The sequence below is a fragment of the Carettochelys insculpta genome, chromosome 1 (assembly GCF_033958435.1).
Source record: "Carettochelys insculpta isolate YL-2023 chromosome 1, ASM3395843v1, whole genome shotgun sequence".
Lineage (NCBI taxonomy): Eukaryota > Metazoa > Chordata > Testudines > Carettochelyidae > Carettochelys > Carettochelys insculpta.
In genome coordinates this window covers 2,891,172-2,949,843 of record NC_134137.1, presented here as the reverse complement: position 1 = coordinate 2,949,843, position 58,672 = coordinate 2,891,172, and the positions used below count along the sequence as shown (strand labels likewise).

The 58,672-nt window shown below is 47.4% G+C and overlaps 3 protein-coding genes across 3 annotated transcripts; 1 reads left to right on the top strand and 2 right to left on the bottom strand.

Annotated features, from left to right (window-relative positions):
• Positions 1 to 10,310: 10,310 nt before the first annotated feature.
• LOC142001944 (olfactory receptor 52M1-like) lies at positions 10,311 to 11,258 on the top strand. Its single transcript, XM_074977622.1, has one exon. It carries the CDS (start codon positions 10,311 to 10,313, stop codon positions 11,256 to 11,258), a length of 948 nt encoding a protein of 315 aa, XP_074833723.1.
• Positions 11,259 to 18,392: 7,134 nt separating this feature from the next.
• Positions 18,393 to 19,364, bottom strand: LOC142001938 (olfactory receptor 52E4-like). The gene has a single exon (XM_074977609.1). The coding sequence runs from the start codon at positions 19,338 to 19,340 to the stop codon at positions 18,393 to 18,395; it is 948 nt and encodes a 315-aa protein (XP_074833710.1). The 5' UTR covers positions 19,341 to 19,364.
• Positions 19,365 to 31,951: 12,587 nt separating this feature from the next.
• Positions 31,952 to 32,944, bottom strand: LOC142001931 (olfactory receptor 52M1-like). Its single transcript, XM_074977598.1, has one exon. It carries the CDS (start codon positions 32,897 to 32,899, stop codon positions 31,952 to 31,954), a length of 948 nt encoding a protein of 315 aa, XP_074833699.1. The 5' UTR covers positions 32,900 to 32,944.
• Between the last annotated feature and the right edge of the window lie 25,728 nt (positions 32,945 to 58,672).

The window sequence follows — 58,672 nt, the reverse complement described above, 5'->3', positions numbered from 1 at the left end:
TGGCAGGGATACTACATAGATGTGTAGCTGTATATTTATATTTTATTACAGGCTTACCTGAGAGGCCTAGGGCGATGCAGGCTTTAGTAGAGCAGTGTTGCAAACATAGCCATGAACTCTGAGTCTTGCTCTAGGAACACTGCTTCTCAGTCCCCTGTGCTGGAACTGATATGAGTAGTAATGCGAAAAAAACACAAAACCAAAAAAAATCTAATCTCTGATAACTCACACGTACAGGCTATGCCCACACGAGAGAGTTTTGTCAACCAAACTGTGGCTTTGTCCACAAAATGTGCGGAGCATTCGCACACAAAATGCGTTGTAGACAGAGCAGATCAAAAGATTGATCTGCTTTTACATGAAGACATGATCTGTGGACAGAAGTTTTGTCAGAGGATCTCTTCCAACAGTAATTTCTAGTGTAGACTTAGCCATAGAGTAAAATCAACCTGCTCACCTTACCTTGAAGAAAAGCAATTATGAAAGACAGGTAACTGATTTTTAGAGCTGGGTGTGATAACTCCTGGGTTTTGGCATGTGTCAATCATTCTCTGGCTTTGTCTACACTAGCCCCAAACTTCGAAATGGCCATGCAAATGGACATTTCGAAGTTTACTAATGAAGCGCTGAAATACATATTCAGTGCCTCATTAGCATGCAAGTGGCCACAGCGCTTCGAAATTGATGCGGCTCGCCGCCGCACAGCTCATCTAGACGGGGCTCCTTTTCAAAAGGACCCTGCCTACTTCGAAGTCCCCTTATTCCTATGAGCAGATGGGAATAAGGGGACTTCGAAGTAGGCAGGGTCCTTTCGAAAAGGAACCCCATCTGAACGAGCTGCGCAGCGGCGAGGTGTGTCAATTTCGGAGCGCCACGGCCGCCCGCATGTTAATGAGGCACTGAATATGTATTTCAGCACTTCATTAGTAAACTTCAAAATGGCCATTTGCATGGCCATTTCGAAGTTTGGGGCTAGTGTAGACATGGCCTCTGTGTGATGTTGGTCAACTCAAGTGTCCTCATGCCCCAGGTTACCTCTGTGCATCATAGGGACACATTCATAGAAACTTGAGACGGGTCTTGGAGATCCTTCCATGAAACGTACAGCACAATATGAAGAAAGCAGCTTATGGGAATTACCACTGCTTGGGCCCCGAGTGACACGTGTACCTAAAGGAAGTGTTCCTAACTTCTCTCATTCATCTATCTCCAGATCTCTTGCTCTGCTATCTACCTAGCCATCATGGGCATTCACATGGTATCAGACCCTGTGGAGACCTAGGCATTGTCCTTAATTTTCTTACTAATCAAATATAATTAGTAGGTACACACAAATGCTCAGAGCAGCCAATTCCTCTCTGATTCAGGAGTGAGACCAAGAGTTCTCATCTCCCTTTGGAAGGTTCCTTAATTACTGTTTACTCTTAAAGCTGGATAAAGGGCACACAAGCACAGGCAAAGTTGGCTACGCCTGTTTGCATCCATATACTGCTGCTGCTCCAGATGCTAAGCAAACCCCACAGGGATTGCACAGAGGCATATTATAAAAAGGACATGCTTTTGTATCAGCTCTCACTTGTGATCCGGGGGCAGACTCTGGGTAGAGAGAGGTGTGGGACAAGGCTTCACCAAGGGGATCACCAGGAAGGATGCTTCCAGCTCACAGCTCACAGGTACACATCTCTTACCGTGGAGCTCACCAGCTTGGCCATCCAGTCAGAGGCAGGATAGCTTGAAGAGTAAGTCTGTGCTCCTTTCTACTCTGCTCAGCCATTAAACATCCCAGGGCATTTGCCACAGGTGATATGTCATGTATAACTAACCTAAATATCGCTCTTTTCTGTGCATCACCTCCTACCCTAGCTGATGGCCTCGAGCACAGAGGTGGCTGCATGTCAGTGGCTAAGTGGATCTACCTGGATGACAACCATTAGTAAATGTACAATACAAGGTGGAAATTAGACACCATGGCCCACAGTTTGCTCAGGCTCCCCTGAGGCAAAGACCCCCTTGGAATAAGATCTGACTAAAGACCTCAGGATTTGAGTGCCATCTGTAACAGCTGAGAACAGTTTATCTCCATTCTCTTTAGAGCTCCCCTTTAGGAAGTTGAAGGCTGCTATTAAATCACCCCTCAGTCTTCTCTTCCACAAATAAGACTAAATCCCTCAGCCTCTTCTCATAGGCCACGTGCTCCAGCCCCTTAATCATTTTTTTGTCATCTTCTGCTAAATTTGCTCCAGCACATCCACATCCTTTTTATACTGGGGGGCCCAAAACTGGACACAATATTCCAGATGTGGCCTCACCAGTGCTGAATAGAGGGGAACAACAACTTCTCTAGATCTGCTCGAAATGCTCCTCCTAATGCACCCCAATATGGCATTAGTCTTTTTGGCTACAAGGCACAGCGTTTGCTCATATCCAGCCTTTCATCCACCATTATCTCTAGGTCCCTTTCCGCTGTACTACTGCTTCGCACGTTGGTCCACAGCCTATAAAAATGTTTTGAATTCTTCTGTTCTAAGTGCAGGACTCTACACTTGTCCTTGTTGAACTGCATCAGATTTCAGATTTCTTTTGAACCAGTCCTCCAATTTATCCAGGTCACTATGCATCCTGTCTTAACCCTCCAAAAGTATCTACCCCTCTGCCAGCTTGGTGTCATCTGCATACTTGCTGAGGGATCAATCCAGTCCCTTATCCAGGTCATTAATAAAGATGCTGGAGCACACCAGCAACAGAACCAAGCCTTGGGGCACTCTGCTTGAAAATGAATATGATCCAGATATTGAGCAATTGACCACTACCTGTTGGGCCTGACCATCAAGCCAGCTTTCTATTCATCTTATAGCCCATGTATCCAAACCACACTTCCTTAACTTATGAGGGGATTCAATAGCAGCCTTCAACTTCCTGAAGGGGAGCTCTAAAAGGAGGGTGAGAAACTGTTCTCCATGGTGTCAGATGGCAGAACAAGGAGTAATGGTCAGAAGCTTAAGAGGGAGAGGTGTAGGTTGGATATTAGGAAAAACTACTTCACCAGGCGGGTGGTGAAGCACTGGGATGCGTTGCCTAGAGAGGTGGTGGATTCTCCATCCCTTGAGGTTTTTAAGTCCCAACTGGACAAGGTCCTGGCTGGGATGACATAGGGGGGTTGATCCTGCTTGAAGCAGGGGGCTGGAGTAGATGACCTCCTGAGGTCCCTTCCAGCCCTGTGATTCTGTGATTCTGTGAAATGCAGCTGGCAAGGGATGTGAAGGGTAAGAATAGGGGGTTATCAGGGAAGGTATGGGGCTGTTATTGGATGAGAGAGGTAACAGTGACAAGTAATGTAAGAAAAGCTGAAGTACTCAATGCTTGTTTGCATCAGTCTTCATGGGCAAGGACAGCTCCCCCACTAAGGTGCTAGACAGTTCAGTATGGGAAGGAGGAGTTAAGAGCTACTTAGGAAAAACCAGATGTACACAGGTTCATGGGTATGGATTTAATGCAGCCCAGGGTACTGAGGGAATTGGCAGATGTCATTGCTGAGCCTTTGGCCATTATCTTTGAAGACACTTGGAGATTGGGAGAGATTGCAGATGATTGGAAAAAGGCTAATGTAGCGCACATCTTTAAAAATTTTACACCTAATTTACATAAGAGCCTTTGGTGGTCATGGGATAGGAGGAAAGATCCTTTCATGGATTGGAAACTGGTTAAAAGACAGGAAACAAAGGGTTGGAATAAATGGTAAATTTTCACAATGGAAGGGGACAACTAATAGTGTTCCCCAAGGGTCAGTCCTGGGACCAATCCTGTTCAACTTGTTCATCAATGATCTAGAGAAAGGGGTAAGCAGTGAGGTGGCAAAGTTTGCAGATGATACCAAGCTGTTCAGGACAGTCAAAACCAAACTAGATTGTCAAGAACGTCAAAAAGATCTCAGCAAACTGAGTGATTGGGCAGCAAAATGGCAAATGAAATTTAATGTGGGTAAGTGTAAGGTAATGCAGATTGGGAAAAATAACCCCAGTTATACATACAATGTGATGGGGGCAAATTTATTTACAACAGATCAGGAAAGGAGTCTTGGAATTATAGTGGACAGTTCTCTAAAAATGTCCACGCGGTGTGCAGCGGCAGTCAGTAAAGCAAATAGGATGTTAGGAATAATTAAAAAAGGGATAGAAAATAAGATGAAGAATATCATACTTCCCCTATATAAAACTATGGTACGCCCACATTTTGAGTACTGTGTGCAGATGTGGTCTCCTCACCTCAAAAAAGATATACTGGTATTAGAAAAAGTTCAGAAAAGGACAACTAAATGATTAAGGGTTTGGAAAGGGTCCCATATGAGGAGAGGCTAGAGAGACTGGGACTTTTCAGTCTAGAAAAGAGAAGATTGAGGGGCGATAATGATAGAGGTATATAAAATCATGAATGGTGTGGAGAAAGTGAATATTGAAAAGTTATTTACTTGTTCCCATAATATAAGAACTAGAGGACACCAAATGAAATTAATGGGTAGTAGGTTCAAAACTAATAAAAGAAAATTTTTCTTCACACAGCGCACAGTCAACCTGTGGAACTCCTTGCTGGAGGAGGCTGCGAAGGCCAGCACTCTAACAGAGTTTAAAATAGAGCTTGATAAATTTTGGAGGTTAGATCCATAAATGGCTATTAGCCAAGGGTAAAGTATGGTGCCCCTAGCCTTTAGTCAAAGGCTGGAGACAGATGGCAGGAGACAAATCGCTTGAACATTGTCTTCGGTTCACCTCCTCTGGGGCACCTGGCACTGGCCACTGTTGGCAGACAGGATACTGGGCTGGAGGGACCTTTGGTCTGACCCAGTATGGTCGTTCTTATGTTCTTATGTGCCGTTGTATCCAAGAAAGGTGTTGTTGTAGCCGAGAACGCTAGTGGCACATTAGGTTGTATCAAGAGGAGCGTTGCCAGTAGATCCAGAGAAGTGATTATTCCTCTTTATTTGGCTTTGGTGAGGCCACATCTGGAGTACTGTGTCCAGTTCGGGGCCCCCAATTGTAGGAAGGATGTGGATACACTGGAGAGGGTCCAGAAGAGAGCGACCAAAATAATTAGGGGGCTGGAGCATGTGAGCTATGAAGAAAGGTTGAATGAATTGGGACTGTTTAGTCTGCAGAAGAGAAGATTGAGGGGAGACTTGATAACAGCCTTCAACTTACTGAAGGGAGGTTGCAAATAGGCTGGAGAGAAGCTGTTCACAGTGGTCACAGATGGCAGAACACAGAACAATGGTCTCAAGTTGCTGTTGGGAAGGTCCAGGTTGAACATTAGGAAAAACTTTTTCACTAGGAGGGTGGTGAAGCATTGGAATGGTCTCCCCAGGGAAATAGTGGAGTCTCCATCCCTGGAGTTGTTTAAATCTTGCCTTGACAAAGCCCTGGCGGGGCTGATCTGATGGGTTTGGTCCTGCTTAGAGCAGGGGGCTGGACATGATGGCTTTTTTTTAGGTCTCTTCCAGCAATATTGTTCTATGATTCTATGAAAGGAAAGAGGGGCAATCCAGGGAACTATAGACCGGTCAGTGTTATCTCAGTACCCGGGAAAATAATGGAGGGAATCCTCAAGGAATCCATTTTGGAATACGTGGAAGAAAGGAAAGTCAAGTAGTCAACATAGATTCACCAAGGGCAAGTCATGCCTGATCAGTCTGAGTGGCGTCTATGATGAGATAACAGACTCTGTGGACATGGGGAAGTCAGTGGATGTGATATACCTTGACTTCAATAAAACTTTTGATTTAGTAACCCACAAACTTTCTGAGGGTGCAATCCAGTCCCTCATCCAGGTCATTAATGAAGATGGTCAATAACACAGGCCCCAGAACCGAGCCTTGCGGCACTCTGCTTGCAACAGACCGTCATCTAAATATTGAGCCATTGACCACTACCAGGTGGGCCTGACCATCAAGCCAGCTTTCTATCCATCTTATAGTCCGAGGATCCAATCCATATTTCCTTAACTTATGGACAAGAATGTTATGGGAGACCATATCAAAAGCCTTGCTGAACTCAAGGTGTATCACATCCACTGACTTCCCCATGTCCACAGAGCTTGTTACCTCGTCATAGAAGCTAATCAGATTAGTCAGGCAGGACTTGCCCCTGGTGAATACATGTTGGCTACTTTTGATCACTGTCCCCTCTTCCAAGTGCTCCAAAACAGATTCCTTGAGAATTCCCTCCATTATTTTCCCAGGGATTGAGGTAAGGCTGATGGGTCTATAGTTTGCTGGATTGTCCTTCTTTCCTTTCTTAAAGATGGGTACTACGTTTGCCTTCTTCCAGTCATCCGGTATCTCCCCAGATCTCCAAGAGTCTTCAAGAATAACGGCCAAAGGTTCAGCAGTGACCTCTGCCAATTCCCTCAGTACCCTTGGGTGCATTAAATCCAGAGCCATGGACATATGCACATCTAGTTTTTCTAGATAGCTCAGAACTTGTTCCTTCCCCACAGATGGCTGCTCTCCACCTTCCCATACTGCATCGTCTAGGACCATCATGGGGAAGTTGTGCCTTTCCAAAAGTGCCTTTGCTGTCCTGATTACTGCCAGGCATTTTCCACCCATATATTTATACTCCTCCTTAGTCATCTGTCCAAGTTTCCACTTCTTATATACATCCTTTTTTGAGTTAAATTTGACCAAGAGTTTCCCTGTTAAGCCAAGCTGGTTGCCTACCATATTTGTGCTTCTTACTATGCAGCAGGATGATTTGTTCCTGTGCCTTCAGTAAGATGCCTTTAAAATACCGCCAGTTCTCCTGAACTCTTTTCCCCCTTCATCTTCATTTCCCAAGGGATCCTACCTATCAGTTCTCTCAGGGAGTCGATGTCTGTTATTTTGAAATGAAGGGTCTGAATACTACTGCTCACCTTTCTTCCTTTTGTAAGGATCCTGAAATCTACCATCTCGTGATCACTGCAGCCCATGTTGCCACCCATTTTTATTTCTCCTATTCTTTAAATGTCTTTCTCCTTCACATGCTGTCTTCAGCTTCCTTTTTTCTTCCCCCTGGACTTTTTCTGCACCATCTCCAATTTTACAACATCCTTGTTGAAAAGTGGAGCCTGAGACTGGATACAATTGATGTCACCAGTGGTATGTGCAGAGATAAAATCTTTCTTCTGCTTCATCTCACCGCTCCCTTCTTTATGTGTAACACACACACCTTCCAGGTGTGGTTGTCTGTCCCAGGCAGAGGGACTTAGACCACTTGCAGAGAGAAAGAGAGAGTCGCTGCTCTGGACTCAGCAGAGAGGCAGCTTGCTTTTAGCTCAAGCAGTAGAAGTTCATGCACTAAGTTCCAGAGGTCCCAAATAAGGTCCCAGATGTCAGCAGTTAAAAAAGAGGCTCAGCTGGGATTTCAGTTGCATCTCTGAATCTCAGGATGGCCTTCCTCAGCTAGAGGAAGCAGGAAACCCACATGCCTACTGGGCGTGGTTCACAGTCCCACGTAGTGGCACTCAGAACACTTACAGAGAGAAAGAACGAGTCTCCTCTGCTCCCTTAGCCGACAGCCAGATGCCTTTTGGCTCAAGAGGTCGAGGCCCACGCACTAAAATCCAGCAGTCCCAGGTTCGCTTCCATCTGTCGGTAGTCAGGTGTGCATCCAAGGATCACATCAGCCCTTTTGGCTACAGTGTCGCCCTGGGAATTCACAATCCGTTGGATGTTTCTGGTGACTGCTAAACCTTTACCAGTGTCCTTCTGTTCCACAATATCGCGTCATAGTCCCTGCTTTCCCTGTGTTAAGAGAATAAATATGAACCTTGCCAGCCCTTTGGGTCATCCACAGATTTTATCTTCAGTGATTTTCTTTCCTCCCAGATCATTTATGAAGCATTAAGTCTCTTTACATATCAGGAGCTAGGAAGCGTTTGCTCTTTGACAACTAATATGTAATAAGCTTCATTCTTCCTCTCTCTCTCCTCCATCACAAGCCCCTTATTTGTCTCTGCTTTAAACAGTCTCTGATTTTGCAGTCTGTCCACCTATGGGAGACTCCCTCTTGTCATAGTCTGTCTCCCAGCTCTCCTTTATGTTTCCTATACTCTTTATGCAGATTGGGTGAAGTGAGCATATGTCTAGAGCAGGTTATTCTCCTACCCAGTCCTTAGGTTTTCACCAGGAATGATAATGATCAGGTATTCTCCTGGAGCTGCAGTCACTGATGCCCAGGTCTTTTCTATGAGGTCTATTGGAGGTGGGATGTTGTCCCCGGCACATCACTTGGAAAAGCTGTGGGGTATTTTCTCACTCTGGCTGTGTCTACACTAGCAAGTCCTTTTGAAAATAAAGTAGGAAAATAAAATAAAACAGGCCTTTTCCAAAAGAATTTATGGATGGCCTGATCAGTACCACACTGTACCAAAAACCTACTGATCGCTATACTTATCTACACCCTTCTAGTTTCCATCCTGCACACATGACTAGATCCATTGTTTACAGTCAAGCTCTTAGGTATAATCGCATTTGCTCTGATCCAACTGACAGAGACCAAAAACTAAAAGAACTTTACCAAATATTCATAAACCTGAATTACCCACCAGGAGAAGTAAAAAAACAAATGGACAGGGCCAGACGCGTACCCAGAAACCAGCTACTCCAAGATAAGCCCAAAAAAGCCAAGAACAGAACACCACTGGTCATCACTTACAGCCCCCAACTCAGGCCACTGCAACAGATTATTAAAGACCTACAACCTATTCTTAATCAGGATGCTACACTCCAGAAGACCCTGGGTGACATGCCTGTTCTCTCCTACAGACAAACTCCCAACCTCATGAGGATCCTTACTAACAGCCACAGTCTATACCCCAGGAACACCAGTCCTGGAACCTTTCCCTGCAACAAAGCCCGCTGCCAGCTTTGTCCACATATCTTCTCTGGAAATCCCATCCCTGGACCTAACCAGGTTACTCACAGAATCACGGGCACTTTCTCATGCTCCTCTACTAACATCATGTATGCCATCATGTGTCAACAATGCCCAGATGCTTTGTATATTGGACAGACTTCTAACTCCCTTAGACAAAGGGTCAACGGTCACAAAACAGACATTAAAACACTCCAGATCCACAAACCAGTTAGTCAACATTTTAATGGAATGGGCCATTCTGTCAAAGACCTCAAGGTATGTGTGTTACTGAAAAGAAATTATCACTCCTTTGTAGAAAGGGAAACGGACAAATTGATATTTATATTCAAATTCGGAACATTAACACATGGTTTAAATTGTGATGGGAACTTTCTGAGTCACTATAGGGGCTCGTCTGCATACTTAACTCAATCTAATTCTTGATCTTTCCCCCCCACCCCTCCACTCTCTGATTTGCTCACCTTGATTATCTTTTTCTGATTTGTCCTCCTTGCTTTACTGTTTTTGGTTCTCTGCGCCTTAAATATTAAGTCTGTTCTGGTCTGGCTATGGTCTGAAGAAGTGTGTCTGTCCCACGAAAGCTCACCTAATAAACTATTTTGCTAGTCTTTAAAGTGCTACTTGACTGCTTTTTGTTCCAGAAGATTTTGTGGAGCCTCTATACACAAGATATGATCTTTCATTCTGAAACTGAAAGAATGCAGCCCTTTGCATAGGAGGCACTCTTCATCTCTCAAAAGAGGAAGTACACCTTTTGCCAAAGGATTCTTTCAGACTAAAAGATGTGAAGATGCCCCAGGCCCCTCTTTTAGAAAGAACAGTCCTCATGGCACCAGATTTTCCAACCTCTGGCCTGTTCTTTCGAGAGAGAGCTGAGGCTGTGTGAATGCTGTCTAACAGAAGAGGGTTTTTTTTGTGTGGACACAGTTGTTTGGAGAAAAGATTTTTTCAGAAGAGATCTTCTGGAACAACTGCTTTCAAAAGATTGTTGTAATGTAGACACTGCCTCTAATTTCAAGCAACTAAGTGAATGGGAAACTCTCTAGGGGGTGGAACAATGAGGCATAACCAGGATCCACATTATTTTTTTTTCCTGATGGTGCCTATTAATTTCTCTCCCACTATAAAAGATTGGAATTATTGCCTCCAGAAACACTGTCTAATAAGAAATCTGTCGGGTCGGTCTTTCACAAATCATTTTTTTCCAAATAATTAAAATGTTAGTTTTAAGACTTCCAGGAGTGAACGAAACTCTTTGTCCATGACAACAGGATGTAGTGTCTCCTATTAACATTGTCTTTCCATTCAGGTATTTCAGCTGGGATCATCACCCGAGACTCTGGGCTCACACAGGAAGTGATACAATACATGAAGTAGACATTGATCTGTCTCAGCAACTCCATGTCACATTCCAACGAAACTATCTTCACCAACCCCTCCACTTTCATCCTACTAGGGATTCCAGGCCTGGAGGCAGCACATGTATGGATCTCCATCCCATTCTCTATCATTTATGCTATAGCCCTCTTTGGGAACTTTGCCATCCTGTTCATTGTGAAGACAGAGCCAAGCCTCCATGAGCCCATGTTCTATTTCCTCTGCATGCTGGCTGTCACCGACCTGGTCCTGTCTACAACCACGCTTCCCAAAATGTTGAGCATCTTCTGGTTCAGTTCCAGGGAGATCGATTTCAGTGCCTGCCTCACCCAGTTGTACTTCATTTCCTGTTACATAGTAATGGAGTCTGGGGTCTTTGTGGCCATGGCTTTTGATCGCTATGTGGCCATCTGTGATCCCCTGAGACATTCTATTTTCCTTACAAAGCATAAGGTGGCAAAGATTGGTCTGGTCGCAGCTCTGCGTGGCAGCATCCTCTTAATGCCCTATCCCATCCTGGCAAGGCAGCGGCCATATTGCAGAACCAACATCATCCCCCACACATACTGTGAACACATGGCTGTGGTGAAGTTGGCCTGCACGGACATCAGCATCAGTAGTTACTATGGGCTATTTGTGTTACTCTCTGTACATGGCCTGGATGTGATTTTTATTGCCATTTCCTATGCCCAGATCCTTAGGGCTATTTTCAGCCTCCCCACAAAGGATGCCCGGCTCAAGACTTTTGGGACCTGTAGCTCCCACTTCTGTGCTATCTTAGCCTTTTACATCCCAATGATCTTCACCTCCCTCATTCACCGCTTTGGCAAAAATGTGCCTCTGCATTTCCACATTCTCACTGCCAACATTTACCTGCTAGTGCCCCCCATGCTAAACCCCATCATCTACGGGGTGAGGACAAAGCAAATCCGGGGCAGGCTGCTCTGGCTGTTTACTCATAAAAGATCCTGAAGTTTTCTCCTAGGTCTCTGGCTGTCAGACCCAGCCCAGTGCAGAGCTGGCTGGGGACATGGATAACTTGGCCCTTCTCACACAGGCTTTTATTGGATAGTCAGAGGCACATTTCAACCCTTTCTTCACCTGGCTGGGCAGGCTCAGCGTGACAAGCTGGGGAATTATTCTGTGTACATCTCATTAACACACAAGGTTGTCACATTTGTACTGCTAGTAACTAGACCCTGTGGTCCCACCCCTGGATCTGCCTTTTCCCTCAAGGCCCTGCCTACTTGTTCAACTATTCTGCTAAGGCCCAGGCCCCAACTTTGTTCTGCTCCTCTCAGCTCCTTCCCTGTCACTCACTGGATTATCTCTATCCCCCTCCACCAGCTCCTCATATCCCTTTGGTGTGGGGCTGGGAGCTGCTGTAACTTGCCAAGAAGCCTGAGTGAAGGCAGCAAGGACACAGCAGTGCTGTTATCAGTAGAGTCAGGAACGGAGGGAGAAGCCCAGGAGCCACATGAACCCTGTAGAGGATTGGGAGCTTTTGACTGCAGTTGGGAAGCTGGGTAGGACTACAGTTTGGGGTATGTAGGGTGCGAGAAGACTTTGTAACGGTCGAGAGTGCAGTCCGACCCCTCTGTGAATCCTCCGGAGAATTCCAAACAGGCCAGTCTGTGCTAGGTGAAAAGCTGCAAAACAACTAACCCTGCCATGGCAACAACTGCAAACAAGGCTTGCTTGCAAAGACTTCAAGGCTACGCTAGCAGTAGGCCACAAGAGATAGTGATAAGAAATGCATAGGCAATTTTAGGCAATCTTATGTTAATGAGTTCAGCTTTATCAGCTAGTGTTAGGAGGCCTGTTACGGAGCCTCTCCCCGAGCGAAGCTCTGGTGCGTTGTATCTTCCCCCATGGGTGACTGAGGCATCTCCGGGGCTCCCGGTGCGGGTGTCACGCGCTTTCAATAAACCAAATATAGCACTCGCCTTCTGGGTGCAGCCTCGTTTCTGGGGAACGCAAGCCTGGCTGGTTACAGGGTAACAGCTGGCCAGTCTAACCTAAGAATCTCCATGTTCCCCCTCCCCCCGGACTACTGATAATAATAGATAAAAAGGTCCATGTCTGGAGGTAGGTCTCAGGACTTGTAGCCATCACACGTCCACTGTGAGTAATATAAGAGCAGCACAATTTTATTACAATTAGTAGCAGAAACTTGCACAATGAGATGTCTAAGGTAATGATTACACACAGATGTGATTGCCCCGGCCGGTTAAATAGCTCCCATAAACACAGCCTGAGTATAAATTTGCAAATGCCAAGCATAGCACCGTTCTCTTGCTGCCTCCCAAGGATGTGAGGAATTGAAGGGTTAGCCTCACTATGTTGGTGGAGACAATATTACAGGGGAGGAAACTTTAACAATTTCAGGAAAGGTTAGCACTAGTAGAGAGAAGAAATCTGTAGAAAATCCATTAGAAAATCCTTTCCCACTGTGTTGGCCATGGGTTTTTGTAAGTTTATGTGCATCACTACAGCCCAGCCTCCCTAATCTAAAAGCAGACTTCTGCGTCATACGATTCTGAAGGTACGCACATCAGATTGGGTGTTAAACAAAGACACTCCTTTGAATAATCAGGAGATGCCATTTCACAGCCCTGTGGGCAAACTCTTAAAATGTGCATCTGTCATCAAAATGCCAAGAGGTGCCAGCTGATGAACATTGGTCACTCTGTCTATTCTATGGGAAACAGGACGGCCAGTCTAACAGAGCCATTGTATTTTGGCACCTTCGGGTACTGCACAAGATAAATATCACAGTGCACGTCAACACACTGGTCCTTTTTTCAGATATCCCACAAGATATCTTAACACCACATAATCGGTCAGCCTACTGGTTTCCTTCTGTCCCATTGGGGTTAAACTAAAGAAGCTAAAATTCTGGAAATTTCTACATACTCACACTTATCTGCACACATATAAACAAGTGTTAATGCCAACATCTTACAGAGCGTAAGCCCTGCAGGCCCGTAGTGAAAGTTTGAAGATGCTTGAATATAAGCTTACAGTGTATACATCATATACATTTATTCTTATAGACTCCAGACTAGAGCTGTGAGGCAGGCAAGGAAGTCTGTTCCTGTGGACTGTATCAGCTTTGAATGTAGGTGGACAGCAGCTGGAAGAGCTGGAAGGATAAGGCCCTGTGTTACACAGGAGTATGGGATGCCGCTCAGAGAACAGATTGCTGCAAAAGCTCAAAGGGAATGAGAGAAATGGCCTCTTTTCCCTTGTGCCCCTTGCCCAGGGGATGATGTTGAACAGTGAACCTGGCTCTATTATGCAATTTGTGATGCCTTTGGTCATTACTTCCAGAAGCTCTTTAGTCAGTCTGCTAGGCAGCGTGATCCCATGTCTTGGATGAAGGAATGCCACAGAGGTAGAGTGGTTTACCCAAAGCCATGCAATGACCTGGTTGTAGAGCAGAGAATAGGAACTGGACGTCCTGGTCCCATCCCATCAGCACTATTGCCCTGGCCATGAACTGTCATTGCTCTTCTGGCTTGTATTAGATGCAGCAAGACTAGGTGTGTTTTGTGATTCGTGGAGTTTCAGCCTTTTTAAATGGGGGAGGGGGTAAAGACTTATTAGATAGAGTGCTAAAAACTACAGCCACAACAGAGGTGCCCACACAGCCCTTTCTTCAGCCATATCTTGCTTAGTTACCAGGGTCTGCACATAGTCTGGAATTCCACCCAGTGCATAGAACTCAACGTTGTTCTGCAAGGAACCAAATCCTTGCAGCCTGTGAGTCAACAGCCCGACCAGGGCATTTCAGTAGCAGCACACTAGATCTGATAAACAATCATCACCACTGAATGCATGAATATGTTGTGCCCAGGTCACCCAGTGCCTGCACAGTAGAGCTGCATCTCTTCCCTCCCAGCTCACTGGACACTGCTGACACTTCATCTCTAGTGACGTGCCTTGGGCCCATCCCTCAGCTGGTGTGAGTGGAGCAGCCCCACTGAAATCAAGGGACATGGCCTCACCAGAGAACACGAGGGAGAGACAGCACCAGACCTCTGTGCTGCTGCATGGACTGTACGAGTGAGGTCTGAGAGAAGCTAAGCAAACTTTCAGCAGCTAGGGACTCATGGGCCAGCTTTCCGACTCAGGACATTTTTGCTACAAGAGTTTCTCCATCCGTAAGAGGGATATAATGTACTGGAGTGGTTAGCAATAGTCCATGTAAGACTTGACAATGGTGTCCATGTGTCATTGTGTGTCAATAGGATGCAAACAGGGTGCCAAATTCAGCACAAACTGCTGAGAAATAGGATAACTCAACCTGCCTCGTGGAGGTTTTATCAGTAGGTTGTACCAAGCCTTGAAGAAATGCAAACCTCTGTCTTACCACACTGGAAGCCAATAATAAAATCTCCTGAGGCATCTCAGCCCTTGGCTCACCATTTGGACACTGGAAGTCATGATGAGCAGTGACAGAAAAGAACAATCTTACCGCAAAAGACACTTTCTAATCTCAAAGCATCAGCCACAGCCTGCAGTCCCCAGGCAAGTGTCTTCAGCCAACCGACACTGCCATACTGCGGGCTGTGGCAAGGTGCCCCTTTGTCTGCTTCTGGTCCCCCTGCCTCTTCCCCTGACTGTTGGGTTTAGGCTGAGGCTACCTCTGTAGCTCTGGCTGGTTAGCCAGTCTCCTTCCCTCCTCTAGACACAGCCAGGGCTCTCAGCCTTCCTGGGGGAGTGGAACCTATGCCCTCTTCCCTCCCCAGTGCGCTTGTGAGCAGTCCCTCCACTCCTTATTTGTGTTGCTTTCTCCTGATCTCCTTCACAATGGTTCTCCAGACTCCTTGACCTCCTCTCTCAGTCTCCCCTAGTCCAGGCTTGACTGGCTGCTTTCTGCTTGCTCTGGTTAGCTGATTGCAGATTGCTCTCACCTGTGTTGCACCACTAGCTGCTCCCCTAGCTCAGGCTGCTGGCCTGAGTGGCCTTTTCCCCCATCCTAGCAGGGTCTGCTGCAGGGCCCATTCTACCCTGCTGGTCTGTTAGTTCTGTAATGGTTTCAAGGCCTTTAGTTAGTTCCAGCAATTAACTTAGTCCTGCTGTTAGCAGTGATTTCAACATGTTAATGGGCTTTGGGCTTGTTCTGCATTCACAGGAGTTGTGATACAACAAAAACTCAAGACTTTCCGTTAAGAGCAAGCACATGGTACTACTGTTGGCACCCCAGACACAGCACACCAAGGCTAGCAACTAACAAACAGCCATCATTCAATGGAAGGGTGGAAATTTCAATAGATTTCTTTTGGGGAGCACAAGTCATTGTCACAGTAACCACTGCATCATTGCCAGGGGGCATGTAATTGCCAAATTGTGTTCCAGTTTCACCATTTAATTAGGCAGTTAAAGAAAACCACTGCTCTTTGGAATAGTGAAATTATGATCACGAGCCACAGGGCCAAATTCTAGATTCCCCCACAGCAGTGGGGAACCATTCTAATCAAAGTCTCAAATGCTGGCCTGGCCTTTTAAGTATTCTGCTAGTGTAATAATGCATGGTTACCTTGACACTGCACCTTTCCGGCTCATCATGCAGCTGGTTCTGCAAACCAGGGTGTACAAACTGTGACTGGAGGGGCACCTGGGACATTCTTAATTGGCAGTGCCAGTAGCAGGGCAGCCTGCAGAAGGAAGAGCAGATACCCACCATTCTTCAAAGTAACACCAATGTGAACGTTCCTATCCAGGCACCAACTGTGCCTCTATTTCCCACTCTGATTATCAGGAAGTGAACAGAAAGGACTCACATGGCCCCCTCATTGCATTCAGGTCTATGGCTCCCAGTCATCACCTAGCTGCAGTACTGTGAAAAGTTTAACTCAGTGAATGCTTTTTTAAATAAAAGGAAAAATAAATGCCTTTATTTAAAGGATTGTATTTTTCAAAAACACCAGCGTTATTTTATGGAGTTAATTTTTATTTTAGATTTCTTAAAAATGGGGTTAATATTTTTCTTTAAATTATTTTCAGTAAATGTTTGAAATAGGAATTCCATCAATTCTATTTTTTCCCCTTCATCCTTGGAAACTTTTATCATCCACTATGTTTTAACAAAAAGGGGCTATAGTCAATTTGGTTTCTAGTAACATTTGGTTTCCGGTTTTCAACCTCAAGTCAAACACAGAGCACTACCCCATATTTCTCTGTCAAAACAAAAAAGCAGTCGAGTAGCACTTTAAAGACTAACAAAATAATTTTTCAGGTGAGCTCAGAAGAAGTGGGTCTGTCCCATGAAAGCTCGCCTAATAAATTATTTTGTTAGTCTTTAAAGTGCTACTTTACTGCTTTTTTGTTATGATAGCATATAGACTAGCACGGCTTTCTCTCTGTTACTATATTTCTCTGTGTTATTAAGAAACAATCCTATTCCAGATTCAGCCTATTTGTCTGGCTCATCCTGGGTCAGTCTCTTTCAACATCTGTTCAATTACATCAACTTTGAGGACTTCATTTGATTTGGTGATTGTCTCTTTTCTGTTTTATTTTATGAGAAGTAATCTCATTCCAGGAACGTCCAGTGCTTCTGACACACACCCAAAGCTTTATTTTGCTTTAAGGTGCGGTAAGAGGAGCTGTATACCAGATTTAGTTGTCCTGGCTCTTACCATTTAGCAGGAGTTCTTCATCAAAAAGACAGACAAATTCTTCAAAATTTATAGTAGATTACCAAAAGGAATAAAAATCTGAGGCTATGTCTAGACTGCAGGCTTCTGTCGAGAGAAGTTTTTATTGGAAGATATCTTTCAACAAAACTTCTGTTGAGAGAGCACACCCAGACACCAAAGCTCTTTGAAAAGCAATCTGCTCTCTTGACAGAGAGTGGCCAGACAGATGGGACACTCTCTCAGCAAAATGGTCACATGGAACCATGTCAGCCAGGTTGCAGATCACCATTTCTTTCCAAGAGCTGGTGCTGGTGACCTGCGGAGACGCGTGCCGAAAGGGACCCCTACAGACAACCATTCCCTGCCCCTACTGTGGGCTTGTCTACCCCTCTGAGGGGCACCAAAGCTCTTGCAGTGCCTGCTGTGCTTGCCTTGAATTTCCAGGTGACCCAGATGGTCCCTAGGTGCCATGCAGATGGAGCTGCCTATGGGATTGCTATGGCCCCACTTGGACATTCTGCAGCTTGTGCTGCACTTCCTGGCAGCTGACTTCTTGTCCCTCAGCAAGATCAACCCTGAGCTCATTTCCTGGCATTGGGAGCTACACCTTTGCAACCACACCCCGTGGTGGACAGGTGGCTCTGGAGACACCATGCCAGTTGAGACAGGTGGGACCAGATGGTCATGGAGCAGTGGGATGACGAGCACTGGCTACAGAACTTTTGCATGCAAAAGGCTGCCTTTATGCAGCTCTGTGCCTGGCTCCCCCTGCCCTCCAGAGAGGTGACACACAGCTGCAGCCCTCCACCCACAAGGAGAAGCAGCCACAATCACCCTCTGGAGTCTCACCACCCTCGATAGCTACCAGTCAGTGGGCAACCAGTTTGGCGTGGAGAAGTCCACTGTTGAGGCCTTCCTCATGGAAGTAATGCACTCTTGAGCTGCAGTCCCTGCTAGGGCAGGCATCCCACAAAAGGGGGACCCTCAGGAAGTGGGGTTGGGGGGTGGAGGGCAAGCCCTATGCCCAGGGTTTGTACCATCCCACACTCACACAGCCCCATGGGGAGGAGGGTCCTGGAGCACCAGGAGGGAGGGGACAAGAAGGGTATGGCCACATCCCAAGGGCGCAGGTTCTCCCTTCCCCAGTGAGGGAGAGGGGAAGTGGAAACAAAAGTAAGTAGCAAAGTGCAGGGGCTTGGTGATAAGAGGAAGAGAGACCGAGGCTGGCAAAACAGGAGGGTTAAGGGAAGGAGACGTGGGAGGCTCTGGCAATCAGCATTTAGAAAGGTAAAAACAATAACCTACTTCCATAGCCCAAGTACCCAGTTTGTCATACAGACACAGCAGAGTACAATCTGAAAAGGATTTAATGAGTCTCTGAGTTTCTGGTAAGTAATTAGAGAAAGAGGGTGTGGCACCGTGCCACCAGCAGCTCTGCACAGAGCTCAATCTTAAAACTTCACAGCCCTTTCTGAGGAACAAGCTGGAGCAGCCTGCTGCGGATCTGTTTGGTCCTCACCCCATAGACAATTGGGTGCAGCATGGGGGGCACCAGGAGGTACACATTAGCAATGAGAATATGGACATGCAGAGGCACATTATGTCCAAATCGGTGTGTGAAGACAGAGAACAGAACTGGGATGTAGGCGACTAAAATGACACAGAGGTGGGAGCCACAAGTCCCAAAAGTCTTGATCCGGGCGTCCTTGGTGGGGAGGCTGAAGATGGCCCTGAGGATCTGGACATAGGACATAGCAATAAAAAATATATCAAGACCAAGCACAAAGAGTGTCAGAAAGAGACCATAGTAATCACCCACGCGGATGTCAGCACAAGCCAGCTTCACCACAGCTATGTGTTCACAGTACGTGTGCGGGATGATGTTGGTTCTGCAATATGGCCACTGCCTTGCCAGGAAGGGAAAGGGCAGTGACAGGATGCCCCCACGCAGCATCATGGCTAGGCCGATCACGGCTACAACATGGTTTGTCAGGACAGTGGAATGTCTCAGAGGATTGCATATGGCCACGTAGCGATCAAAAGCCATGGCCACAAATATCCCAGACCCCATCAATGAGGAAAAGTGAAGGAAGTACATTTGGGTGAGGCAGGCACTAAAAGATATCTCCCTATATTTGAACCAGAAGATGCTCATCATTTTAGGCAGGATGGACGTGGAGAGGACCAGGTCACTGACTCCCAGCATGCAGAGGAAATAGTACATGGGTTCATGGAGGCTTGGCTCTGTCCTCACGATGAACAGGATGGTGAAGTTCCCCAAGATGGCTATTACATACATCGCACAGAAGGGGAGAGAGATCCAGACATGTACTGTTTCCAGGCCAGGAATGCCCAGCAGAATGAAGGTGGAGGGGCTGATGAAATTAGTTGTACTGGAATTCAACATGGAGTAGAGAAGTAATTATTGAACTCTGAGGTGGAACCTTTTCTCTTACATTTACCATATGTTCATCTCATTTCCTTCATGTGCCCAGGATCTAGGGTCATCATCACAGTGCAAATGCCTGGCTGGAAAGACAATACAAATCTGAGATATTATGTATTGCTGGGGGCTGTTCTCATGTCTGAAGCATGTTGGTTGTTCTTCTCACACTGAAAAATTACGTTTTCATGATTCTGAGAAAAAGATAATGAAAAACTGATCCTAAAAATGCCGGTTCCATGTTTTATGACATGCTACAGACCATGGTCTGGAACACCTCAATCATCACCAGTGGGAAACAAGAGCATAGGAACTGTTAATCCTTCATCAAGCCTTAATGCAATTAAACTTAGGTTACAGAGTCCATGCTGTAGGGAGTGCCCCATTCACCCACTTGTTCAAAATCATACAGTGGGAAAAAACAAACAAACATTGGACAAGAAAAATGCCAGGGGAACATCCCAGCTAAAACATACCACCAGGGACAGACTTGGGTGTCTTTGGGAGCAGCATCATGAGGACAACCCAGAAAACTCTAGGGCAGTCAGCCTAACTTCTGTATCAAGAAAGATAATGGAACAAATGATTAAGGCATCCAGTTGTGAATACGTAGAGGATAATAAGGTTATAAATAACAGCATGGATTTGTTAAAAAAAATCACGTCAAACTAACCCTATAGCTTGCCTTGACAGGGCAACAAGCCTTGTGGATAATGGGAAAGAGGTAAACGTGGAATACCGAGAACTTCGTAAACATTTGTTATAGTCTCACCTGACCTTCTCATTAATAAATTAGGGAAATACTACTTAAATAAAGTTACTGGAGGGTTGGTGCATAACTACTTACACAACTGTTCCCAGAGAATTCTTATCCAGGGTTTACAGTCATACTGGAAGGACATCACAAGTGGAATTCTGCAAGGATCAGTTCTGGGACCATTCTACTCAATATCGTCATCAATGGTTTAGATAATGGCATAAAGAGTATGCTTATAAAGGTTGCAGGTAATACAATGTTGGGATGGGTTGCAAGTGCTTTAGAGGATAGGATCATAATTCAAAATGATCAGGGCAAATGGGGCAAATGGTCTGAGATAAATAGGATGAAATGTACTCCATATGGGAAGGAACGATCAGTTTCACGTATACAAAATGTGAATCATCTAGGCTCACGTAGGAGGGAATAAGGCAGATATAGGTCTAGGGGTCATAATGGACAACAAAATAAACTACATAAAGGACCCAAGATATGTAGAAGTCAGCAGTGTGTCACTGTTGCAAAAAAACCAAACATTTTTACACCCAAACAACTAAAACAAAACCAAACCACCTTTAATTGTGGCCTGAAATGAGATCTTAACTGATATGCATTTAAGGGCAATTTCTCCATTTTTGACATATGCAAGAATGAGACACATCCAGCTTAATTAACTGGTCCTACTAGTGATAGCAGAGTAACAAGTTTCTCCTGTTCTCGTGCCTCACTCCCTGTTGTATTAACCCTGGATTCTGTGTTTCCCCTCCAGCCCATCCGACGAAGTGGGCTTTACCCACAAGAACTCAGAACCTGAGTTATGAATTGACAAATCAACCACACATCTAATTCCGAACCAAAAGTCTGAATCAGGCAGCAGGGGAGCCAAAATAAGAACCAAATACAGGGCAGTTCTGTGTTCAGCATAACATATTAAAGACAAGAAAGTTTGAAAACAAGATTTGAAAAGGTTAGGAGACACGGAATGGAAAATCTGGCATGGGATCAAATCAAAAATACATCTAAGAATATAGCTCATGCTAATCCACATCAGGAATGGAAAACTGTTCCTGTGAAATAAACCAGATTTTACCCTTTAATAAGAATGCAAAATGGGTTGATAGAGAGAAATGTGCAGATTAACAATTGTCTAATTCAGTGTGGCACTTGCATTAGTAGGAAAACACTCACATGTAGCAGGGAGCACTCTGCAATATCAGTACTGCACAGGTAAGCTGGAGTAGAAGCTGTTAATAGACATATCCCAAAAAACTACTGTCAGTGGATCATTGTCAGTTAAAGGGTCTGTTTCTTCTGGGGTTCTGCAGGGATCAGATCTAGGCCTGAGGCTGCTCATTATTTTCATCAATGGTTTGGAAGCCAATAGGAAATTACTGCAAATGAAATTTGCACTCAATCCAAAGTTTAGCAGTGTGGTTGCAATAAGGGAGCCAGGGTTGGCACACTGATTGTCTGGATCATGTGGTGAGCTGGGCCCATGCAAACAAGATGTTTCAATACAGCACATGCAAAGTTAGCTTCTTGGAACAGGGATTGCAGGTCCAACACATAGATGAGGGCACTGTATTATGGATTGCTGGGCACCTGTGTGACCACGGTGCATGAGGCATCCCTCACTGGCAAAGCCTAGATGAGGGAAGGCTACAAAAGGGAGACCAGCTACTCCCAACGCTGGTGGGTAGCACTGAATATACTCTCCAACAAGGCACAATCTGTGCTTCTGGGTCCCCAGACAGAAGGAAAATAAAGAGGACAACCACAACAACAACAAGAAATCGCAGGCCCCTTATAGCATCCCATGCCTCTGGCTCCAAAGTTCCACCTAGATCCAGTACAATAAAACTTATTTTAAAACCCTTCTCACATGCACAAAAAGTTGTTTCCGACCCCAAAGGGTCAGCCACATTCCCTGGTCTGTATAGGTTTGGTCCTTACCACAGGTATTGTGCTGCTTGTTAATCCATTAGTGTCTAAACCAAAAGGTATATGGTAAAGAAGGAAAAGAATAAGGAGAGAAGTGTCACACACATGCCAGGTTCAGAGCCCAAGGATCAGGTTTTTAGCAGTACTGGTGAAAATGATGGTTTGCAAGTCCCTCTGGAACTCATGCACAGCTTATATGAGTCTTTCCGCTCTGTGTTCAGAGCTTCCTGTGTAAAATGGTTCTTCTAGAGGTAAGAAGCTGGAATGAAGACAAGATGAAGACCAAATGGAGAAGATGTGGCTGCATTTTATAGTCTTTTGCCATGCGGCTGCTGCTTTCTTTGTTCCATGCACAGGGGCTACGTCTACACGTGCACGCTACATCGAAATAGCTAATTTCGAAGTAGCGACATCGAAATAGTCTATTTCGATGAATAACGTCTACACGTCCTCCAGGGCCGGCAACGTCGATGTTCAACTTCGACGTTGCTCAGCCCAACATCGAAATAGGCGCAGCGAGGGAACGTCTACACGCCAAAGTAGCACACATCGAAATAAGGGAGCCAGGCACAGCTGCAGACAGGGTCACGGGGCGGACTCAACAGCAAGTCTCTCCCTTAAAGGGCCCCTCCCAGACACACTTTCATTAAACAGTGCAAGATACACAGAGCCAACAACTAGTTGCAGACCCTGTATATGCAGCACGGACCCCCAGCTGCAGCAGCAGCAGCCAGAAGCCCTGGGCTAAGGGCTGCTGCCCACGGTGACCACAGAGCCCCGCAAGGGCTGGAGAGAGAGTATCTCTCAACCCCCCAGCTGATGGCCGCCATGGAGGACCCCGCTATTTCGATGTTGCGGGACGCGGATCGTCTACACGTCCCTACTTCGATGTTGAACGTCGAAGTAGGGCGCTATTCCCATCCCCTCATGGGGTTAGCGACTTCGACGTCTCGCCACCTAACGTCGATTTCAACTTCGAAATAGCGCCCAACACGTGTAGCCGCGACGGGCGCTATTTCGAAGTTACTGCCGCTACTTCGAAGTAGCGTGCACGTGTAGACGCAGCTTTAGAGTCCTATCCATAAGAATGCCCCTACTTGCCTTGATGAATCATAAGGTTTGTCTCCTGTCATCTTTCAATGGGCCAGTTGAATATCTGATGGTCCTTAACAGCCCATCAAACAGGCTAGGAAGTTCTGATGTTAAAATATCTAGGTGCATCAAATAGCACAAGTTTTGAAACACAGACATGCATACATATACGCATCCAAAATACAAAGTGAATACATTTTGAAGATGCATTACACGGCCTAAGTAACACTCCTCATTGCTACTTTGTAATCTTGATAGTCGTAGTATTGTAAAATCTCACCAAAATTCCATACATCATCACATCCTGAAAAGGTTTGAATTCCCAGTATCATGGTGTGACCAAAAGGGCTGAGGCACCCCTTGGATGTACCTGGAAAAACCATGGAGGGGATCCTCAAGGAATCCATTTTGAAGCACTTGAAAGAGAAGAAAGTGATCAGGAATAGTCAACATGGATTCACCAGGCGCAAGTCACGCCTGACCAATCTGCCTGCCTTCTGTGATGAAGTAATTAGCTCTGTGCATATGGGAAAGGTGGCAGATGTGAAATACCTGGACTTTAGCAAAGCTTTTGATGTGATTCCTCACAGTATTCCTGCCAGAAAGTCAAATAAGTGTGGATTGGATAAGTGGATTGTAAGGTGGATAGGAAGCTGGTTGGATCATTGGGTTCAACAGGTTGTGATCAATGGATCTATGCCTGGTTGGTGATCGGTATCAAGCGGATTCCCAAAGGGCTGGTCATGTGGCTGGTTTTGTTCAACATCTTCATTAATGACCTGGACAAAGGGATGGATTGCACCCTCAGCAAGTTCAAAGATGACACTGAGCTAGGTGGAGAGGTAGATATGCTGGAGGTTAGGGATAGGGTCAAGAGTGACCTACATAAATTGGAGGATTGGGCCAAAATAAATCTGATGAGGTTTAAGAAGGACAAGTGCAGAGTCCTGCACTTACAACATAAGAATCACAAACACTGCTACAGGTTGGTGACTGAGTGGCTAAGCAGCAGATCTTCAGAGGAAAGATCTGGTATTACAGTGAATGAGAAGCTGGACATGAGTCAACAGTGTGCTCATGCAGCCAAGAAGGCTAACAGAATAATGGGCTGCATTAGTAAGAGCATTTCCCATAGATTTAGCGCATGGCCACTTGGCAAAAGACTATTCCCCTTCTTCATCACTGTGGAGGCCACATCTGGAATATTGTGTCCAATTCTGGCCCTCCCATAACAAAAAGGATGTGGACGCTTTAGAGAGAGTCCAGAGGAGGGCTCAAGCATGTCTTATAAGGAGACACTGAGGGATTTCGGTTTATTTAGTCGGCAGAAGAGATTAGTGAGGTGGAATTTGATAGCAGCCTTCAACTACCTGAAAGGATGTTCCAAAGAGGATGCAGGCAGCCTGTTTTCAGTGGTGACAAATGACAGAATGAGGAGCAATGATTTCAAGTTGCAGTGGAGGAGATCTGGGTTGGATATTAGGAAAAAACTATTTCACTAGGAGGGTGGGGAAGCAAAAGAATAGGTTACCTAAGGAGGTGGTGGACTCTCCATCCTTAGAAGTTTTAAAGTCTGGGTTTGACAAAGCACTGACTGGGATGATTTAGTTGGGATTGGTCCTGCTTTCAGCAGAAGGTTGGACTTGATGACTTCCTGAGGTCTCTTCCAGCCCTAGGATTCTGTGATTCTGTAACGAATAAACAACACTGCAGAGAAGACGTAACATTTTGGCCACTTCCACTGGCATTGGAGCAAACTCATCCTGTGAGGCAGGTGCCCTTCATGTTTAACAGCTAAGCAGAGCAGAAAGTGCAACAAACTTACTCTGACTGGTGAAAATTACAAATTAATTGTCTTCTCTTGAGTTCCTTCAGGCAGCTGTGTCCACATCTCTCTGACTCCAGCATCTGCAGCAGTATCCTATGCTGACAGCCAAGACAGCTATGTGCATTGTGTAACTCTGTGCAGTCCAACTGGCATTTGCTCAATATCAAGCACTGAAGTAGCATCTGGATGCAAACAGACTGGAGATGAGTCTATCCGTGCTTCTGAGCTATTTATGCAGGTTTAAGAGTCACCAGCAATTAAGGGACTGTCCCAAAGGAGATGAGAAGTCTTGGACTCTGTGCTGGGAGAGAGAGGAACTGGCAGCTCTGTGTATTTGTGTATGTTTAACAATTATAGTTGATTAGTAAGAAAACTAGGGATAATGCCTAGGTCTCCTGAAGCCCTGATATCCTGCATGTGCCCAGGACACATGCATTACTAGGAACATGTCCCCTTTGTTCAGATGATAAAAGAAGCTCAGGTCACACAAAGATCAACTGGAAGGATGACACACAAGCCAGTACTCTTCTCAGCACACCATTCTTCTCAGAGGGCCCAGGGCACTTAATCCTTCAGGCTCCTTCCTGTGATGCCTTCTATTTTGCTTTTACTTTTTGAGGCTTTGACTGTCCCTCAGATTCCGCTCTTGGCTTTTCTAAATCCATTTTCACACTGCATCTGCTGGAGTTAACGCTCCTTTCTGTTTTCCTCAATGGGATTGAATTGCTGCTCTTTATGAGGTGCTCTTTTGCCTCTCACTGCTGTTTCGTTACTTTCTTGTTCAGCTACTGTGACACTTTTTGGTTCTCTGGCTATGCTTTTTGTTTAACTTTATATTTACTTTTAGTTTTCATCTCTAGTACATTATGGTCACTGTTACAAAGCAGTTCATCTACATTCCCGTTCTGGACCAGACCCTAAGCTCCACTTCAGATGAAATTAAAATTTTCAATTCAACTTGTGAGTTCCAGGATCAGCTGCTCCAGGATGCATTCATTTAAGATGCCAAGAAACTTCACCTCTACATTCCAGACTTGAAATCCACCATTGTTATTCCTATTTATAGCTTCTCTATTCTCCTTGGGCATTGTAATTACAAGCTGAAAAATCTCTAACCTGGCACTCTCTCATCTGGAAACATCCATAATTCAGCATGATTTTAGTTAGCCAGACGATCACTTATCATGGGTGTGGCCAAGTTTCCTGACATCCCATCAAGTTTGTTTCCAGACACCAGTCCTGGCTCACAGTGTTCTGTGCTGTTATTTAGCTCTAATTTATCCCTAAGTGTCTTCTAAGAACCCAGTAAGCACTGGAATTGTTGGTAATGTGCTAGACAATATTGACCTCCTGTGCTCCTGCAAATTCTCTTGTCCAGCACCAGTCAGGTCGTGAGGTAAGTTCAACCAGTATCACCATTCTGGTCCAGTGGTTAGTGGTGTAGCTCTCCTGTTATATTCCTTTTATTAGAGCACAGAATTATTATCGCTGAAGATTCTGTAGTACATTTTGGTTTGTGTAGGCTTTTTACTTCGTTTGCATCTATGCTTTGCTTTCATTTCGTGCCACTCCCCCACCAGCATGACTTGTTCTTTTCTTTCAACAGGTTTTCTACCCTGGTATTAAGTGCCCCATTGATTATCCTCATTCCACGAAGTTTCTGTGATGCCTATTGTGTCAATATCCTCATTAAACACGAGGCAGGTCACCCACCTTTCCCGTCCAGTTCACTTTTCACTCCAGTTCACCCATCTTTTTATTTAGACTTCAAGTATTTGCATATTAGCACTTTAAAAACTGATCACTTTTTAGCAATCAGGATGCAGCTGATGGGAGTATTTTCCATTCGTCTGTTTCTCAGCTGATCCTGCCCGTACAAAACAGGAGGATTCCCTAACTGTAAGAACAAGAGGACAATGGATCAGATGCCTTGGAAGGCTGTGAAAGCTCCTTCAATGGAAGATTTCCAGAGGAGGGTGGATAGTCCTCTTTTATAGATGGTTCAACTCGTGCATCCCATTCCCACCCTGTAGCTCTTGCTTATAAAGGAATTCTGCAACAAATAAAATAAAATTCTGCACACAATATTCAAAATTCTGTGAAACTCTACAGCTTTTATTGCTCAATAAATAACTGCAGAGGCTCCAGTATGACATGCACCCCATCTCTGGGAGAGCACGGTGCTTGAGCTTGCCCCAGGAGTATTCTGTGGTCCTGCCCATCTCTGCCAGATGATCCAGGTGTGGGGCAGGCAGGTTCAGCCACACACAGTAAGTATGAAAAATGGTGATGGGGTGTGGCAGGCCATAGGTGCCTATATAAGACAAAGCCCCAAATATCGAAATGGTCCCCATAAAATCAGGACATCTGGTCACCAGAAAAGGAAACATCTGCTGGGGTTATCCCCTGTGTTACTGGAAGCTCTCGCTCTCCACTGCCACGCGTATTCTCTGGCAAAATGTCAAGTGCCTGAATACGAATATAATCAGCTGGGAGAGACAAGGCCCTGGCCCCATATGCCTGGCAGTGAATTTGTTCGGGTTAGGCATGTTGCTTGTGCAATGCTGTATACTGTCCAGTTGCAATGACTTATGCCAGACTTGCCGTGTCAGACATCTGTAAAATGTTACAATTTGCCGGACAGGACAATGCCATTTATATGTGTGTATCACCATGAGATTTAGGGCTATAGACCAGTAAGTACATCTGCAGTACAAACTTGGGCTGTGCTTCTGGCCAGCACACCCAGACAGTTGAACATCACCACTGCCTAGCTTGCTGGGTGCCCACTGAAAACCCTCAGCTGTACCATTAACCCACTGAGACAAGGCAGGGGACACATCTTATAATTCAGCAAGGCGCATAGGGCCATGGCTACAATATGAGAGCAACTGGCATGTGGAAGAAAGGAAGGAGCAGCCACTTGGCAAAAGCCAATAAAAGGCAGCTGCATCTTCACTTTGCCTTCAGCTCTGCTGCTGCGTCTTACCTCTGGAGTAACCTTCCTGCAAACAACGCTGTGAAAAAGGAATCCGTGGCCCTTCCAGTCTGTGGATCAGCTCCAGAGTGACCCCCAAGCCAGCAGACTCAACAATAACGCCAAGAACCTGATACATGAACTTTGAGTCTTTGTGTGTATGTGGCAGCTTTCCCATTTGACTACTCTCTTCATGGTCTTTCCTTCTCCTTTGTAATGAACTCCTACTTTGGGGCAGTAGAGGCTTGGCTGGCAGTGTGCTGTTCTGAATAAGATACAAACCTCCACAGCCTCGGTAATGTGGAGGACCTTTTGGAGTGACAGCATTTTCTGCATGTCAACAGCATCCTGTCAAAGCACATCTCACTCCACTGGAGCTAAGTGCTGATGGGGATCCAGAGACCGGAATGCAATGAGGGCAGTGTGTAATCTGTCCGTGATTTATGTTAAAAATACCACCGGTAAAACTTGCTGGGTGCAGGTAATAGCTATTGGTAGGGGCTTTACATGGGAGGAGGGCACCCAGAGTGGGTGGCATTAGCTGCCAGAAGCCACAGACACCACCGGCTCTGCCTGGAGCTGCGAAGTGCAGCTGCTCTTGCCAGCTGGGGATGGCTGCTCAGGGGCCATAGAGTGAGGCTTCTATGGCTGGCTGAGGATAGTTGCCTGTGGGCTGCAGATTGTAGCTGCTGTATCTGGCTGTGCAGCACTTTCTGGGGACCATGGGCAATGGAGACTCTGGCTGCCCAGGGGCTTCCACTGAGGGCCAGCAAAGCAGCAGATGCTGTGGATGCAGCTACAGTGATTCCAATAATGACTAATGTCCCCAGGATCCCCCAAACAGCTGTCCCCAAAGGCAGCTGCTGGGATGGCCTTGGTATCTGCCACAATGGACACAGCAGAAGTCATGGATGTCACAGAAAGTTACATAAGGCAGACAGACAGACAGACACAAAGCCCAACCTGCATGGGTAACTTCCAAAGAGACTTTTGCAAGCTATCAGTTTATTTCATCATTGCTGTAATAATCTATCAACAGTGGAGTTGGGGGGAGAACAGAGGTGTCTCATCTATTAAACATTGATATGGCGCCTTTCATTCTTAAACATTGATGACTTGTTGAAGTTCTGATGCCTTGAGATTAGAAGAAGTCTTTTCTGGGGAAGTCATTTTTTACTAAATGCCTTGACGTCCAGTGTCCAGCTGGTGAGCCAAGGACTGGGATGACACAGAGACAGTATTTTTTGCTTCCAGTTAAGCATTTTGATGACACCTAAGCTTACATTTGTTACTGGCTTGGTATAATCTAAGGATAGATCCACCATGACACTGGGAGGAGTCCTGTGGCACTGTGAAGATGAACAAATCTATTTGGGCATCAACTTTTGTGGGCAAAGGTCTGCGTCACCGGACATGTGGCTTTGCCTACAAAAGCTTATACCCAAATAAATCTGTTCATCTTCACAGTGCCACAGGACTTATTGTTTTTCGCAGATACAGACTGACACGGCTACCCCTCTGATACAGGGGAGAATTATCCTATTTCTCAGTAGTTTGTCCTAAATTTAGCATCCACATTTCCACCCCACTGAGGCACAACAAATCCCTAGCTGCTGAAATTTTGCTTTATGTCTCTCTGACCTGCCTCCTCCAGTCCATGCAGCAGCTCAGAGGATTGGTGCTCTCTCTTTCCATTGGATTCTCTAGTGAGGCTGGGTCACCTGATTTCAGAGGGGCTGCACCACTCACACCAGCAGAGGTCACTGAATTAGAGGGAAAATTTGAGCAGCATCCAGTGAGCTGGGGGGAAAGAGACACAGCTCTACTATGGAGTCACTGGGTGACCGGGGACACAGCATCTCCATGCATTCAATGGAGTTGATTCTTTATTAGTTCTGCTGTGTTGCTACTGAAATGCCCTAGTCAGGGCCATTGAGTCACAGGCCACATGGATGTGGTTTCTTACACAACATCACTGAGCTCTATCCACTCTGCAGAATTCTATACAGTACATAGCTCCTCTTAAATAAGTGAGATAAGGCTGGAGACTGAGCAGTGTGGAAACCTGTTTTGTGGCTGTAGTTTTCAGCTGTCTCTTTAATAAGTTCCTTTTGTTTAGGAAGGACCATGACCCCACGGATCATAGAACACCGTTCGCCACACTGAGGGTAGGTCTTCACTACCGCGAAGTGGGGACGTGTAAAATCGAACTACTGGGGATACACAGTTGACTGCTGTACTCCTCAGTCTCGCAAGGAGTAAGGGAGATTGAGGGGAGAGTTTCTCCCATCAACCTCTCCAAGTGAGGATGGCCAGGTGAGCCGACTGTAGAGAAGTCAATTCCAGCTATGCAATTGCTGTAACTGAAATTGTATATCTACAATTGACCTTGAGTTTTAGTGTAAACCTGGCCTGAGACTAATGCAAGCCAGAAAAGCAATGTCAGTTCATGGCTAGAGCAATGGTGCTGGTGGGGTGGGGTCAGAACTTCCAGTTCCTATTCTCTCCTCTACACCAACTCATTGAGTGGCTTTGGGTGAGCCACTCTACCTCTGTGTGGCTCTGTTCATCCAAAAACGTGGGAACATGCTGCCTAACAGACTGGCTAAAGAGCTTCTGGAAGTCTCTCGGTAGTCTCTCGATAATGAGTAGGATGTCTTCATGTCACCTTCCCATTTGTGAGTCCGTTAATGGCTGATCAGCCCGATTCTGGAGCCGCAGGTCTTACCTTAGAAGGAGCAGGGGTTGGTAGCTGTTTTGAGGGGTGCAGGGCAGTTTTTGCCACTCTTTTCTTCTTCTCCACCTCTCCTTGTCTGCACCTTGGCAGGACCTCTTAAATTGCGCCACCCCCTCACGGATTGTCATTCTCCACTGGGAATGGTCCTGGGCAAGGTTCTCCCAGATGTCAACACTGATGCTGCACTTTTTCGTTGGGCCTTCAGCACATCCCAATATCATTTCATTGGGCCTTCAGCACATCTCTATATCATTTCGTCTGGCCCCTCATACCCCCCCATCCTTCCTTCAACTCCGAAAACAGAATCTGTTAGGAAGTAGTGACCAAAGGCACAACAAATAGCATTATAGAGCCAGCCTCACTGTTCAGCTTTAGACCCTGGGCAATGGATGTGGGGGAAAAGAAGCTATTTATCAAATTCCCTTTGAGCTATCAAAGCCATCCTGGTCTCTGCCCAGTATCCTGCCTTCCTGGGTAACACAGGGAATTATCCTTCCAGCTCTCTCAGCTGCTGTCCACCTACATTCAGAGCTGCCCTTTTCCTTGCTCATGAGGCCTGGCTCGTGGCAAAGAGCTCCCACCCCACATCCGTTTCAGGGACCCTGCTTGCTACAGCCCCCAGCTGAGAGGAAAACATGGAACTGAAAGCTGAAGAAATAAGCCACACAATGGTTTCTGCCCTTGGGAGTTTGTAGCTCAGCTGTGGAGTCCACAAACACAGACTCCCCTGCCTGCAGACCGCTCTGCTGTCAACCCTCTGCTGGGTTTGTGTGGCTTCCTGGCTACCCCCTCCGTTCCTGACTGTCCTGACAACAGCACTGCTGTGTTCTCAGCGCCCCCATTCTAGGCTTCTTGGTAGGTTGGAGCAGCTCCCAGCCCCTGACCATAGAGATGCCTGCTGCTGGGGGAGCAGGTAGAGGAGACCCAGGGAGTGACAGGGAAGGAGTTGGGAGAATGGGAGCAAATTTAGAGGGTGGGCCTTAGCAGAATAGTGAAGAAGGGGGCAGGGACATGATAGGTAAAGGGTGGTCTCAGGATCTAGTTACCAGCAATAAAAAGGTGGCAACCTTATGTGATAGTGACATGTACTAATCACCCAGAAGGCAGCATAGTAAGTTCATGAAAGGGCTGATATGTGTCTCTGACTGTCCAATAAATGCCACTGAGAGGAGGACCAAGATCCATGTCACCAGCCAGTTCTGCACACAGCTGGGACTGACAGTCAGAGATTTAGGAGGAAACTTTAGACTCTTTTATGAGTAACTAGCCAGAGCAGCCTGCCCCGGATTTGCTTTGTCTTCACCCCGTAGATGATGGGGTTTAGCATGGGGGGTACTGACAGATAAATGTTGGCAATTAGAATATGGAAATGTAGGGCCACACTATGGCCAAATCGGTGCAAGAGGGATGAGAAGATCATTGGGATGTAAAAGGCAAGGATGACACAGAGGTGGGAGCTGCAGGTCCCAAGGGTCTTGAGTCGAGTGTCCTTTGTGGGAAGGCAGAAAATGGCCCTAAGGATCTGGGCGTAGGACACAGCAATAAAAAACACATCCAGCCCATTTACACAGAATAGTACAAAGAGTCCATAGTAATTACTGATGGTGATGTCATCACAGGCCACCTCCACCACAGCCATGTGCTCGCAGTAAGTATGGGAGATGATGTTGGTTGTACAATATGGCAACAAACTTGCAAGAAAGGGATAGGGCATTATGAGGATGGTACCACGAAGCACCATGGCCAGGCCAATCTTCATCACCACAGGGTTTGTCAGGATGGTGGAATGTCTCAGGGGATCACAGATGGCCACGTAGCGATCAAAAGCCATGGCCACAAAGATCCCAGACTCCATCACAGAGAAGCAGTGAATGAAGTACATCTGGGTGAGGCAGGCACTGAAATCAATCTCCCTGTAACTGAACCAGAAGATGATGAGTGTTTTGGGCAGGATGGATGTAGACAGGACAAGGTCAATGACCGCCAGCATGCAGAGGAAATAGTACATGGGCTCATGGAGGCTCGGCTCTGTCTTCACAATGAAGAGGATGGTGAAATTCCCCAAGATAGCTGTGGTGTATATGGTGCAGAAGGGGATGGCGATCCAGACATGGGCCACCTCCAGGCCAGGAATACCCATCAGAATGAAGATGGAGGGGTTGGTGAAGGTGGTTGTGTTGGAATCGGACATGGATAAGGTGAGACGGCATCCAAATCTGAGGTAGAACGGTGTCTACTGTATGTACAGTATGTGCCACTGATGTTCTGTATGAGCCCAGGACCTAGGATGACAGTCACAGTAGAAATACCTGGATGAAAGACAATGTTAATAGGAGACACTATATACATTACAGGAGCCTGTTCTCCTGGGTGAAGCAGATTGATTGCTCCTCTTGCTCTTAAAACTGACATTTTAATTATTCTGAAAATTCGGTTTTGAAAAACTGACTGTACTAATTTTATATTTTATAGTACTCAGTAAGTCAATTATTACAGGTCAAACTGTGAGCATCATTGATAGGCTCCCGCCAGGAAAAATAATGTGGATACTGGTTATGCCTCATTAATCCCTAATGCCATGAAAGCCAGGATAGATATTCCATTCTGCAGAGAGTTCCTCAGTCATTTGGTTGCTTAAAAAGGGATTGGCATTAAAAACAAAACAAAATTGCCAAAACATGTGCTGGGAGAAACATCCCACCTAGAATAGACCTCAGAGAAAATATTTGGGTATGACTGGCAGCAGCTCCATGGACACACCCGCCCACTGTCTGTAAACAAACAAACAAAGGCCAGGCTTGTATGTCTGAGGACACGGATGGAGAATAAGCTGCTTTAGACATGTTTTTGTCCCATGGTTTTTATAATGGATGCAGCAAATATAATGTGAAGCTATGAGACACAAGATGACAATGGGGAGGCTGCCATAGGCAGATAGACAGCAAAGACTGGAGCCACTTACAGCTATCAGAGATATATAAGTGTGCTGAGGACCGGGGCAAGAAAATGCAGAATGAAGTTGATTTTACACCAGTTGGCAAAGATCAAACAGTTGCCTCTGAGAAATATCTAAAGACACTTCATTCCTGAAAAAGTTAATTCCTAAAAGTCATGGCCAGTTATCAGCAGAACTGGGAGGAACTATTCAGTGCAATAGACTTGGATTTCTCTGAGACGTGATTTAGTAGTGAAAGACATTTACGTTAAACACAGCATTCTGTGATCACAGTAGCACACACATAAAATGGACTACAACCTGTACAACTGACTCATCTCAGATTTCCATTGTCAATGGGCCACTGTCAGGAAACGAGGGTATTTCTAGGGTGGAAATTGGTTCTAGGCCTGATACTGTTCCATATTTTCATAACTGATCTGAAAGGAAAGAGAATCACGGCAGATAAAAATTGTGCATGACCAAAGGTTGGCAGAGGTCACATTCTCTCAGCACAGGGGCTGCAAGCCTGACCCACATTCCAGGGCACTGCTTGACTTTTTGTTGTTCTCAGGGCAATACTGTGGCCAAAAGGGCTGATGTGACCCTTGCATTCACAAACAGGGAATGGTGAGTTAGAGCAGGAGAAGGACCTTTTGAACATGGCATTGATGATAAAACTGCCTCCAGTCTTGGGGTCCATATTCCAAAACGGATAGTATAAAATTTGAGAGGGAGCAGGAAAGAGCCAAAAATATTGTTTAAGGTTGGAGACAATGCCTGACAGAGACACTGAAACAACTTTATCTATAAGCTTATCAAAAGGGCAATCAAGCAGATAATTGCATGGGGAGGAAATGGTGGATAATAGTGGGACTATAACAGTGGAACTAATAGTAGTTATGACTGTAACAGAATTTAAGAAAGAGCTAGATAAATTCGTGGAAGTTGGGTCCATAAAAGGCTATTAGCCAAGGGTAGGAAAGATGTCCCTGGCCTCTGATTGTCAGAGGCTGGAGATGGATGTCAGGAAACAATTCGCTTGATCGTTGTCTTCGGTCCACCCCCTCTGGGGCACTGGGCCCTGGCCACTGTCGGCAGACAGGCCACTGGGCTAGAAAAAATGGCTGGAAGCTGAACCCTGACAAATTCCTGCTGGAAATATGGGAGAAATGTTTGGCACTGAGCGTGATCGACCACTGGAATGTGCTTCAGAGAGAAGTGGTGGATTCTCCAATCTGTACATCTTCAGATTCAGCCTGGGTGCATTTCTTAAAGATCCGCCTCACAGCATGTCTACAATTAAAATGCTACCATGGTGTTCCTGGAGTGCTTCAGGGTGTGCACTACATAAGCCAGTAGTAGGGGGCCTTCTCTCAAAAGGTATTACATAGGTGGGTGGGACAACCCTTTGTTGACCTGACACTGTCTACACTAGGGTGTGGACTTTTTTGGCTGTGGAAAGAAAAGATAATGGAGTTTGGGGTTTCATTAACAGAGGCAGAGCTTGGAAGTCACAGGAGGAGATAGAATTCCTCTTCCTGGCTCAGCTTAGGCCTCAGCTGGGGAACCATAACCCACTTATAGGTCTGTTGTGAGGATTCAGAAAATCATCCAGAGTCTGGAGAAAAAGACAGCATATAGAGAGTAGGAGCAAAGGCTGAATGAATAGAGTATTCTTTGTTTGGAAATGAAGGGATGGGGGCACAGGACAGTGGTCTTCAGATAGAACCTTAGAACCACACAAAACTAGGACTGGAAGGGACCTTGAGGGATCATGGAGTCCAGCCCCTTGCCCTCATGGCAGGACCAGGCACTCTCTAGACCATCCCCAATAGATGTCTGTCTAACTTGTTCTTAAATAACTCCAGTGAGGGGGATTTCACAACCTCCCTAGGTAGTTTATTCCAGTGTTCAACCACTCTGACAGGAAGTTTTACTTAATGTCCAACCTAAACCTACCTGGGTGAAGTTTAAGCCCATTGCTTCTTGTCCTATCCTCATACTTGGAAATACTTGGAGATACTTGGAAAGTTACCATGAAAAAAAAAAGGTGGAGTTGTTCTGTTTTTCTGTAGGGAGCAGGAGAAGAGTAAACGGGCTCAAATAACAGCAAAGCTGATTGAGAAGATGTCCCAAGCAAAAGAAATGCCAAGTGTAAGAACAGGAGGACAAAGGATAAGATGCCTTGGGAGGATTTCCAAAGGATAAATAGCCATCTGCCCTAGATGGTACAGACACAGCAAATCCTGCATCTCAGCAAGGGTTAGACTAGAGGGTTAGCCAGCCTTACCTCAATCCCTGGGAAAATAATGGAGGCAATCCTCAAGAAATCCATTTTGGAGCACTTGGAAGAGGGGAAAGTGATCTCAAAAAGATCTCAGCAAACTGAGTGATTGGGCAGCAAAATGGCAAATGAAATTTAATGTGGGTAAGTGTAAGGTAATGCATGTTGGAAAAAATAACCCAAATTACACGTACTACACGATGGGGTCAAATTTAGCTACGACAGATCAGGAAAGGGATCTTGGAGTTATAGTGGATAGTTCTCTGAAGACATCCACGCAGTGTGCAGCGGCAGTTAGTAAGGCAAATAGGATGTTAGGAATTATTAAAAAAGGGATCGATAATAAGACAAAAGAGATCATACTTCCCCTATATAAAACTATGGTACGCCCACATCTCGAGTACTGCGTGCAGATGTGGTCTCCTCACCTCAAAAAAGATATATTGGCATTAGAAAAGGTTCAGAAAAGGGCGACTAAGATGATTAGGGGCTTGGAAAGGGTCCCATATGGGGAGAGGCTAGAGAGACTGGGACTTTTCAGTTTGGAAAAAAGGCGATTGAGGGGCGATATGATAGAGGTATATAAAATCATGAATGGTGTGGAGAAAGTGAATATAGAAAAAATATTTACCTTTTCCCATAATACAAGAACTAGGGGACACCAAATGAAATTGATGGGTAGTAGGTTCAACACTAATAAAAGGAAATTTTTCTTCACACAGCGCACAGTCAACCTGTGGAACTCCTTGCTGGAGGAGGCTGTGAAGGCCAGGACTCTATTAGGGTTTAAAAAAGAGCTTGATAATTTTTTGCAGGTTAGGTCCATAAATGGCTATTAGCCAGGGATAAAGTATGGTGCCCCAGCCTTCATAACAAGGGCAGGAGATGGATGGCAGGAGATAAATCACTTGATCATTGTCTTCTGTTCTCCTTCTCTGGGGCACCTGGCATTGGCCACCGTCGGCAGATGGGATGCTGGGCTTGATGGACCTTTGGTCTGACCCAGTATGGCCATTCTTATGTTCTTATGTAAAAGTAGCCAACATGGATTCACCAGGGGCAAATCCTGACTGACTAATCTAATTAGCTTCTATGATGAGGTAACAAGCTCTGTGGACATGGGGAAGTCAGTGGATGTGATATACCTTGACTTCAGCAAGGCTTTTGGTACGGTCTCCCACAACATTCTTGTCCATAAGTTAAGGAAATATGGATTGGATCCTTGGACTATAAGATGGATAGAAAGCTGGCTTGATGGTCGGGCCCAATGGGTAGTGGTCAATGGCTCAATATCTGGATGGCGGTCTGTTTCAAGCGGAGTGCCGCAAGGCTCGGTTCTGAGGCCGGTGTTATTCAACATCTTTATTAATGACCTGGATGAGGGACTGGATTGCAGCCTCAGCAAGTTTGCGGATGACACAAAACGAGGGGGAGAGGTAGATTCGTTGGAGGGTAAAGAGAGAATCCAGAGGGACCTGGATAAATTGGAGGACTGGGCCAAAAGAAATCTGATGCGGTTCAATAAGGAGAAGTGTAGAGTCCTGCACCTGGGGCGGAAGAATCCCAAACATTGTTACAGGCTGGGGACCGACTGGCTCAGCAGCAGTACGATGGAAAGGGACCTAGGTGTTATGGTGGATGAAAGCCTGGATATAAGTAAACAGTGTGCCCTTGAAGCCAAGAAGGCTAACGGCATAGCAGGGTACATTAGGAGGAGCATTTCGAGCAGATCTAGAGAAGTAATTATTCCTCTTTATTTGGCACTGGTGAGGCCACATCTGGAATATTGTGTCCAGTTTTGGGCCCCCCAGTATAAGAAGGATGTGGATTTGCTGGAGCAGGTTGAGTGAAGGGCAACAAAAATGATTAAGGGTCTGGAGCTCAAGACCTATGCGGAGAGGCTGAGGGATTTGGGCTTGTTTAGATTACAGAAGAGAAGACTTAGAGGTGATTTAATAGCAGCCTTCAACTTCTTGAAGGGGAGCTCTAAAAAGAAGGGTGAGAAACTGTTCTCAGTAGTGTAAGATGGCAGAACAAGGAGTAACAGTCAGAAGTTGAAGAGGGAAAGATGTAGGTTAGGTATTAGGAAAAACTACTTCCCCAGGCAGGTGGTGAAGCATTGGAATGCGTTGCCTAGAGAGGTGGTGGATTCTCCACCCCTTGAGGTTTTTAAGTCCCGGCTTGACAAGGTCCTGGCTGGGATAACTTAGTGGGGTTGATCCTGTTTGAAGCAGGGAGCTGGACTAGGTGACCTCCTGAGGTCCCTTCCAGCCCTGTGATTCTGTGATAGATGACCTTTGTTGTCCTTACCCTGTGGCTGTGATACTATGATTCAAAATTCTGCTGCAGAGCAGGCCACAATCACACACAAGTCAGTGGGCTCAATATAGGGGTGACTAGGGCTACGTCTACACGTGAAGCCTACATCGAAGTAGCCTATTTCGATGTGGCGACATCAAAATAGGCTATTTCGATGAATAACGTCTACACGTCCTCCAGGGCTGGCAATGTCGATGTTCAACATCGATGTTGCGCAGCACCACATCGAAATAGGCGCTGCGAGGGAACGTCTACACGCCACAGTAGCACACATCGAAATAAGGGTGCCAGGCACAGCTGCAGACAGGGTCACAGGGCGGACTCAACAGCAAGCCGCTCTCTTAAAGGGCCCCTCCCAGACACACTTGCACTAAACAGCACAAGATACACAGAGCCGACAATGAGTTGCAGACCCTGTGCATGCAGCATGAATCCCCCGCTGCAGCAGCAGCAGCCAGAAGCCCTGGGCTAAGGGCTGCTGCACACGGTGACCATAGAGCCCCGCCGGGGTTGGAGAGACAGCGTCTCTCAACCCCCCAGCTGATGGCTGCCATGGAGGACCCCGCAATTTCAAAGTTGCGGGACGCGGATGGTCTACACGGTCCCTACTTCGATGTTGAATGTCGAAGTAGGGCGCTATTCCGATCCCCTCATGAGGTTAGCGACTTCGATGTCTCGCCGCCTAACGTCGAAGTTAGTGCCGCTACTTCGAAGTAGCGTGCACGTGTAGACACAGCTTAGGTGAAATGTGCTACACAGAAGATGTGACTGTTCACTTCTGGCCTTAAACACTGTGATTATATTGCTAAAAAGTAGATTGGGCATTTATATTTCTCCTGTCTCATAATACATGAACAAGGGAACATTCAAATAAACGGATGTCTAAACATAAAATGTTTAACAAAAACAGTGGCCCATGGCCTTGGAATTTGATCTTTTATTGTACATTTACTAACATCCAGAAGTATCCACTAAGCCACTGAAATGCAGCCACCTCTGGGCTGGAGGCCATGAGCTGGGGCAGGAGGTGGTGCACAGAAAAGACTGATATTCATGTTAGTGATACTTGAGCACACTTATCACCCGTGGCAAGTGCCCTGGGATGTTCGATAGCTGAGCAGAGCGGAAAGGACCACAGACTTACTCTCTACACCACCTTACCTCTAGCTGGGTTTGCTGGGCAGGTGAGTTCCTCGGCAAGAGATGGGGATCTGTGAGTTGTGAAATGGAAGCGTCTGCCTGGCAATCCTTTTCAGGTAGCTGTGTCCCACACCTCTCTCGGCCCAGCAGCTGCAGCAGCACCACACCGTGGGAGCCGACACAAGAGCGTGCACTGTTTATATGATGTCTCTGTGTGATCCCAGTGGAGTTCGCTTGGTGCCCAGGGGAGCAGCAGTTTCTGCACATGAACAGGCTGGAGCGAGCCCAATCGGTGCTTCTGAACCATTTGTCCCACTTTAAGAACAATCACTAGTCAAGGGCCTTTCCCAAAGGGAGAAGAGAACTCTGGTTTTGTGCTGAGTGAGAGAGGAATTGACTGCTCTGTGGTTTCAGCTCGCAGCTGTCCCCAGCCTTGTCGGCTCGTTAACTGACGTGTTTTTTTTTAAAGCAATAAAACCAACCTGCTTCTTTTAATTACGGCATTTTGACAAGAGAAAAAGAAGTGGAGGTGGGAGTGAGGGCTCGGGGTGAGGAGGGATGCCGGGGCAGATGTCTCAGGACAGAGGACTGGTGGTTGAAGTGGCGGGGTGCAGAAGTGAGAGCAGGGGTCTGGGATGCATGTGAGGGGGTGTTTACTGGAGCCACCCATGGTGGTAAGGCTGATGTTGCTATGGTGACTTGCTGCTCCCGGGGCACCAGAGAAGCACCCCCTGGTGAGCTCCTGCTCTGGGAGGGAGGCATCCAGGGCTGCAGGCTTGTCAGCTGATGTCAGGGGCTCTTTGGTTTGGCCTTAGGCTCCAGCTGCACCCCCCACCTGACCTGCAGCCTGCCAGGTGTGTGTGTGTGCCGCACTCTGGGGCAACCCACAGCCTGGTGCTGCTCCCCAGGCCTGGCGCTGCTCCAGGCTGCAGTGGTGAGAGGCTTGGTGTGAGGCTAAAGGCCGAGGACAACAGTCAGTGCTTTGTTAACATACAGCAAAGCTAAAGGCCTTGAGCCTGAACAACAGTAGGTTAAAGCAAAAACTGGGCTAGCTAGATTCTACCCCCATGAATGCAGCAAGAGAGAGAGTCGATAAGTCACAGGGACTAAAACACCCAGCTCCAGGAACTCAGTGATACACATAAACACCTCCTGCTCAGTACCATGCACTCCCCATCCCCTCCCCATAGAGAACAACTTAGCACCAGGTACGTTCCCACCCACGTTCAGGAACAGGTCGTAAGGACAGCAGGATGGATCGCGTTGCTTTGATGGTACCACCATTATCCCCCAAGTGAATAGTTAGATCTAGTTCCATTAAGGGGTGTCAATGAATTACTGTGAGGGGGTTGTACCTGGGTACGTAGCTTGTTCATACCTGTGTATAACAGTGTGTGTAACAGGGCCATGTCAAGCGACCTAGGGGATGATGGAGCTCCCTTGTCATCAGCTGAGAGGTGTCCACTGTCATGGCGTGTGCCTGTACCAACGTAAACTGTTGAGTCATGTTGGAGACTCATGAGGGTGTTGGAGACCAGACATCAACGACACTAACCCTGGCTCCAGCGCCTTCGTACCTCGCTTGACTTGAGGTTCTTGGGGGCTCTCCAAGGTCATCAGTGTTGGCTAACCAGGAGCCTGCACTGTTGTCCAAAGAGAGCACACGCACACAGCCAAAGTGATTAACATCAAAGGGAGCAGACTGGACGTCCAAGCACCGTTCCGGTAGAGAAGCCCGACTACACAGGGGATCTCTGCTTGGGGTAGTGGCCACCCCATCCTGAAGCCTGTTGGGTGACACAGCACTCGGTGGGCTGACACTGGCCTCCAGCTGCCCCACCCCTTGGTCTTGCACTGGTCTGCAGGGTGACATCTTGGGGGCTACCTCTAGCCTCCAGAGCCCCCCTCCAAACCACAGCCCATTTGGTGGAGCCCTCTGGGGCTGGCCAGACTCTGGAGGCTGGCCGCCCACCTCCACTGTGCCCCTGCTGCCTCAGGCTGTCTGGGGGGACCAGGCTCTGGGGAATACCCCTCCCTCCAGCAGATACTACCCACATCCCAGCCTGTAGGCTGTCTGTGTGGCAAGCCAGGCTGCAGGGGCCTGCCCTACTCCAGCAACCCCCCTGCCCCCCCCAACACACACAGTGTGCAGTCTGTCTTGAGAGCAAGATCTGGGGACCTCCTGCTGTCCAGCTGCCCCACATGAGCCGCAGGCTATTTCTGGGGGAATCCAGGGTTAGGAGGGTGCCTCCCCCCAGCAGCTTCCTGCACAGTGCAGGCTGTGCAAGGGGTGCGGGGGCAGGCATTCATTCATGACATGTACTCTCCATTTATAAATCTTCCCCAAGGGATATCTGTGTCTGACCCCCTCGGCTCTCCCACCCTTCTTGGCTTTCCCACAGTCCCGCGTGTAAAACATGCCTGATGACCCTGTTCATTTGAAGTGACAGCAATCTGGTTCACTTTTGGTTTGAGTGGATGCCATTATTCCTGTGAAGGCTCATTCTTTCCCCTGTTCTTCCAAATTTCCGAAGGAGCATCAACCCCGCCTACTTACATCATTTTCTCATCTATCCATTGAGAGCCTGCAGTTACGACTGTGTATCTGGCTCAACCTGAGGAAGTGGAAGAACTTCAGAAAATGCAACCATGGGTTTACTGAGTTGCCTACATTCGGTCTTCATGATCTTATTCTTTCCTGTATCTGTGGTACACACATGTTTCATGGCCACTGTCTCCTCCCCAGCACTAAATACAAATCCATCTTGATAATTCAGGAAGTCCTTAATCTTCATCCATGGCAAGGAAGTCACCATGTAGTTCTTACCTTCATTGCAAAACCAGCTTTATTTCCAATGATTGAATCTCCCCTAACCATCACTCTGGTCACTCTTTAATAAGTGGCGTTCACTCCCCTGGATAGCTATTCTCGGTATGAGAGGTTCCCATGACATCCTCTGGAAGGAGGGTCCCAACTGCTCCAGTTCAATGTTCTCCTTCCTTAAAGATTTACATCCTCCCCAGCAACACAGGAGCCGTCAAGCCAGGGGTCGGACTATTTCACATGGTCCTGGGAAATGTCCTTGCTGTATCTCTGTTTCCCTCAGTTGCTCCACATCAGGCAGTCTGGTCTCCAGTGCCCAGACAGTCACCTTTAATACCTAAGATCCCACTGATTTGGGATTCTAGAGAACTGGTCAGAGAGAAGAGCTCGTCTCCGCATGGGATCATCAGTCGCGAGCCCTCTCCCAGAGCATGGTGCCCAGGACAGGTCAACTCCAGGAGGCCTTTTTCAAACTTGCTCTAATCAAACACAACTGAAGGTTGCTCAAAGCCAAGGGGACTGGCTGTCTACACTTGGAGGAAGTAGTAGTAGGCATCCTTTAGTCTGCATAGACTATGAATCACGCCTTTTAAAGTTTCAATTGAGGACTTCATTTACAGCGTCTATTGTGAATATAAAGACCCACACGAGAGTGACAGTCCTTGCTGCATCTTTTGCACATGTAGTGGGTGTCTGGCAAGTCCTTAGTGTGCTTTCTGTGCGCTCGCTTCTCCTCTGCTAGCTGTCTGATCTTCAACTCGCCCTTCTGAAGGCCCTTGTGTAACCCCTGTCTCCATCTGCTGTGGTCGTCTGCTAGTTCTTCCCAGTTGTCCACCCTTCTGATACCTCTCTGACGTCTCTCTTACAGACATCTTTGTAATGCAACCGGGGGCGTCCGGGAGGTCTTTTGCCAGAGGCTAGCTCACCATACAGGATGTCTTTTGGAATCCTTCCATCATTTATCCTGTGGATGAGGCCAAGCCAGCGGAGTTGACGCTGCCTGAGGAGGGTGTGCGTGGTTGGGATTCCAGCTTGCTCGAGGACGGCGGTGTTGGTCACTCTGGCCTTCCATGATATTCCAAGGATGCGCCTCAGGCAGCAAAAGTGGCAGATGTTCAGCCTCTTTTCCTGGCGGGCATACAGGGTCCAAGTCTCGCTGCCATAAAGGAGGGTGCTGAGGATGCAGGCTCTGCAGACTTGCATTTTGGTGTGAGTGTACAGCTTGTTATTATTCCACACTCTCTTGCTGAGTCTGGACAGAGTTGTGGCCGCTTTTCCGATCCTCCTATTTAGCTCAGTGTCCAACGACAGGGTGTCAGTGATGGTGGACCAGCGGTAAATGAACTCGTGGACGACCTCTAACGTATAGTTGTCAATGCTGATTGATGGGGATTCAACAACATCCTGACCAAGTACGTTTGTCTTCTTTAGGTTGATGGTAAGCCCAAAGTCCTTGCACGCTTTGGAGAACTGATCCAGCAGTTTTTGAAGCTGGTCTTCTGTGAGAGACACTACAGCAGCATCGTCTGCGAACAGCATCTCTCTGATGAGGACTTCTCGCACCTTAGACTTAGCTTTCAGCCTTGCAAGGTTAAACAGTTTCCCATCAGATCTTGTGTGCAGCAAGATGCCCTCTGTTGAAGATCCAAAGGCATGCTTCAGGAGGAGTGCAAAGAAGATCCCAAACAACGTCGGAGCACGCACTCATCCTTGTTTGATGATGCTCCTGATTCTGAAACCATCTGATAATGTGCCGTCATATTGGATGGTTCCTCTCATGTCTTCGTGGAACGACTGGATCACCTTGAGTAACCGTGGAGGACAGCCTATCTTGTGGAGCAGTTTGAACAGACCATCCCTGCTGACCAAGTCAAAAGCCTTGGTCAAGTCGATGAAGGCTATGTAGAGTGGCTTTCTCTGCTCCCTGCACTTCTCCTGCAGCTGCCTTAGAGAGAAGACCATGTCAACGGTAGACCTCTCTGCGCGGAATCCGCACTGCGATTCGGGGTACATCCTCTCAGCAATCTTCTGGAGTCTGCCAAGGATGACGCAAGCGAACAGTTTACCAGTGACACTTAGGATGGAGATTCTACGGTAGTTGTTGCAGTTGCTTCTGTCTCCTTTGTTCTTATACAATATTACAATGTTAGCGTCGCGCATATCCTGTGGAACCTCACCTTCTTTCCAGCACAGGCACAGTAGCTCATGTAGGGGTTCCAGGAGGGTGTCCACGGCACATTTGATTACCTTTTGTAGTATACCATCCTGGCCAGGGGCCTTTCCTGCTGCAACGTTGTTGATGGCTCTTTTCAGTTCATCCACAGTCAGTTCTTGATCCAGTTCGTCCATTACTGGTAGGAGCTCGACGGCATCGAGGGCTGCGTCAACCACAACGTTCTCACGTGAGTACAGCTCGGAGTAGTGCTCAACCCAGCGCTCCATCTGTTTGGCTTTGTCAGTGATGACTTCACCAGATTTGGATTTCAGAGGTGCCATCTTGTTCTGGGTGGGTCCTAATGCCTTCTTCATACCCTCGTACATTCCTCTGAGATTACCAAAGTCAGCACAGGTCTGGATGCTGCTGCATAGCTGGAGCCAGTGGTTATTGGCACAGCACCTGGCTGTCTGCTGTACTGTTCTTCTGGCCTCTCTAAGTGCTTGCTGGGTACTCTGGCTCGGCGAGCGTTTGTACTCCAGGAGTGCAGCGCGCTTCTTTTCAATGACTGGGATCATCTCATCAGAGTTAGCTTCGAACCAGTCGTTCGTGTTTCTAGCTCTTCTTACAAACACCGACAAGGCCGTGTTGTAAACTGTATCCCTCAGATGTTGCCATTTGGATGTTGCATCGGTGCCCCCAGGGCCGCTGCACAAATTTTCCTGGAGGGTCTCTCTGAACTTTTCAGCTTTCTCCGAGTTTGCCGTCTGTCTGGCGTCAATGCGGGGCCTTCCAGCAGGTTTAGAGCGGTACAGCTTCTTGGGTCTCAGCTTGAGCTTGGAGCAAACTAGCGAGTGATCTGTATCACAGTCAGCACTATGATAGCTGCGTGTCAGAAGGATGTTTTTGAGGTTATTCGCCTAGTGATGACCACATCCAGTTGATGCCAGTGCTTCGAGCGTGGGTGTCTCCATGACACTCTGTGCTGTGGCTTCGTTCGGAAGAATGTGTTTGTGATGCACAGGTTGTGGTACGTGCACAGTTCAAGGAGACGCTGTCCATTGTCATTCATTTTTCCCACACCGAAGTGTCCTAAGCAGGAAGGCCATGAGGCCCAATCAGCTCCAACTCTTGCATTGAAGTCACCCAAGATGTACGTTTGTTCACAAGCAGGTATTTGCACTACAGCAGCACTAAGCACATCATAGAACTTGTCTTTTACTTCTGGTGTGGCGTACAGGGTTGGCGCATAAGCGCTGATCAGGTGGACAGGACAGGCGCAAGTTTGAAGCGTGATCTGAAGGAGTCTTTCTGATCAGCCCATGACTAAATCCACCATTTGTAGAAGGGTGTTTCTGACAGCAAAGCCAACACCATGATCTCTGGGTTCTTCTTGGGCTTTACCCTGCCAGAAAAAGGTGTAGTCCTTTTCCTTTAGAGATCCGAAATCTGCAAGTCGCATCTCTTGCAGTGCAGCGATATCAACTCTGAGCCTCTTCAGTTCCTCGTTGATGACAGCGGTCTTGCGGGCGTCACTGGTGGCCTGAAGATCTTCAGTCAAGCCGGTCAGCATGGTTTGCACATTCCAGCAAGCAAGCTTGAAGCGAACAAGGTGAGCAGTGAACAGGGGGCAGCAGCTAACAGGGAAGGGAGTTTGCCTCTGGGCAAAGCATCCTAGAGGAGCTTGGGTGAGTGTGGGATTTGGGGGCTGTGTGGTGAGCTGGTGGGTGAATGTCTGTCTGTCTGTGCAGCTATGTTACTTTACAGAGAAGGGCAGTTTTGATCAGCTGCCTGGGTGGGTGCCTGAGCTTGTGCTGTGCAGAGAAGAGCAGTTTGCAAGGTGTGAATTGGGGGAGTTCCCTGCCAGTTGAGCCTTCAAGGGCTGAATAGACTGGAGGCAAGGCTTTGAGCCAGGCCTGACCAGCCAGCAGCTCTCTGTATCAGAAGGGAGCTCCCAGCAAACAAGGTGCAGCAGTGAACAGGGGGCAGCAGCTAACAGGGAAGGGAGTTTGCCTCTGGGAGTTCGCCGAGGGAGGAGCCCTGTGTTTGTTTGTCCTTTTCAGGTATGGTGTTCCACCTGTGCCCTGCAAGGCAGCACTATCAGGAAAAGGAGTCTCTGAAGAGAAGAGCCTGAAGAGTGATGGAGGAAGGTGGACCTGTGGGTACTGAGAGCATCTGGGGGGAGAGGGGCCAGTGCAGTAAGGAGGGCGAACATGGGAGCAGATGGGGGTAGTGGGTTGGGGAGGGTCCTATGATGATGGTAGCTGGGGGGGGGCAAAAGGTAGGGAGGAGGGTCCCAGGGATATGAGGTTACTGCTCCACAGGGAGCTGTGGTGACAGGGAGGTATGAAGTAGTGGGATCCTTAACCACATTCTCCACACCCCACTGCCTTGTGGGTTATCCTGGTAAGGACAGAGGCTAAGGGAGTAAACCCTGACAGAAAATCTGGAGTGGAGTCCCAAGGCAGTTCGGTGTCAACTTGTGGCACTGTCCCGGCAACTCCTGCAGCTGAGCTGGTACCAGACGTGGAGGTTATCCTCTCCTTTGGACTATATCAGTAAAGCCGAGAGGGGGACACTGGTGTCTGGTCAGCCCAGAGTCTCCATAGTAAACGCCCAGGCTCGCACCCGGAGAGGTACTCCGGCATCGCTGAACAGCGTTGCATCAACATGGGAGGCAACAGATACCGGTTATAAGCTCTTGCTCGATTGGCGTAGAGAATGAGTGCCAGGGGTTGCCTTCTACGGTGGGAGGGATCCTCGCATCTCACTGGACAGTCACCGCCCACCTCAAGCTGGGCAGCCCCCAGCCAATAGGGTACTGTCCTGCCACAGTTCACCTGCCTCGCTGGGTGCGTGAGGCTTAAGGTTCCTGAACCTGACAAGTGACTGAAATTTGGGCACCAGGCAAACCAATAAGAAAATCAACAAGAAATGAGAAACATCAACAATTCAAGCTTGCTTATTGGAGGAAGGAGAGAACTTCATAACCATCCACCTCTTAGTCTTGAAGAACTGTTTGCTCATTTTGCTGTACAATGAGCAGGACCCCTGCAGGAATATAACTTTTTATCTGTTCTTTCCTTCTCCCATTGGTGCTGGTCTCCCTGCCACTAGCACCTGGGCAGTGCCCCTTCCTTAGAACTGTCAGTGGACAAAACCAGGCTGTGATGCAGTATGACTGAATATGACCATTTTAATCATTGAACAGTTGCTGCAATTCTTCTACCAAGCGCATTGTGCCAATGACTAGTGTCAATGCTATGAGTCACTAAGCGTGATTATCCAGTTTATAAGCTCTGATCATCTTTGTGCCTGAGGTGAGGTTTTTGGTGACATGCTGCTATCAGAGGAGTAGTGCCAGGAGCTTTGGTGGTGAAGAGTCAGAACTCCTGTTATTTATTCTCAGTTCTGCTGCTGACTCATTGAATGGCTTTAGCTAAATCACTCTACCTTTGCATTCCTCTCTCGGTCTGAAAGGGGCTGTTCAGCCCTTCCTAAAACTCAGTGTTTTGGGATGGGAGGGCTGGTTAGCCCAAGTTCCAAAAGAAAGAAGAGGGTCCATGAGAAATCAAGACTCAGACTGACATTGAGCAGAAATAATGGGAAAAGGCCAAGACCCAGGTCAGCCTGATTGACAGGGTGGGCAGATTAATGAACAAGTCAGGAAGCCAGGGGACTCCCAGCCTCTGGGTGAGCTGTATTTGCCTGGGTCAGACCGAGTGGGGATGAAGTAAAAAGACGTGTCTGAGCTGAGCTGGAAACAAAGTCAGGTGAGCCAGAGACACCCCAACAGCAGAGCCATGCAGGGGGTGGAGGAAAGCTGCAGCCAGAGACCCTGAGACAGTGCAGAGGGTAGATCCCTGCTGGAAATGGGGACGCATCCAGGCTACGTCTACACGTGCCCCAAACTTTGAAATGACCATGCAAATGAGCTCATGGGAATAAGGGGACTTCGAAGAAGGTGGCGTCCTTTCGAAAAGGAGCCCCGTCTGGATGCGCCGCGCGGCGGCGAGGCTTGTCAATTTCGAAGCGCCGCTGCCGCCCGCATGCTAATGAAGCGCTGAATATGCATTTCAGCGCTTCATTAATAAACTTCGAAATGGCCATTTGCATGGCCATTTCGAAGTTTGGGGCACATGTAGACACGGCCCCACAGAGCCAGAAGGGCCAGAGAAGCCTCCCAGGGGCTGGAGGCAACACATATGAGAGTGGAACTGTGGCCAGAACATACTGAAACTGTGCGTGGTAAGCAGCAGGGGAGACTCTGTGTAGATGCTGCTGGGGAAGCCACTTTCCCCTGGGGAACAGTACTCCCCAAAGGTCCGAGGCTGAAGGTCAAAGCAGTGAGGCAAGAGTGAGATCTAAAAGGAAAGTTTATTTGCATATATGCAGGCTGCCAGCTTCCAGAGAAGTGAGAGCCCTGAGAATCAGTTTTCAGGCCTTTTTATACAGTTTGTTTAGATAGTTTGGTAATTAATTGTCTTCTTTAACATACCAAAGTCTCAGCCAAGTTATCCTGGGATCTGTCTGCAAACACCAGCTCTGCTGACTTCAGTTTACCCTACAAAGGTCCATGATGACAAAAACAAAGGAGTCTTCAGGGTAAATTGTCTCTAAGTGACAAGGTAACAACTTCAAAGAGGTGCAGATGACCCCCTAATTTCCTCTCACAGAGTGGGGTCTGGTTATTGTGGAAAAGGTAAAAATGTTAACCCCTACAGAAGTTTTTTTTTTCCTTTTTCCCCCACAATGCTCAGCTCACCAGAGGCCTTGCAGGCTGGACAGGGGAGAGGATGACTCTGGGTAGAAGGGTTCTGCCACCCAAAGTAAGTGTCTGACCTGCAGCATCCCTGCACCACAGCCAGGCCCCGAGAAGGAGGCTTGGGAGTTACTTGGAGCAGACTGTGACCTGCCCTGATATTCCAGACATTGGGAGGTCTCTGTGTCATAGCGGGGAGGAAGGTGTTTCCCCTTTAACTTTTTCCATTTTTCCTGAGTCTCTTTCAAAAAAAAAGGTTATTGTTTAATAAACTGTATTTGCTTTGAACTGTATGTAATAATCAGTGGGTCAGGGAAGCCTTGGATGTGACGAGATGGCCCACAATGGGGACACCCTAGCCCCTGCCCTAGGTGACAAAAAAAATATTGGGAGTTGAGTCCCCAGGAATCCTGGGCCCAGCCTTGTGGGGGGTCACACAGACTCTACCAAAGGGAGGAGCGGAAGGGGAGCTCTTGAGGGCAGGAAGATGTCTGGATAGAGGAAGTGGGAGTGGAGACTCCAATCCTTTTGGTGACCCATTTCACTGGGGCAGTGCAGAATCCATGAACGTTTCCCTCAGTAGTGGGACATTTTCCCCACTTGCATGCCCAGGACATGGGATGCACTGCCTAGAAGCCCGCGCAGAGGTAGAATACATGCTCCAATCCAGCACCCTATGCAGAGTGTGTGTTAGACTCAGCTTCACTGAGCAGCTTCAGCCGCCAGGCAACAGGTGCCCTGCAGTTCTATAGAAGGTGCTGTGTATGTGTGTAAATAGCCAGCTAATGGGAGGTGTGCCATTTTTCTCTCCCCCTGTCAGCTACCAAAGCCACCTCCACATGTGCCCAGCACATGGCATTCCCAGCTAATGCAGGGACTTCTCCTTCTTCCACTCTCAGCTGTTGTCCTCCTAGTTTCAAAGCTGATCCCTTCCTCTGCCGCAGAGGCCTGGCTCAGGGCAAAGGGCTCCCAGCCAGCCCCCACACATTGCCGGGACACTGCCTGTTACAAGCCCCCAGCCAGGAGGAACCAAAGAGAACAGAAAGCTAAAGAAATGTGCCACAAGCAAGTCTCTGCCCTCAGGACTTTGTAAGTGAGATTTAGGTCCCACAAGCTCTGTGATGCACAGCCCTCCCTACCCGCTTCTCAGCCCTACTCCCAACCCTCGTCTGCTTTTAGACAGCTGCTTAGGTTCCCTCTCCTCTCCTGACTTGTTTGTTGGCCCCAGCACTACATCATCTAAGAATTCACTGCAGGCTTCTAGTCAGGCTGCAGCACTTGCTGTCTTAGCTCCAGAGCAAAGGGAGCCACCCAGAGGTGGAAGGGAAGGGATGGGAGAGAGCACAGGAGAAGAGTAAGCATCAAGGAAGAGCCTTGACGGAAGACGTGGAGGAGGGTCCGGGTCCTGGAAGAAGAGGACAGTCAGTGGCAGAGCTGCAAGGTCCAGATAAAATTAGCATTACAATCAAAAAGGGGGGAAACATTGTAAGTTAACGAGCTGTGTACAAGTCAGTTCCTCAGTTTGTCACACAGACAAAACACAGTAAATCCAGAGATATGATGTACTGTCTCTACAACTGTCCAGAAAACTAGTCAGGGAAGAGGGCCAGCTCCCCATCTCCAGCCACCTCTTCATGGAGCACAGGTTGAGAGCCAGAGCACCAGATGAAAACTTCAGTCCCTTTATGAGAAAAAAGCCGGAGCAGCCTGTCCCGTATCTCTTTGGTCCTTACCCCGTAGATGATGGGGTTGAGCACAGGTGGCACCAGGAGGTACACAATGCCAATGAGAATGTGGAAATGCAGGGCCACATTTTGGCCAAACCGGGACATGAGGGAGGAGAAGAGAGCTGGGATATAAAAGGCTAACATGGTACAGAGATGTGAGCTGCAGGTCACAAAAGTCTTCAGACGGGCCTCTTTTGTAGGGAGGCTGAAGATGGTCTTTAGGATTTGTGTATAGGAAAGTGCAATCAAAAGTAAATCCAGAATGAACACAGAGAATAGAACAGAGAGGCCATAGTAACTACTAATGCGGGTATCACCACAGGCCAGCTACACCACAGCCATGTGCTCACAGTGCGTGTGGGGAATGATGTTGGTTCTGCAGTATGTCCATCTTCTCACCAGGAAGGGAAAGGGCAGTGGCACTATGCTGCCTCGCAGCACCACAGCCAGGCTGATCTTGGCAACCATGGCATTGGTCAGGATGGTGGAATGTCTCAGGGGATGGCAGATGGCCACATAGCGATCAAAAGCCACGGCCACATATGTGCCAGACTCAATCTCTGAGAAGCAGTGAATGAAGTACAGCTGGATGAGGCAGGCAGAGAAATATATCTCCCTGGAACTGAACCAGAAGATGCTCAGAATTTTGGGCATTGTGCATGTAGACAGGACCAGGTCGGTGACGGCCAGCATGCAGAGGAAATAGTACATGGGCTCATAAAGACTTGGTTCCCTCTTCACGATGAACAAGATGGTGAAGTTCCCCAAGAGGGCTGTGGCATACATGGTGCAGAAGGGGATGGAAATCCAGACATGGGCCACCTCCAGGCCAGAAATGCCCAGCAGGATGAAGGTAGAGAGGTTAGTGAAGTTGGTTGTGTTGGAATCTGTCACGGAGTACGTTGACATCTGGGGAAAAAATCCATGCTTTTCAGACCCAAGGATAACAAAAAGGAGGTTATTGAGTATGCTAACAACAAAAGGAATCCCAGGAAAGTAGAAAGGAAACTTATTAATGTTGCAGAAAATTTAGTTGTTTTTCAAGAAATATGTTTCTGTATTTGGAAAGAACGTTCTGAGGTATTCATAGCTGCGTCTACACGTGCACGCTACTTCGAAGTAGCGGCACCAACTTCGAAATAGCGCCCGTCGCGTCTACACGCGTCAGGCGCTATTTCGAAGTTAACTTCGACGTTAGGCGGCGAGACGTCGAAGTCGCTAACCTCATGAGGAGATAGGAATAGCGCCCTACTTCGACGTTCAACGTCGAAGTAGGGACTGTGTAGATGATCCGCGTCCCGCAACGTCGAAATTGCCGGGTCCTCCATGGCGGCCATCAGCTGGGGGGTTGAGAGATGCTCTCTCTCCAGCCCCTGCAGGGCTCTATGGTCACCATGGGCAGCAGCCCTTAGCCCAGGGCTTCTGGCTGCTTCTGCGGCAGCTGGGGATCCATGCTGCAGGCACAGGGTCTGCAACCAGTTGTCAGCTCTGTGTATCTTGTGTTGTTTAGTGCAACTGTGTCTGGGAGGGGCCCTTTAAGGGAGAGGCTGGCTGTTGAGTCCACCCTGTGACCCTGTCTGCAGCTGTGCCTGGCATCCCTATTTCGATGTGTGCTACTTTGACGTGTAGACGTTCCCTCGCTACGCCTATTTCGATGTTGGGCTGAGCAACATCGAAGTTGAACATCGACGTTGCCGGCCCTGGAGGACGTGTAGACGTTATTCATCGAAATAGACTATTTCGATGTCGCAACATCGACATAAGCTATTTCGATGTTGGCTGCACGTGTAGACGTAGCCCATATGTCATGAAGTGTTGAAATATTTTCCAGGCCTTTAGCAGTTGAGAAAGAAGATAAGCAACATCTGTAGGAGAAACTTTTCATTACAAACACCAGTCATGAACTGACCAGTCAACTATACATCTCAGTCAGAACCACAAGTACTCAGTCAGGCAGTCGCTGAGCCAGAACACACAAGTAAAAAGCAAATATAGCCAAAAAAAACTTTTAACAAAGAAAATTATTAAAATAATAAGGTGAAAATTAAAATTGAACGGAGGTAACAATGGAAAAGCCGGTATGGGTTTAACTGAAAAAAGTCTAGGAATACAATGTCAGTTAACAACATGTTTTACGGGAAATGGGTCTTGTCACATAAACACACTTCATTCTTTAACGAGCGCCCACGTTGCACTGGTTGAGGGCCTCATGCAGAAGCAATGGTAGCTGATTTCTCTGAGGCTTTTGGTTTAGGAGGGGAAAATATTCAGATAAAAAACTGGACACTGTACAAAATAAATACTTCGCACATGTGGACTAAAAACCGACTCACTGGGATATCCCAGAAAGACATTGTCAATAGGCTTGTGGGCAGTGGCATAGCAGCAGTCTTCAAATACTGAAGAGGGTGCCATGAAAAAGATGGAAAAAAATGTTTATCTTTCTGCTGCAGAGTTCAGGACTACAGGTGATTGGTTTAAACTACAGAGGAACAGATTTAAATGAAATCTCATGAAAAATTCCGAGCTGTAGGAAGAGGAGGAGAATGGAAGTGTTACCTCAGGAGGTCATGGGTGCACTTTTGCTGAAGGTTTTCCAAAATGGGGTGAAATTCGTATTCCTCGGATGGTTCAGATGCAACAAACCCTGCATCCTGGCAGTCAGATAGACTGGATTCCCAGTGTGCTCCACTCTCCTACTGTGCGTCTCTGACACGAAACCCTACAGCAGAAGGTCAGATTGGAAGATTAAGTGACCTTTTCTGACTTTAAGCGGCATGAATCTTACTGATCAAAGGAAGGGGATCAGGGATTTCTATTGACTGTTTCTCACAATGCACAGGAAAAGAAAATATTCAATTACACTGAAAATCTGAACATATAACACTGATAAAAATGATTTCACAATCCATATTTTGCATCTGGAACTCCCTGCCAAGTATAGAATTGGAACAAAGCATTTAGCTGAAAGAGCTTCAGAAACACAGTGGCTACTGCGGGTGGTACCACCTTTAATTAAGGCTGTCAAACAATTGCAGTTAAAAGACCCTGTTTTCTGTTGCTTTTAACTGTCCCAAACTTTTATCCTTTGTATTGAAATGTCCATGTGGGGTGTCAGCTTCCAGCTGAACTTTTATTTTTGAAGTTTCAGACATACCAGTCCAGCTCACTTCTGGAATAAAGCTAGAAAACAAGATGAGTTGCCTGGGTTATTTTTTATAATTGTTTTAGTGAAGAGTCCCTGCACCTCACTACATTCTAGAAAAAAGAAGTCAGGTAGCAGCCCGTCCTTTAACAATGAGAGCCGTGAAATGCAAGAGGAGGTAGCAGTGTCTGCAGTAACACAGAGCTGACTTCAGAGGTCTTTATTCAACTCTTACTCGAAAGGGAGATTTTCCTCAGTGGGGTGTGAGCAATCTGCACCACAGCCTCAGGTTTTGGCTTTACGTGCATCTACTAGCACCTTTTATCAGGAACAGGCCTAGGTGACAGGCCTGTTCTCTCCTACAGACAACCTCCAAACCTTATGAGGATTCTCGTCAATAGCCACAGTCTATACTGCAGGAACACCAGTCCTGAGAGTTTTCCTTGCAACAAAGTCCTGTGCCAGCTTGGCCCACATATCTACTCTGGAGATACCATCACTGGACCTAACCAGGGTATTCACAGAATCACAGGTACATTTTCATGTTCCTCAACTAACATCATATATGCCATCATGTGCCAACAATATCCAGATGCTTTGTATATTGGACAGAGTTCAAACTCTCTCAGACAAAGAGTTAATGGGCACAAAACAGACATCAAAACCTTCCTGATCCACAAGCCAGTTTGTCTACATTTTAATGGAGTGGGCCATTCTGTTAATGACTTAAGAGTTTGCATCTTACAGGAGAGAAATGTTCATACTATTTTGGGAAGAGAGGCTGCTGAACTCTCCTTTATATTCAAATTTGACATATTAACATGTGGTTTGAACCACAATGGGAATTTTCTGGGTCATTATAGGGGCTCGTTTGCATACTTGGCTTTACCTAATTCTTGATTTCCCCCCCTCCCACCCACTCTCTGATTTACTCACCTTGATATTTTTTTTTCCGATTTGTTGGCTGTTCTGGTCTGGCTCTGGTCAGCAGAAGTGGCTCTGTCCCACAAAAACTCACCTAATAAATTATTTTGTTAGTCTTTAAAGTGCTACTTGACTGCTGTTTTGCTTTTGTCGGGGGGATTCACTGTGCCGTTGAATACAGCTGCCTGGGGAGTGGAACCCATCAGTTGGCAAGAGGCACAGGAGGGGGACATTCTGACTCATTATACTGGAGCAAACTCGTTCCGTGTGGCAGGGGTCCTGGGAAGTGTAACGGCTGGACAGATCAGAACAGAACACAGGTCTATTCACGCTGCTGCCTCACCCATCTGGCACTGGGTTTGTCGAGCAGATGAGCCCCTCAGCAAAAGAGAGTTACCTGTGAGTTCTGAGAAGGAAGTGTCTTCCTCTGGATCACCCTCAGGTATTCCTCACCTCTCTCATCTATGGCTGGATCGCATGCCAAGGGCTGACAAAGGGATTTGCGCTGTTTATTATACAGCTCTATGCAGTCCCAGGGGGGTTGCTCAGAGTCTGGGGACAGAACAGCATGTGGATGTAAACAGGCTGGCGACTGGAGACACTGCTGCCAAACTTTCTCTTTCTATGCCTGAGCTTCTGTGTGCTTTATCCAGCCTTAGGAGTGAACAGTAATTAAGGACCCTTCCCAAAGGGTCCTGTGCTGAGTCAGACAGGAACTGGCTGCTCTAGGTGTTTTTATTTAACAGCTGTAGTTGATTAGTCAGAAGACGGGGGATAATGCTGAGGGCCTGGTAACTCTTGCCTGTAGACACAGTCATACAGGCTCTTTTGAAATAATTCACATTGTTTTGAAATAACTTGGCACGTGCCTAAATGACACACACAAACAGTTTTGAAACAAAATCAAAATAGTGAGCCACCTATTCCGACTCCAGAAAGCCCCACAGTTTCAGGAGCAATGATTATTTTGAAATGGATCTTTTGAATTATGTGCCATTTAGCTGGGGCAAAAGCCTATTGCAAAATAAATAGCTGGCAGTCCATGCCCAGCATGGTTGACTGGCCACTCTGGCCCAGACCCACAAGATTCTGTGGTCTTCCCACCAGTCCAGTGCTCTGAAAGGGGACGGAGTGCTCCCAGGCTGCCACTGAGCCAAAGCAGCCTGCAGGCTACACAAGCCATGTGCTGCCAATTCTGCCAACCCAAGCTGACATGAGTCACCCTGGGGATGGTGAGATGCCTCCCTCGGCTCCCCGGGGGAGACCCCAGAAGTCTGTCCCCGGCAGGAAGAGATGGGCTCCCTCCTGGGCAGGTGCAGCCATCTGGAACTTCACTGACGTCTTGGGGGAGGAGGCCAGCCTCCAGGCTCTCGAATGCAAGGCAGGAAAGTGATCGTCTACAGCCACGTGGCCAACAGCCTGGCAGCTACGAGCCACGTCTGCACCCCAGAGGCTATTATGGAAAGCGACATGGTATCCTACAGGGTGGAGCTGTATCATCCGCACCCCTGGTGGTCAACTCAGGCCTGGAGGAGACAGTCATCACCCACCCCAGGGGGAATAACACCGGGGCGTTGGAGAAGGAGGAGAAGGAGGAGGAGGAGGGGGAGGACGTTGAAGGGGATCAGGAGATGCAGGAGGCCGGGCAGTTCACCGCAGGTAGCCAAGGCCAGGCACCAGAGCCATCCCAGTCATTATCCAACATGTGTCAGGGACCACGCAGTGAGTGCCATCACCATCTCCCATGCAGGAGGTGGCAGGGTTGAGGGCTGCGCATCTGTGCCTGGCTGACCATGGAGCACTCAGCTACCAGTGCATGTGGGACCACATGCAGTGCCACTCCTAGGCACAAGGCCTTGGGGATGCTGCCACAGGGCACCCAAGGGCTATAGGGTATGGTGTGGCTGGGGCAGCCATCATGCCCCTGACCCTGGGGCGTGACACCCTCCCTCCAGGGGCCTCCACAGGACTGAGGCAGGGGACAGCACAATAGTGTACTCCCTGCAGCCCCTTGCATGGCACACGGGCAGGCCCTCAGTCTCATGGCAGCCCCAACTCGCGGGGATAGCAGGGGCCACAGAACAGAGCGCAGGGCCTGGCATCAAGCTCAGCAGCTGTGACAGAGCCAAGAATCAGCAAAAGAAAGTCCCTGTGGACATAGCTCCATTGTACGTATCGACAACAAAGGGACTGCAACAACTACCGTGGAATCTCCCTCCTAAGCGTCACTGGTAAACTGTTCACTCGCGTCATCCTTGGCAGACTCCAGAAGATTGCTGAGAGGGTGTACCCCGAATCACAGTGCGGATTCCATGCAGAGAGGTCTAGGCTGCCCTCCACGGTACTCAAGATGATCCAGTCGTTCCATGAAGACATGAGACGAACCATCCAATATGACGGCGTATTATCGGATGCTTTCAGAATCAGGAGCGGCGTCAGACAAGGATGAGTGCTTGCTCCAACATTGTTCAGGATCTTCTTTGCACTCCTCCTGAAGCATGCCTTTGGATCTTCGAGAGAGGGCATCTTGCTGCACACAAGATCTGATGGGAAACTGTTTAACCTTGCAAGGCTGAAAGCTAAGTCTAAGGTGCGAGAAGTCCTCATCAGAGAGATGCTGTTCGCAGACGATGCTGCTGTAGTGTCTCACACAGAAGACCAGCTTCAAAAACTGCTGGATCAGTTCTCCAAAGCGTGCAAGGACTTTGGGCTTACCATCAGCCTAAAGAAGACGAATGTACTCTGTCAGGATGTTGCTGAATCCCCATCAATCAGCATTGACAACTATACGTTAGAGGTCATCCACGAGTTCGTTTACCTCGGTCCACCATCACTGACACCCTGTCGTTGGACACTGAGCTAAATAGGAGGATCGGAAAAGCGGCCACAACTCTGTCCAGACTCAGCAAGAGAGTGTGGAATAATAACAAGCTGTACACTCACACCAAAATGCAAGTCTACAGAGCCTGCATCCTCAGCACCCTCCTTTATGGCAGCGAGACTTGGACCCTGTATGCCCGCCAGGAAAAGAGGCTGAACGTCTTCCACTTGCGCTGCCTCAGGTGCATCCTTGGAATATCATGGAAGGACAGAGTGACCAACACCGCTGTCCTCGTGCAAGCTGGAATCCCAACCATGCACACCCTCCTCAGGCAGCGTCGACTCCGCTGGCTTGGCCACGTCCACAGGATGAATGATGGAAGGATTCCAAAAGACATCCTGTATGGTGAGCTAGCCTCTGGCAAAAGACCTCCCGGATGCCCCCAGTTGCGCTACAAAGATGTCTGCAAGAGAGACCTCAGAGAGGTAGACATCGAGCTGGACAACTGGGAAGAACTAGCAGACGACCGCAGCAGATGGAGGCAGGGGTGACACAAGGGCCTTCAGAAGGGCGAGTTGAAGATCAGACAGCTAGCAGAGGAGAAGCAAGCGCACAGAAAGCACAATAAGGACTTGCCAGACACCTGCTACATCTGCAAGAGATGCAGCAAGGACTGTGACTCTCGTGTGGGTCTTCATAGTCACAGTAGACGCTGTAAATGAAGTCCTCAATTGAAACTGTAAAGGGCGCGATCCAGAGTCTATGCAGACTGAAGGATGCCTACTACTACTACCTGCTGCAGAGTTAAAGGACCTCTCTCCATCTCCTCTGTGGTGCGATGATTCCATCAGCCTTCTCTGGGCTCCCCTCTGTAGCCAATATGATTAACCTGAAAGCTCATCTGCCTTTTCTTATTCATTTCTAA

Bases quoted from the DNA above. Each gene is read 5' to 3' on its own strand.
- LOC142001944 (XM_074977622.1), top strand. From the start codon at position 10,311: ATGTCACATTCCAACGAAACTATCTTCACCAACCCCTCCACTTTCATC.
- LOC142001938 (XM_074977609.1), bottom strand. From the start codon at position 19,340: ATGTTGAATTCCAGTACAACTAATTTCATCAGCCCCTCCACCTTCATT.
- LOC142001931 (XM_074977598.1), bottom strand. From the start codon at position 32,899: ATGTCCGATTCCAACACAACCACCTTCACCAACCCCTCCATCTTCATT.